A 52,466-nucleotide genomic window follows, 5' to 3' on the forward strand; every position below is an offset into this window, starting at 1 on the left:
GGCGTCAACCTCTACAATGAATTGACGGGAGGGGTCCGGTTGGACCAGGATGTGAGCGGTTCTGAACCGCCTCTTCAGGTCAGTGAATGCCGAATCAGCCTCGGAATCCCAACAAATGTGTTGTATGCGAGGTAAATCGAATAATGGGCGACGCCACCCGACTGTAATCCCTGATAAATTGGCGATAAAATTTGAAAACCCCAAAAGTTTGCGGGTCGTGGGGCTGGGCCATTTTAGCACCGCCCGGATCCTCTCGGAATCTGTCCTCACCTGCCCGCTCTATATGATATAGCCCAGGAAGCTGACAGAAGAGACTTGGAACTCACATTTCGCTGACTTCACAGGTAACTTGTTCTGCCACAGTCTCTGGAGGACTAGACGGACAGGGTGAAGTGTTCCTGGGGGCTGCTAGATAATATTAAGATATCATCTGGGTAGACAAACAAGAAGCTATTAATAAAGTCCCTCAACACAGGGTTTGAAAAACAGGTTTGAAAAACGGCGGGGGCACTGGTGAGTCCGAACAGCATGACCAAGTATTCAAAGAGGCCCAAAGGTGTATTAAAGGTCATCTTCCACTCGTCTCCCTCCCTCATCCTGACTAGATGGTAGGCGCTACGAAGGTTCAACTTCGAAAAGATGGTGGCTCCGTGAATTGGTTCAAATGCTGAGTTAATGAGGGGCAGTGGGTACTTATTTTTATTATTTTTTAAAGGTTTCTACAATGCAACAAAAAACAGTTAAAACGTGAGGGTTATATAGTGCAAAACAAACGTATCAAATGCACAGTTCATAACAGTTAAGGAAAAGCACCCATAGTAGAATCGTATTAGTTACCACCCCACCCTCCCGCTACCCAACTCCCAGCCAACCTTATGATATATAGAAAAGTTAATCAGAACTTTTATGACCACAGAGCAGCATTTATAAAAAGGCATATTGCCTACTACCTGAGCTATAATATTTTCACACATAAAAAAACGTGTCTTATCCGAAGGAAGCTGGAAGTAAGGGACTTAAATGCAAGGAAAAAAGGAGGGATGAAACCCGTAATTTAAACGGGAGTTACGAAAATATTCAAGAAAGGATCCCCACACCTTTTGGAACTTTATGTCCGAATTAAGAAGAGAATAATGAATCTTTTCAAAGTCTAAGCAGGGCACAACATCACTGAGCCAATGAGCATGAGTGGGTGGGTCAGCAACTCTCCAGCCGAGAAGGACTGCACTTCTGGCCAAAAGAGAGGCAAAAGGCAAAATCTGACGTTTACTCGGACTCAGATGCGTGTCAACCTCTCCAGTGTTGCCGAAAGTGCAATCAGAGTGTTAGGTTCCAAGTAAGAATTAAGTATATGGGAAAAGTTAAAAAGACATCTCTCCAGCATTTCTCCAAGCTATGACAAAACCAATACATATGAATAAGGGAAGTCTCGACCCTTTACACTTGTCTCAACAGGAACTAATATCAGGATAGAACCGCGATAATTTAGTTTTGGACACATGAGCCCTTTGTACAATATTGAACTGTAAAAGGCAATGGCGAGAACATAGAGACGTTGAATTAACTGACTTGAGAATTGAATCCCAGACCTCCGAGGACAGAGGAAAATTTAAATCATGCGCCCAGGGAGTTTTAATTTTGTCAGAGGGGGCTCGCCTCAAAATGGCTAACAGATCTCGAATAGTAGATATAAACATTTACCCAATTGGTTCATACGAAGAAACGAGTCCACAACGTTTTTATCGGGTAACCCGTGAAAATTTGGTCTTAAAGAGTAGGTAAAATGTCTAATTTGGAGATATCTGAACAAATAAATGTTGGGTGAGTTGAAATTTACAGACGATTGTTTAAAAGTTGCAAAGCGATTGCCTATGAAAAGATCCTCAAAACACCCAAATCCTTTTCTATCCCAGTCTTTAAATGTTAAATCCTGCATTGAATCTTGAAAAAAGATGATTATGTAGAATAGAACAAGACAGAGAGAAACCGTGAAAGGTATTATATTTTCTGAACTGAGCCCATATTCTCAGAGTGTGTCTGATGACAGGATGAACAATTGGTTTAGACAGATGTCAAAGAATTGCGGAGATGGAGAAATTCTTATTAGAGTTTAGCTCCATTGCCACGGATATTGGACAGTCAGACTGAGTATAAAAGTAAGATCAAAAGATAAGACGTTTGTTGGCTGCACAGTAATATAAACGAAAATTGGTCATTGCGATACCACCAAACCTTTTAGATTTTTAAAGGTAAGCTTTATTCAGTCTTAGACATAAAATGTGGTAAAGATTCAAATAAGTATAAAAAATAGGAAGGATATGCATTTTAACGACATTAATTCGTCCTATCAGAGACGCGGACAGGGATGACCATTGTACTAGACTCTGTTTTGAGCGATTTAAAAGATTAGTGAAATGTTCTCCAAAAAGACGCTTATAATTCATTGTTACTGCAATGCCAAGGGAAGTAAATTGATTATCAACTACTTTAAGGGAGAGGTTATCTAATTCTAATATTTGTGCTTCTCCGTTTATTGGAAAGAGTTCGCTCTTATGTAAATTAAGTTTGTATCCGGAAAGCTGGCTAAATTTGTTAAGGATTGAAAACAATGGGGAGAAGGAATAAGTCGGATTTGTTACAAAAAAGTAAATGATCATCAGCATAAAGAGAGACTTTGCGCTGGACACTGTCCCCGCCAAATCCCCGTGAATTCAGTACAGCAACGAAACGTAATTGTGCATGACTCTATGGCCAGATCAAAAAGTAAGGGACTTAAAGTGCGCACTTGCTGGGTGCCACGTTTAAGGTTGAAAAGTTGGGATTGTTCAGAGTTGGTCAAGACAGAAGCAGTGAAGTGTAAATATAGCAATTTAGTTCACTAAATAAAAGTTTGTCCAAAATCAATTTTTTTCTGAAACCGCAAAAGGATAATACCACTCCATGCGATCAAATGGTTTCTCCAAGTCGAGAGAAATGATATATTCAGGAATCACAGCTGAAGGTGAGTATAAGATATTAAATAGACGCCATGTATTAAAAAAGGAGACGATTTTTAATAAACCTAGTTTGGTCTTCAGAAATAATATAGTGTAAGATATTGCTAATCTGCCAACCCAAACTTTAACCAAAATTTTAACATCAACATTTAGAAAATAAATCGGTCCGTACGAAGAAAATTCTGTTGGACCTCTGCTTATTTTCGCTAAAAAATGAAACATGCCTCAATAAATGATGCTGGCAATTTACTATGTTTAAAAGAGTCGGGTAAAACTACAATTAGTTGAGGCGAAAGCAGTGAGGAAAAAGATTTATAGAATTCTACAGAGAACCCATCAGGTCCAGGAGATTTACCAGACTGCAGTACAGAAAGTACAAGGATATTTCCCGTATGATAATGGCTCAATCAGTTTTGCTTTGAGATCATGAGAAAGCGTAGGAATATTTGAACTATTTAAGAAATGCTCGACAGAAATATTATCATTTAAACATTCAGAACTATGGATTCGAGAATAGTAATTCTTCAACGTGTCATTAATTACAGTATGATTCAATGTAATATTCCCATTTCCCATTCGAATTGTTTTAATATGTTGTTTAGCTTTAGAACGTCTTAGTTGATTGACTAAAAGTTTAGCGGATTTATCACCATGCATATAAAATAGGCTCTTACTTTCCAAAAGCTGGCTTAAAATCGTGTGAATGGAAATAAGGTCAAGCTCAGTTTGAAGTTCCACTTGTTTCTCAAACAACTCCGGATTTTTGGTCTGGGCATATAGTTGGTCTGCTGTTTTAAGTTGTTTGACCAGATTTAATCGCTCTTTATGGGGCTTTCTTTTCAAATTTACAGTACATGAAATTATCTGACCCCTTAGGTAAGCTTTCATCGCGTCCCGGACAACTTGACTTGAGCTTCCAGATAACGTGTTAGTATTTAAAAGAGAAGCTATTTGGTCCTCCATAAATTTTACAAAATCATTATCTGACAACAATCATCTGCAAACAACTCTTTGGCCATGTATTACACTGTATAAGCTTCATATTTCTAGTCTCAATAGCACGTGGCACGAGTAGAAATCTGAAATGATAACCCTGGAGTTCCTGCCCATTAACTCAGCACCTAACTCCATGAACTCCCTGAGAAACCCCCGTCACTCAACCTACCCATGTCATTGAGGACCTCGCCTGTGCAGGACATAGCCGTGGAGTCAGAGTCGTGAGGCATTAGCACCGTAGCGAACGGGGAACCGATATCCAGGAGTGTCTTTACACAGAGACAAGGTTTACGCAGAGAGTATCCAGGAAATGATGCGGAGCTTAGAACTGACAGTCCTAAGGGGATTCAGGAAACGAGGTTTTCTCACATTAGAAACGACTAACGAACTGGCAAAGCAGGGCTGTGACGCCCAAGTTTCATCATATTTTCGTTAATGGGAAGCAGGTGTGATGGAATTAACGGAAGTGGGAACGATCGGAAATCCGGCGAGGGGATTAAGGCCCAATTAAAGAGATAATAAGAAGATGGGGGATTGCCAGACAGGACCATGACAGTTAGATCTGTTAGGGCGGGTTTAAACTGATCTGGCAGGAGGAAGGGAACCCGACTGAAGGGACTCTGGATAGGAAGGATGGTTATAAAAATACAGCGTGCATTCTCAAAGTGTTATATCCCAATGCCCCGAGTATAAGAAATAAAGTGTATGATCTTGTACTTTTTATCAGATTGCCGGTTAAGTATTCTGGTCATCGCAGTATAGTGGCTGAGGATTGGCTGCAGCTGGGCGCTGCATGTCCAAGGTTGCACATTGTATCGGAAAGAAAGGAAAGTAGGCAGAGGGGATGGCGTGGCTCTGCTGGTAAATATTTGCATCAAGTCATTAGAAAGATGTTACATAGGATGAGAAGATGTCCAATCCTTGTGGGTTAAGTTAAGAAACTGCATGGATAAAATGACCCTGATGGCAATTATCTGGAGGCCACCAAACATTAGCTGTGATGTGGACTACAGCATGCAAAGGGAAATAAAACGAAGTGTGTCAATAGATCAATATGACAGTCATGGGAGAGTTTAACATGCGAGTCGATTGGAAATATCAGGTTGCGAATCGATCCCAAGAGAGCGAATTTGTTGAACGCCTAAGAGATAACGTCAAACCTCGAGGATTGTGTATTGTGTAATGAATCGGAGGCGAATAGGGAAGTTAGCGTATATGAAACATTAGGAGCCTGTGTTTTCAATGTGATGAGTTCAACTTGAAACTTGATAGGGGAAAGTGCAGTCTAACATATAAGTTTTCCAGTGGAGTAAATGAAATTACAATGCTATAAAAGAGGCGCTGGCCAAATATAAATGGAATGAGATGCTGGTAGCGATGACCGCAGAACATAAATAGTTCGAGTTTCTGGGAAAAATGAGGAATGTGCAGGATAGATGTATTCCCAAAACAACAAATACACAAGTGGCAAAATAGTACAAATGTGTTGATAAGGGAAGCAAAGCTAATGAAAAAGCAAACCAGAGGACATGCAACAAAGCAAAATTGGTGGGAAATAAAAGATTTGGAAGCTTTTAAAATCCTACCGAAAGCAATTGAAATAATCAGTAGGAAAAAAAGTTGAACTATGAGAGCAAACTATCAAACAATATCAAGGTGGATAGAAACCATTTTTGCAACTATATAAAATATGAAAAGGAGTTCAGAGTGGATATGGGACCGCGAGGAAATGAGGCTGGAGAATAATTACTTGGGTCAAAGTGATTGCATGTGAACTAAATGAGAATTTTGTATCGGTCTTCACCGTGGAAGACAGCAGCTATATGCCATGTGTTGAAGGCTGGGAGATAAGAGAAGTGAGCGCTTTTAGTTTTATAAGCGAGAAGTCACTCAAAGTATAGTCCTAATGAAGTATTTTAATTATGTATATTCATTCATTATCAGAAGCACTCCGACAATATTTGAATCTGCCTTTCGGTAGAAGACCGAGAAATATTGTCTTTTGACACTGCTTCCTTACGACTTCTAACGCCCTGTTGAATAATTGAACAGCTTTCAACTACAACTACGGCAGGTCTGAACTTATCTATCTGTCCAGCTTAAGAAATCGTGGGAAACTTTTGAGGAAGTCAAAATAATCAGGCTTGTTTTCAAATGTTAAGCATTCCAATGATTTATTCTCCTTTAGTGAAGAAATTTCTCCCCCTCACACTGCTCAGTGTTTGACATTGGTTGTAGACTCGTTAGTCAGGCGAAACACTCATCTGATTACCCCCGATTTTGTAATTTTCCTTCGGGTCACCTCACTTTAATTTCAAAACTACGAAGTATAGACTATTCAATAACACAGCAAAACTACCATCGCAAACAAATTCTGGCGAATCCTTGACACATTTCCTTTGTGATAAGTATAACATATTTTAGTGAAGGAAAGGAATAATGATCATAGGACTGATTTACAGCCTACATTTGCAGGATGATATATTTACACTTGTAATAAATTATTTGTGCATTGAGCTGAAGCACCTCAATAGTGTCATATTAGGTTTCATATGACAACGTATTGACCACTCAATCAGCTTTTACATACCATATTGTAGACATTTCTGATGCTAATCCCTACCTAGAACCTTCGCTACATTTATATCCTCATCTACTTGTAAGTAGGATGACTGGTTCCTCTAAGACACTGCACCAATAATATACAGGATTGAATATAGTGCAAGACGTGTTCCCTGCCAACGCCGCCCACTCCCAACCACTAGTAGCATCTTGCTAACTTTTGTGATGGCTGATGTTCTTGCCCTCTGTCCGTTGTGCACTCGTGCACTCTATTGCAGTATACTACCCAGATTTGCGAACTTTCTAACTTTGTGGACCAACTTCATGCCTGGAAACACCCTGAAATCCTTCAGCCAACCTAAGCACACCACAACCTCGTTATCTATTCTGTTATTCATAACATCGAAAAATATCAGGAAAAATGAGTTCCCTTTATCCACTGATGGGCCAGTTGACTAGATATATCCTCTTCCTAATAGAGTGGTTACTGAGTTTAAAGTCCATCGTCCACTGCTGCTATAGCCCATTATCTTCAGGATTCGGCGTATTGTGCGTTTAGAGATGCTGTTCAGGTCACCCTTATTATAATGAATTGTAATGTCTGAAGATTAACTGTAGGTAGGAGAGGAATGACAAAGGTTGCACATTGTATCGGACTTGCAGGCAGGTAGGCAGAGGAGGTGGCGTTGCTCTTCTGGTAAAGAATGGAATCAACTCAGTAGAAAGATGTCGCATTGGATTTTAAGATGCTGAATGCTTGTGGGTTCAGTTCAGAAACTGCAAGGGTAAATGGCCCTGATGTCAGTTACATACAAGCCTCCAAACTTTCGTTAGGATGTGGACTACAGATTACAATAGGCAATAAAATAAAACGCCTGTCAAGAGCGTAATGTAAACATAGTCATGGGGGAGTTCAGCTTCCGCCTAATTCTGCTCTTGTATCTTGGGAGATATTTTTCATGTACCAACCAAAAAGGCTTTGCCACCAGTCTTCACGATTCATGGCCTTACTCGTGTTAAAAAACGTTGTGAATAGTCATTGATACTTCAATTTCTCTTGGATCGATACATAATGACTATTGTCGGATACATTTGTAGAAGGGAAGGCATATGATATTTGTATCATCTCCTCTCTTTGGGGGTTGGTGGAACCTATACAGAACCAATGGTTTGCATCTGAACTGGAAAGATGTAATATCATAGCAGGAAGGTTTGCTAATGCTGCACGGTGGGGTTTAAACCAGAATTGCGGGGTGGGGGATGGTGGTGTGAAACTGAGCAGTTAGTGGAAAGTTTGTAAGGCAGAGTTTCGAAAGGTATCAGACAAAGTTAGGAATCTAAAGGTTGAGCATGGTGCGACAATTGTCCTGAGATGGCTTTATTTCGATGCAAGATCGTAGGAAAGGCTTAGAAACGTGCTGAAAATGAAGTAGCTAGCTTACAAGCAGAAAATGTGTCGTCAGGAGATGCTGACTACAAAAATCGCAGTTTTTGTATGAGTTGCCAAGCAAAAGGAGTAGAATATCGAAGGCGAATGCGGTGATTCTGGTTAAGAAGGCGTATGTTGTGTTGGTGGTTAAGAAAGCGTATGGTGTGTTGGCCTTCATCAATCGTAGAATTGAATTTAGGAGCCGAGAGTTAATGTTGCAACTATATAGGACCCCTTTGTGTACTATGCTCAGTTCTGGTCGCCTCATTACTGGAAGGATGTGGAAGCTTTAGAAATGGTGCACAGGATATCTACAAGGATGTTGCCTGGATTGGGGAGCAAGCCTTATGAGAATAGGTTGAGTGCTCTTGGCCTTTTTTCCTTGAAGGGAGGGAGGTTGAGAGGTGACCTGATAGAGGATGTCAAGATGATTAAGACATTGATCGTGTGAATGCTCAGAGGCTTTTTACCAGGCCTGAAATTGTTGCAACAAGAGGATACACGTTTAAGGTGCTGGGGAGTAGGTATGGAGGACATGTCAGGGGTAAGTATTTTACTCAGAGTGTCGTGAATGTGTGGAATGGGCTGCTGGCAACGGCGGTGGAGGCGGATACGATAGGGGCTTTAAGAGTCTTTTAGATAGGTATATGGAACTTATTAAAATAGAGGGCTATGGGTATGCCTAGTCATTTCTGAGGTAGAGACATGTTCGACACAGCTGTGTGGACCGAACGGCCTGCATTGTGCTGTAGGTTATCTGTTTCCTCATTTTCTATGAAAATGGTGAATACAGGACTGAAGGTGTTGTATTTGAAGGGGCAGAGTATATAGAATAGGGTTGATAAACTAAGAGCACGGAAGCCCGAGAAGAGTTCGCAATATAAGCAGGGAAAGAACTGGGTCCCTTTTCTGACATCTCGTTATAAAATTATGACCGCATATTTGGGGTAGATTTTGAAAATATTTTGCTCAGTGGAGAAATGTCAAAAGCTTGATTCAAGGTGAGTAAGGGATGGATTAAAGAAAATATATAGGCGTGAATTTACACAGAGGGTAGTGCAATAGACTGCCCAGGGTAACGCCAGAACTAAATACGATCATCATCATCATCATTACGTGCCGTGACGGATGACCTCGTCTCAATGACCATGATTGTTATTGGAAAACATTTCTACAGAGCTGGTTTGCATTGCCTTTTTATGGCCAGTGTCTTTACAAGACGGATGATCTAATCAATTATCAATAATTCTCAGAGATTATCTGAGTGGCGGCAGCGGTGACATAACCAGGATTTGTAATATGCCCCAGCGGCTTATACAACCATACACAACCCGCACCTATGACATTCTGTGACCCTGATCGGTGTGCTAAGCAGGTTCATCACCTTTCCAAAGGGTGAGCCGAAACTTCCTTTCGTTGAGACGCATGTCAACCCTGCCACCCAAGTACGATATAGACATTGACAATTTTTTTTTCAGTCAGGCATGTGGAATATTGATAGATTGGAGGAATTGGGATAATTTGCAGAGATAAAAGACGCGGCTTAATTTGTTGCAGATAGCATGGGTGATTAACATTGAATATCGAACATTACAGTGCAGTGCAGCTCATTCGGCCCACGATATTGTGCCTGTTACGTACACGCAACGGTTTAAAAGAACCGGCAGCAATAGAATACACCTGGAGTCTGAATTTGATGCTAAATCCCACTATTTATTAGTAACCTTTTAATATAGTAACTTGAAACAGGTAAATCAAAGGGCAGCAGTGTTATACATATATATATATATATATGTGTGTGTGTGTGTGTTTGTGTGTGTGTGTGTGTGTGTGTGTGTGTGTGTGTGTGTGTGTGTGTGTGTGTGTGTGTGTGTGTGTGTGTGTGTGTGTGTGTGTGTGTGTGTGTGTGTGTGTGTGTGTGTGTGTGTGTGTGTAGGTTTAATTCCCAAACTCATTTAAGCTCGAATGGCTGGATGTAAAGTCTTATGATGCTAATGCAAGAAAGTTTCGTTCAATGCATGGAGTTGATTGGGGGACAAAGAGAGAGATATTAGTAACCCAAGTTGAAATCCACGATAGGAAAAGAACGAATAAACAGGTGCCGTTGCTCCTCCATCGACGGAGTCCGAATCCACTCTCGAATTAACCAATCGTACCTTATCACAAAGGGTAGCGTCTTCGAGAGAAAACTACCACCCAGGCAAGGGTAAACACCTCTAGCCTCCACAGGGTCAGCCATTCTACACACCGTGATAGTTATTGATCGATTCCCCTGATCTGTCCTCAACCCACCTTTGTGGGGACAACGAAAGTTCTAACCAGTGACTCTTCTGGCACTGCTCACCTTTCGTTCACTGGTTACTTTAACCGGTGTTTCACTGTGTGTCTGTGTGACAGAGTCATCTGACCTTGCTTAAATAAGCACACTGAGCTTGTGTAAACATCGAACTTGTCCATCACGTAACACCACCTTTCTCACCATAGCAACCCAGAAGCAGGCAGCAGTACTATAGTCAGTTTCTCACTCTCTCTCTTTTAAAGGCACAGTCCATGTCCGTCACAGTGCCGAACCTTAAACCTACTCTAACATCAGTCTATCTATTAACTCCTATATAGCCCTCTATTTTTTCCTATCGTCAATATACTTCCCAGACCATATTTTAAATTCCTCGAATGCATCTGCATTCGACCACCTCCATTGGCAAGCCATTTCTGTTCTCCTCACGATCTATGTTAAAATGTTACCTCTAACCTCTCCTTATACTTTCCTCCAGTAAGCTTAAGTTTATGCCCTGTCGCAATAGTCAATTCTGCCGTGGGAAGGTCTTTGTCTATTCAGTCTATTTATGCCGCTTATCACCTTGTACGTCTCCATCACTTCATCTCTCTTCATTTGTTCCTGTGCTGTAAAGGCACGGCGCCTCAAGAAGGTGGAAATTATCAAGAAAGAGCCAATATTTCCAGTAATTATTAGTTGGATTTGTCTAATGTTCATCAAAACCTACTCAGAAATGTGACCTTTCTATCACGACAAATCAGCAGGGATTATGTTTGACAACCCGCAGGTGACATTACGGTTCTGGTGCCACACATAGCATGCCTGTAGCGCTTACAAAGTGCTTACAAAACTTTTAATCCAAGGACCAATGCCAATAACCAAGGGGTTCATGGACCAGTTTAGGAACCTCTGGGACTAAGCACTGCTTACATCTTTGGACTGTAAACGAAACTGTTGCAACGGTAGGAAACCACTGCAGTTATGTTGAAGACTTATGAATTTCTGACAGACAGTGGTAGGAGTTGGGCACTGATCTTACAGCTGCTCTGTGGAGGAATATACTAACCGTTACGCGTCCTGTCACCTGCATGCCTCCTTCTCATTATTGCCAGTGCGGAGGAGCTACAGGACCCTGATGATGCAAACTTAATGAGTAAGTTACAGGTTCATCCTGCCTGCTTTTTAATTTCTAAATGATATGCAAAGCCATGAGAAAGACTTCCTTATATATTTTCTTGCATTTATGTATATCTAATTCTGATTCTAATTCAGAAACCAAATCCAATTTGGAATTGATCAATGTTTTCTGCTTTCCACCACGTTTCTGCTGAAGTCTGCACTAATCACCGCTTGACTTGTCGTTTCTGAATGCGATGTTACGAAAAATCGAGAGCGGCCAGTCGGGCGGATTCAAATCGTCTGTTTTTCTTTCTTATTGTGCAATTAGTTTCACAGCCACGTATTCGGCAGCACAGTAGAAACAACAATTGCGATTGTGAATATGCACGTACCCGCTAATTATTATTTCATTGTGCTAGTATTTAACTATCTTGCCGAGACTGAAACACAGCACAAAAACACTTCGCTGCCTGTTTGCATTCGGACTTGCCTGACTTGGACTTCGAGTCAACCGACTCTGAAAACTTGCAGTGTTCATTTAATATATAGTTGTTCTTTTCAGCCGCAGTGTAAGCTTTGTTTTCCATTTGAGAGTTTTTAGTTAACGGCCCTATTTGGCAGAACGTTTATTGTTTTCTTTTTCCTTTAACACTGTTCACATTAAAGTCTGTGAATTATCGACCCACTTCGTTGTCTGTCACTTCGCGCTTGGGACTTATCCGAACCTGGTGACAAATAGTGCGGCTGTAATGGTAGGCAGGATAGTGAAAGGCAGGGAGAACGAACTTTTAAATGGTACCCAAATGTATCTGGTAAGTATGGATTAAGAGGATAGTTTTCGCAAACGGCTTCTTGGTTTGTAGGAAGACTTCTAAGGATTTTTTTTAGAGTGCAAGCGCTTCGAGATTACTGTCAGAATAAAATACAAGGCTAACAGGTATAGAGTGCCTTGGTGTACGACAGATAGTGAGGTCCTTGCCAAAAAAAAACCAGAAGGTGCAGTGCAAGCAGCAGGGAAAACTGAGTTAAAGGGAAATGTATGAAAGTACCAGATAACTCTTCAAAGGAAAATTATAAGACTAAAAGAAAGCATGAGACTTCTCTTGTAGACAAAGTTTAGGACAATGCCAAGGGCTTTTTACAGATATATGAGGAGCAGAGTAAGAGCAAGGGGAGCATTGCCTCTTGGAGATCAGAGTGATTTTTGATGCATGGAGATGAAAGCGATGTGGAAATTTTAAACATACTTTTTCGGATTTGTATTTACTTGGAAGACGGCCACAGATTCAATAGAACTGAAGTAAGGCAGCATGATATCATGGATGGTATATGGATTGAAGAAGAGATCATGCTTGCTGACTTAGGCGAATTAGAGTAGATAAACACACATATCTTGACAAGGTGTCTCCCAGGTCTTAGGAGGAGACTACAATTTTCAGGGGCTCTATCACAGGTATTTAAAACTTCTTTGGCCACGGGTGATAACATCAGACGAAGACAGAGGAGCTGAAATATACCATTCTGTCCATCAAGTCTTCTTCACCATTCTATCCTGCTTGATTTATTTTGCCTTTCAACCCCATTATCCTGTTAACTCCCGTAACCCTTGTAATTTTTACTTATCAAGATCTTAGTTATGATGGGTACAGATAGAGTTGACTGCAAGCAGGCTTTTTTCACTGAGGCTAGGGGAGATAAAAACACAGAAGTCATGGGGTAAGGGAGAAGTGGAAAAGTTTAAAGGGAACATTGGGGGGAGGGCTTCTTCACACAGAGAGTGGTGGGAGTGTGTAATGAGCTGCCAGATGAAGTGGTGAAAAATATTCAGCTATTTGACATCCACTATGGTCTATGTTAAGGAATTGCACAGAACCGCAACCCTGTGAATAAAATAAAATGCCTCCTCATTTCTTCAGAATCACCACCCTGTGGCTAAAATTAAATGTCTCGTCATTTCTGTTCTAATGGGAAGTACCTCTATTCTGAGCCTGTGTTCTGTTCCTCGCATCCCCAACTACATAAAACATCTCCCACTTCCACACTATAGGTGGCTTTCAATGTTCGTTAGGTCTCAATTAGATCCCTCTCATTCTTCTGAGTTACGGATTCAAGCAACAATAAATATATGAGTGAGCCAGGGGTTTTATAACAAATAACACGTTTATTAAACATTGAAAACAAACCCCCCAAAAGTAAACAAATCACTAACGTAACCGGAAATCAGCTGCTGTGCGGCAACTTAAACAGTTTTTAAAGCGATAAAGCTTAAACAGTTCTTAGAGCGATGTTGCAAAAACAGTTCTTCAAAGTAGTGTTGCAAAAGTTCAAAATGCTTACAGTCCATTTAAGGGAGAGACTTTTTAAGACGATTTAAATTCTCTTTCACGTCGTTTTGTTTCGATACCCAGGCGAACTACTTTTCCCACGAAGATTTACGAAGATGGAACGTAATGGCTTAAAGGTACTGACCTTTCCTTTACAAAACGGTTCCCAATCCTTTCTGCTATTCACAGGGATTAACACGGGGACAGTCAACGAATTCCTTCCGAATGAGGATCAAACAAAGTCGAACCTGTTTCACCGTCGAAATCGACTTTCCTCGATCTTTTAACTCCCGAACTCCGATCTTCACTGTCCACTGATTTTCAACTAGCAGTATTGTAAATAATCTGCTGGCAATGACCTTTTAAACTTTAGGCATTAAATAAAACTTCATCTTTCAACTAAACTGCGTCATAACATTAAATCACGCAGTGGCATGATGTCAACATGGCAAACCCAGCCACAAACGGCCCCTAACCTGTCACATGACCTCTACTGGCGGGAAAATGACGTCACTCCACCATCACAAGACCATTACCTCAAGTCCAGTATAGCTTCAGCACCAGTCACGTGACAAATACACCACTGCCACGTGTCACGGTTACGTAACATCTGAAATCCGACCATCATTGACCCAAAGCCATCCATTAGCACACTCATTCCAGGGAGCACTCGCGCGAAAATTTTCTGGATAAGCTCCAACGCTATCGCGCCCGTTCCTGAATAATGAGTCCAGATATGCTCACAATATACCAGGTGAGGTGACAGAACTTCGCAGGATAGCAAATGTTGATACGTTGTGTCAGATTGTTCCTCAGAATAAAACGGCAAATGATATGCTGGTGAACCTGATATTAGCAGTGGATTAATTACTGCAATACTGTCTACGGTAGATCTATGGAGCAGTTGTTAAAATGTTTTCAGATATATATACAGATGATACTAAGACTGGTTGTGGATACGACAGCGAGGATATTGGGAACAACTGGGAAAATTTGTTGAAACTAGGCAGTTGCACGTTTGGAGGAAAAAACACCGGTAGGATTTACTCAGTCAAAGGTAGACGAAATTGTAATGCGGTAGAACAAAGTGACCTCCGAATAGATTCGTAATTCATTAAAGAGAGTGTTTTCACGGGTAGAAGGGTCACAAAGCAGGTTTTTCTTTGCCTATTGAATTCCATCAATCAAAGTATAGAAGACAGGGATTTGGGATGGTACGCTGACTTTGCAGAAGTTCGGGGAGAGGTCAGTATTGGAGCATTGTCAGCAGTTCTTGTTACCTAATTAAAGGAAAGATAGCAACAAATGTGAAAATTTGCAAGGTGACGAGTGGGACTTCAATTGTGCATTCCACACCAGAAGAAAATCATAGCTCGTAGCTGAATAAGCAAGGATATTCATCGTATCGAAAGCATAAGCAGGAAAACAGGGAGGGTTGCTGGGCTTTGTTGATATAAATCAAATTAAATAATTTAAAAGTTGTGCCATACGGTTGGAAGTTGTTGAACCGTTGTGGTACTGCAACGGTAAAAAAAAAACAAAAAACAGATGGGAGTTATATATGGGACCCTAACAAGTAGTGTGTAATCTAAAAGTAACTACGGGATATGGAAACCGCAGGTGAGAAATGCAATGTTGCAATCGTCAAGATGAAGGTGAATTGAGAAAATCAGCTTGTTGCGATGTTCAAAGAGAAAGATTTTCTAGAATGCCTACGAGCTGGCTTTTTCGAGCAGTTCGTGGTTGAGTCAACTAGGGGTCCGCTACCCGGGTTGGGTGTTGTGAAATGAGCCAGAATTTATTTAAGAGCATAGGGTAAAAAAACACTTAGGAGCATGTGATCGTAATATGATACAATTCACACGGAAATTTGTGAAGAACCTAAAGCTAAGTGTATTTTTTATTACACTGGAGAAAAGGAAATTACAGAGGCATGAGAGAGGACTTGGCCAGAAATGTATGGAACGGAACATTGTTAAAATGACAGCACAGCAGCAATAGCTGCAATTTCTGGAAGCAATTCAGCAGGCAAAGGACATAAACAGCTCAATGAAAAAAAGGTATTTAAAGGCAAGATGACTCAACCACGGCTAACAAGGGAAGTCAAAATTACGTAAAAGTCAAAGAGAGAGTATGTAAATCAGCAAGAACGAGAGGGGAATTTAGAGGCGTCTAAATGCCAGCAAACGACAAGGAAGAAGCATTAAGTGGGCAAATTAGGAATACGAAAGCACACGTGTCAATAATATTAACATAAATGGGTTATTCCTTCAGCGGTTTGATCGGGTCATGACTGCCCAAGAGCATGAGTGTCAGCCAGTTAGGACAGCGAGAAGTGTTTAAAAGGAGACATTTATTTCTTCACCGGTTTGATAGGGGCCCAACTGCGCAATTACGTGGACGTCAGCCAGTTAGAACAGCAAGAAGAGTTTAAAAGGCGACACCATTATAAAACCGGTGTCTATAAACGAGCTTAACCTGTTCTTCAACAGATTTGACTCTGTGGCCTCTGCCCACCCTCTACATGATTCATCTGTTGTCGGCCCCCAACCAACACGTACTCCACCCTCTCCTCCTACCCCTCCTCACAGCCCTCCACCCTGCTCTTGTGACTACACCACTCCCACACCTGAACCACCACGGTGGGCTTCACAGCTGAACAGATGAAAGGACAGCTGAAACGTCTCCACCCAAGCAAGTTTGCAGGCCCAGATAGTGCCAGCCACAGGATGCACAAAGCCTGTGCCCCCCATCTATGTGGAGTACTTCACCATGTCTTCAAACTGAGCCTGAGTCTACCGAGTGTTCTTGTGCTGTGGAAGATGTCCTGCCTCGTTCCTGTACTGAGGACACCGCGCCCCAGTGGCTCCAATGACTACCGACCGGGGGCATTGACCTCCCACATCATGAAGGCACTGGAGAGACCTGTTCTAGAGCAGCTCCGGCCTATGGTTAGGCCACACTTGGACCCCCTCCAGTTCGTCTATCAGCCCCGACGAAGAGTTGAGGATGTCATTGTCTAACTGCTGAACCGTGTCTACGCCCACCTGCCCAAGCCGGCGAGCACTGTGAAGGTCATGTTTTTTGACTTCTCCAGTGCGGTCAACCGCATCCGCCCTGCTCTGCTGGGTGAGAAGCTGACAGTGATGCAGTTGGATGCTCCACTGGTGTCATGGATTAATGATTACCTGACTGGCAGACCATAGTACGTGCTCTTGCAACATTGTGTGTCAGACAGAGTGGTCAGCAGCACTGGGGCTCCACAGGGGACTGTCCTGTCTCCCTTACTCTTCATCACCTACACCTCGGACTTCAAATACTGTACAGAGTCTTGCCATCTTCAGAAGTTTTCTGACGACTCTGCCATAGTTGGATGCATCAACAAGGGAGATGAGGCTGAGTACATGGCTAGGGTGGGGAACTTTGTCACATAGTGCGAGCAGAATCATATGCAGGTATATTTCTTCACTATTCTTGGTTGGTGCGGCTGTAACGAAACCCAATTTCCCTCGGGATCAATAAAGTATGTCTGTCTGTCTGTCTGTGTTGAAGGAAAGGGCGACGAAGCAGAGGTAGACAGAGTAAGATGGCTTTGGCTCAACGGGTTTCAGTGGTAACGGGTCGAGGCGATGTAGATTATCTGTGTAGAATACAGACAGAAAGTATATGTGTGAGGCTTAGTGTCAGATGTGGGAAATCAGAGATACTCCCAGTCACTAGGATGGCTACATCTGCGCCAGGTAGTTCGAGCTGCATCTCCTTAAGGACAGTGTTAGGGAACTGGAGATGAAGCTTGACGACCTTCGTCTGGTCAGAGAGAGTGAGGAGGTGATAGATAGTAGCTATAGGCAACTAGTCACGCCTGAGCCTCAGGACACAGATAAGTGGGTAAAAGCCAGTACCACATGACAGTGAGAATAAAAACATATTGAGGTGGAGGATAAATGCGTGGCTGAGGGATTGGAACAGAGGACAGGGATTCAGATTTCTGTAACATTAGGATCTCTTTTGGGGGAGATGAGAACTGTACAAAAAGGACGGGTTGCACTTGAATCCCACAGGGACCAATATTTTTGCTGGGAGTTTTGCTAAGGTTTTTGGTGAGAGTTTAAACTAGAATTGCTGTGGGGTGGGACGGAATTGAAGAAACGGAGGAAGAGGCGGTTGCCTCACAAATTGAGAAACACAGTGCGAGAGCGAGGATAGGCTTTTGATAGAGAAGGAACGTGATCAGACCGATTGCTTGAGGTGTGTCGATTTTAAGGCAAGGAGTGTTATGAACAAATCGGGTGAGCTCAGAGCGTGAATCTGTACCTGAGGTTATGATGTTTTGGAGGACATTACAGAATCTTGGATGGCTCAGGGGCAGGAATGGTTACTTCGAGTGACAGGCTTTAGATTTCTCTAAAAGTACTGGGAGGGAGGCAAAAGAGGTGGGGGCGTGGCAATGCTTATCAGAGACAGTGTCACAGCGGCAGAAAAGGGGGAATTCATAGAGAGATTGTCTGCGGAGTCCAGTGGGTGGAAGTTGGGAACAGGAAGGGGGTCAGTAACTCTACCGGGTGTTTATATAGAGCACCCAATAGTAACAGGGACATCGAGGAGCTGATAGTGAGATAGATTATGGAAAGCTGTTAGATTAGCAAGGTTACGGTGCTGGAAGATTTTCATTTCCCAAATATGGATTGTCATGTCCCTAGAGCGAGGGGTTTAGATTTGGGTAGACTTTGTTAGGTGTGTCCAGCGAGGTTTCCTGACATAATATGTAGACAAGCCTACAAGAAGAGAGGTTGTACTTGATCGGATATTGGGAAAGGAACCTGATCAGATGTCAGAACTCTCAGTGGAAGAGCATTTTGGGGATAGAGGTCACAATTCTATCTGCTTTTCCGTAGCATTGGAGAGGGATAAGAACAGATAAGTTAGGAAAGCGTTCAATTGGAATAAGTTGAAATATGAGCCTTTCAGGTAAGAACTTGGAAGCATAAACTGGAAACAGATGTTCTCGGGGAAAGGTACGGGTGAAATGAGGCAAATATTCTGGGGATATTTGCGTGGAGTCCTGCATAGCAGGTTCCAATGAGACAGGAAAAGAGTGATAGGGTACAGGGACTATGGTGTACAAAGGCTGTTGTAAATCTAGTCAAGAAGGAAAGAAGAGCTTATTGAAATTTCAAAACAAAAAAACGAGGTAATGATATAGCTCTAGAATATTAAAAGTCTAGCAGGAAAGAGATTAAAAATTAAATTAGGACAGACGGGAGGGGCCATGAGAAGGCCTTGGCGGACGGGATTCAGAAAGAATCCAAGGCATTCTACAGGAATGTAAAGAGCAAGGGCATAAGAGGTGAGAGAATCGGACCAATCAAGTATGACAGTGGAGAAGTGTGTATGGAACCGGTGGACATAACAGAGGTACTCAATGAATAATTTGCTTCAGTATTCACAACAGGAAAGGATATTGGCGATTGTAGGGATGAACTACAGCGGACCAAAATGCTTGAGAATGTAGATAGCATCATAGAACCATAGAACATTACAGCACAAAATAAGGCCTTTTGGCCCTTCTTGGCTGTGCCGAACCATTTTTCTGCCTTGTCCCACTGACCTGCACCTGGGCCATATCCCTCCAAAACCCTCTCATCCATATACCTCTTCAAGTTTTCATTAAATGTCAAAAGCGAGCCCGTATTCACCACTTCATCTGGCAGCTCATTTCTCACTCGCACCACACTCTGCATGAAGCTCTACCCCCCTCCCCCAATGTTCCCTTTAAGCTTTCCCCTTCACACTTAACCCATGACCTCTGTGTTTTAATCTCCCCTAGCTTCAGTGAAAAAAGCCTGCTTGTATTCACTCTATCTACACTCATCATAATTTTATACACCTCTATCAAATCTCCCCTCATTCTCCGACGCTCCAGGGAATAAAGTCCTAAGCTATTCAACCTTTCTCTGTAACTCAATTTCTCAGGTCCCGGCAACATCCTTGTAAACCTTCTCGGCACTCATTCAACCTTATTAATATCCTTCCTGTAATTAGGTGAACAAAACTGCACACAATCCTCTAAATTCGGTCTCACCAATGTGGCATACAACCTCGCCATTACATTCCAACTCTTATACTCACTACTTTGATTTATTAAGACCAATGTACCAAAAGCTCTCTTTACGACCCTATCTACTTGTGACGCCTCTTTTAGGGAATTATGTATCTGTACTCCGCGATCCCACTGTTCTACTGCACTCCTCAGTGTCCTACCATTTGCCTTGTATGTTCTACCTTGGTTTGACGTTCCGAAGTGCAATACTTCACACTTGTCCGCATTAAACTCCATCTGCCATTTTTCAGCCCATTCCTCCAACTTGTCCAAATTCCTCTGTAAGCTTTGAAACCCTTCCTCACTACCCACTACACCTCCAATCTTTGTATCATCAGCAAATTTGCAGATTCAATTTACCACATTATCATCCAGATCATTGAAATAGATGACAAATACCAACGGAGCCATCACTGATCCCTGTGGCACACTACTAGTCACAGGCCTCCACTCAGAATAGCAATCCTCCACTACCACTCTCTGTCTTCGTCCATTGAGCCAATGTCTAATCCAATTTTCTACCTTTCCAAATATACCTAGCGACTGAATCTTCCTAACTAACCTCCCATGCGGGACCTTGTCAAAAGCCTTACAGAAGTCCATGTATACATCATTCACTGCCTTCCCTTCATCCAATTTCCTGGTAACTTCCTCGAAAAACTCTAATTGATTGGTTAAACATGATCTACCGCGCACAAAGCCATGCTGACTTTTTCTAATAAGTCCCCGTCTATCCAAATACTTGTAGATCCTATTTCTTGGTATTCTTTCCAATAATTTACCTACTACCGATGTCAAACTTACCGGCCTATAATTTCCCGGCTTACTTTTTGAGCCTTTTTTAAACAACGGAATGACATGTGCTATACTCCAATCCTACCTGTGGATATCGACATTTTAAATATTTCTGCCAGGGCCCCTGCAATTTCAACACGAATCTCCTGCAAGGTCCGAGGGAATACCCTGTCAGGTCCTGGGGAGTTATCTACTCTGATTTGCCTCAAGACTGCAAGCACATCCTCCTCTTTAATCTGTATAAATTCCATGACCTCCCTACTTGTTTGCCTTGTTTCCATAGACTCCATTTCAGTTTCCTGGGTAAATACAGATGCAAACAAACCATTTAATATCTCTCCCATTTCTTTTGATTCCATACATAGCCGACCACTCTGATCTTCAAGAGGACCAATTTTATCCCTTACTATCCTTTCACTCTCAACATACCTGTAGAAGCTTTTAGGATTATGCTTCACCCTGACTACCAAAGCAAACTCATGTCTTCTTTTAGCCCTCCTGATTTCTTTCTTAAGTATTTTCTTACTTTTTAAAATAATCCTCAAGCATCTTATTTCCTCCCTGTTGACTATGCATGTTATACATCTCTCTCTTCTTCTTTACCAAAGTGCCAAAATCCCTCGAGAACCAAGGTTCCTTATTCTTAGTAATTTCCCTTTAACCCTGACAGGAACATACAAACTCTGCACTCCCAAAATTTCTAATTTGAAGGCCTCCCACTTACCAATCACATTCTTGCCAGAGAACAACCTGTCCCAATCTACAATTTTTTGATCCTTTCTCATTTCTTCAAACTTGGCCTTTTTCCAGTTTAGAACTTCAACCCGAGGACCAGATCTATTTTTATCCACGATCAAGTTGAAACTAATGACGTTCTGATTACTGGAACCAAAATGCTCCCATACACACACTTCTGTCACCTGCCCTAACTCATTTCCTAATAGGAGATCTAATATTTCATCCTCCCTAGTTGGTACATCTATATATTGATTTAGAAAATTGTCCTGAACACATTTTACATACTCTAACCTATCTAGACCTTTAACAGTATGGGAGTCCCAGTCAATGTGTGGAAAATTAAAATCCCCTGCAATCACAACTTGCTGTCTCCTGCAGTTGTCTGTTATCTCTCTGCAGATTTGCTCCTCCAATTCTCGCTGACTATTGGGTGGTCTATAATACAAACCTATTAATGTGGTCATAGTTTTCCTGTTTCTCAGCTCCACCCAAATAGCCTCAGTACACAATACCTCTAATCTGTCCTGCCGTAGCGCTGCTGTAATATTTTCACTGACTAGCAAAGCCACCCCCCCCCCACCCCCGAACCCTTCATTCCTCTGCCTCTATCACGTCTGAAACATCGGAACCCTGGAACATTGAGCTGCCAGTCCTGCACCTCCTGGAGCAAAGTTTCAGTAATGGCTATGATGTCATAATTCCACGTGTCAATCCAGTCCCTCAGCTCGTCTGCCTTTCCAGCAGTACTTGCATTGAAATATGCGCACCTCAGAAGATTATTACCACCATATACAACCTTACTATTTGTGACTTTGCATGAAATAATAACTATTTTTACCCCCGTTCCACTATCTACTCTGGCACTCCGGTTCCCATTCCCCTGCGAATCTAGTTTAAACACTTCCCAATAACTCTACCAAACCTCCCTGCAGGTATATTGGTTCCTTGTAGTTCAGGTGAAAACCGTCTCTCTTGCAGAGGACCTACATGCCCCAGAAGAGGTCCCAATGATCCAGAAATCTGAAACCCTGCCCCCTATACCAGTTTCTCACCCACGTGTTCATCTGCCAGAGCATCCAACTCTTACCCTCACTGGCACGTGGCACAGACAGCAATCCAGAGATTACTACCCTCGAGGTTCTGTTTTCCAACTTCCTACCAAGCTCTCTGTACACACTCTTCAGGCCGTTCTGACTCTTTCTACCTACGTCACTGGTACCGATTTCTACCACGACATCTGGCTTTAAGTCCTCCCACCTCAGAATGCTGTGCACGTGATCAGAGACATCTCTGACCCTGGCACCCGGGAGGCAACAAACCATCCGGGAGTCTCTGTCACAACCACAGAATCTCCTGTCTGTACCCCTTTCCCTTTCCCTCGCCTGACGATAACCCAATTACCTGTGCCCTGTTTCTTAGGTGTAACTATCTCCCGGTAGCTACTATCTATAAACTGCTCAGTCTCCCGAATGATCCGGAGGTCATTCAGCTACTGTTCCAGTTCCCTAATGCGGTCTGTTAGGAGCTGAAGCTGGATGCACTTCTTGCAGGTATCGTTGTCAGGGAGACCCTGACTTCCCACATCCTGCAAGAGGAGCATTCCAACATCCTGCCTGGCATATTCTCGTATCTGAACAAAAAAAAAGAAAAACAGAAACTTGCCGGAACCTACCCTCGCCTCTGCCTGTTTCTCACCGAAGCCTGATTGAGCCAAAGCAGTCCCACTCGGACTCAGTCCACTCCAACGATGGCCGCTACGGCGATGCCTGTTGTATATGGCGGTCTTTCTTTTAAACCTTGGCGCTCTACATCACGCGCCTGCGCAGTCTAGCCTCTTTTCACCGAGCTGTTAAAAATGAAAATGACCTTCTCTCCGCGATGCCTTCACTCTTCCACTCTCAGCCTCTTCCTTCGATTGAAACTTTTAAATATTAAAAACATTTAAATATTAAGAATGAGAATGCGCTGGAGCTTTTGGAAAACATCAACTTAGATAAGTCACAGGGACTGGACGAGATGTACTCCAGACTACTGTGGGAGGCGACGGATGAGATTGAAGAGCCTTTAGCGATGATCTTTGCATCATCGATTGGAATGGGATAGGTTTTGGAGGATTGGAGGTTTGTGGATACTGTTCCCTTATTCAAGAAATAGAGTAGAGATGGCCCAGGAAATTATAGTCCAGTGACTCTTACTTCAGTGGTTGGTAAGTTGGTGGAGAAGATCCTGAAAGATAGGATTTATGAACATTTGGAGAGGCATAATACGATCAGGAATAATCAGCATGGTCTTATCAACGGCAGTTCCTGCCTTACAAGCCTGATTGATTTTTTTTTAGGATGTGACTAAACACATTGATGAAGGTGGAGCAATACATGTAGTTTACATGGATTTCAGTAAGGCATTTGACAAGGTACCCCGTGCAAGGCATACTGAGAAATTAAGGAGTCATGAGATCCAAGGGGACTTAGTTTTGTGCACCCAGAGCTGGCATGCCCAGAGAAACAAAATGTGGTTGTAGACGGCTCGTATTCTGCATGCAGGTCGGTGATAGTGCTGTGCATCAGAGATCTGTTTTGGGACATTACTCTTCGTGATTTTTTTATAAATGACCTGCATGAGGAGCTGAAGGGATGTGTTACTAAATGTACTGATGATGTACATATTTGGGGTGTTGTAGATAGTGTGAAGCGCTGTCAGAGGTTACAGTGGGACACTGATCGGACACATACTGGGCTGAGAGGTGACAGATAGAGTTCAAAACCCTGGTCAGTGTGAGGTGGTTCATATTGGTAATACAATATGATGGTGAATATAGTATCAATCGTAAGACTGTTGGCAGTGGTGAGCATCGGTGGGATGAACACACAAAGCTGCTGTGCAGGTTGACTCTGTGATTAGAAAGCATACGGTGCGTTGGTCATAGTCAATTGTGCGATTGAGTTTAGGAGACGAGAGGTAATTTGGCCGCTCTATAGGACCCTCGACAGACCCCATTTGGAGTATTGTGCTCAGTTTTTGGCACCCTACTACAGAAAGGATGTGGAAACCATAGAAAGGGTGCAGAGAGATTTACAACGATCTTGCCTGGATTGGGAAGCATGCCTTATGAGAATAGTTTGAGTGTACTTGGCCTTATTTTCTTTGGAGCAACAGAGAATGAGAGGGGACCTGATATTGATCTCGTTAATAGTCAGAGTCTTTTTACCAGGGCTCATACGGCTAACACGAGCGGGCTCAGTTTTAAGGTACTTGGAAGTAGGTACAGAGGAGCAGTCAGGGGTAAGTTTTTTTATGCAGAGATTGGTAAGTGGGTGGAATAAGCTGCCCGCTATTGCATTGCAGGCGGATACGATAGGGTATTTAATGATACTCCTGGATAGGTATATGGATCTTAGAAAAATAGAGGGCAATAGGTAACCCTGGGTAATTTCTAATGGACAGACGTGATCGGCACAGCTTTGGAGGCTGAAGGGCCTGTACTGTGCTGTAGGTAAACAATGCTGGCGAGGAGATAATTAGGCACGAGGAATTGGCAGGTGAACTGAATAAATACCCTGCATTATTCTTTAGTATAGTGGAAGTTACAGGTGTTTGGGATCATGCCGTGTTCGAAGTTACCATTGCTAGAGAACAGTTTCTTCAGTATGTTCCGTAAGGAGCGACAGTATCACAGAGTTGAAGAATCAGGGTGTAGAATATATGTCGAAAATCTATTTAAGAAGAAAAGAAAAGCTTACGAAAGCTTCAATGAACTAGACAATGTTGCAGATCTAGAATACTATAAGGTTGCTAGGAAGGAACTTAAGAATGAAATTAAGAATACCATGGGCCACGACACGGCCGTGGTGAGCAGAACGATTGAAAGCCCTAAGACAAATATGTGAACAGCAAGGGGATGAGCGATGTGAGAATAACACCAATCAAGCGTGATAGTAGAAACGTGTGCATGGAGTCGCAGTTAGTAGCGGATGTACTTAATGAATAGTTTGCTTCAGTATTCACCACAGAAAAATACCTTTGCAGTTGTGGGATGACTTACAGCGGACCGAACCACTTGAGCATATAGACATTAAGAAAAAGAATCTGCTGGAGCATTTAAGAAGGATTGTTCGATAAATAATGCGCAGGCTGCTGTGGGAAGCGCCAGAGGATGAGAGGGAAAAATATGTTGTTCCCCTGTTCAACAAAGGGAGTAGAGGTAACCAAGGAAATCAAAGACCCGTAGGTATGACTTCAGTGGTGAGCAGTGTTATGACCCCAGCCCCCTCCTTTGTGAGAATCGCAAGAGCCCTAGTGAAGGGGGGGAGTCAATGACCCAAGAGAAGAGAAAGATACGTGCGGTGTCCCTCGTTTCACGGCGAGGCAAAAGCTGGCGACTGTGGTCATTGTCTCGTGGAGACACCTTTGTGAATTGGGAAATGTACTACGTGTATACCCTCAGGGCAACGTGGGTGGAGAGACGGAGACAGATTGCATCATCCCAACCTGATTGACATCTGAGACCCCGTGAGTTCAGATAAAAGAGGGGTTGTAAAGACGGCCCCTCAGACGCACCAGAAGACACGCTAGAAATCCTGTGACAGCGTTTAATAGCGACAGCCGGTGGTGGGGTTCGTGTGCGTCTTTTCCTTGCCTGGGATTGTTGACCGCACCACGGAAGAACGGCTTAGCTACAGGAGAGGCCACAAGTGAGCGTCCATTCCCCAACGAGACTCCGACAGAACGAACTCATAAAGGTTGGAAAAACCCGCCGGGTAACTGTTCCATTCAATCTCTATCTCTCTCTCTCTAACAAAAGTGCACCACCGCGACACCACAAAAGACGGCAGCTGGTGGAACTGCAGTGACCGTAAGAGACTTTTAGATATACAGCGGACAATATATACATTACCCCTAGACAACGATAGAGCTTATTTCTTATTGATTATTACTATACCTGCGCTTTAGATTGAGTATTGACGACGTATGTTATCTGAATGTTTGTATTAACCTTACTTTTGTGCCCCTTTATAAAATAAAACGTTTAAAAATGGTACCAGCAGACCTCAGCGGACCTCTCTATCTTTGCTGGGAAGTGATCCAGTTACGGGATACGTAACAGCAGGTTGTTGGAGAAGATCCTGCAAGGCAGGATTTATGAGCATTTGGAGAGACATAATCTGATTAGGATAGTCAGCAGGGCTTTGACAAGGGCAGGACACGCCTTAGGGTATGATTGAAATCGTTGAGGATATAAGAAAGCACATTGATGAAGGTAGAAGAGAGGATGTCGTGTATATGGATTTCAGTAAGTAATTTGGTAAGGTTCCCCATGCAAGCCACCTTCAGAAAGTAAGGATGTAAGGGAATGGAATGAGACCTTGTTTTGCGGACCCGGAATTGGCTAGCACAAAGAAGGTAAAGGGTGGTTATAAATGGTTCGTATTCTGCATGGCGGTCGTGTCCATTGGCGTTCCGTAGGAATCAGTTCTGTGACTTCCCCTGTTTATAAGTGACCTGGATGAAGAAGTAGAACGATAGGTTTGTAGGTTTGCTGATGACACAGAAGTTGAGGGTGTTGTGGACAGGCTTGAGTATTGTCAGAGGTTACAGCAGGATATCTACAGGATGCAGAACTGCGCTCAGAAGCGGCAGTTGGATTTCAACCCAGAGAAGTGTGACGTAGCTTATTTTGGTAGGTCCAATTTGAAGACAGAATGTAATATAAAGGGTATGCCCCTTGGCCGTGAGGAAGATCTGGGTGATCTTGGGTCCGTGTCGATAGGACTCTCAAAGCTCCTGTCCCGTTTGACGGGGTTGTTAAGAAGGCGTATGTTGTCTTGACATTCATCTAACTTGGGCTTGAATGCCAGAGCCGTGAAGTAATTTTATGGCTATATAAGACATTGGTCAGACCCCATTAGGAGCACTGTTTTCATTTCTGGTAACCCCACTACAGGAAGGTGGTGGATACCATTCCGAGAGTGCAGATAAGATTTACAAGGAAGCTGCATGGATTAAAGTGCGTACCTTATGAGAATAGATTGATTGTACTTGGCCTTTTCTCCTTAGAGCAACGGAAGATGAGAGGTGACCTGATAGAGGGGTATAAGATGATGAGGGTCATTGATCGTATGGATAGCCAGAGGCGTTTTCCCATTGCTGAATTCGCTAATACGAGAGGGGCATAGCCTTAAGATGCTTGGAAACAGGTCCCGATTGAATGCCAGTGGTGCGTTTTTAGAACTGAGCGTGGTGGGTGCGTTGAATGCTCTGTCGGCAGCCGTAGTTGAACCGGATACAATAAGGTGTTTTAAGAGCCTCTTAGTCAGGTACATGGAGCTTGGGAAAATAGAGGGCTATGCGCTAGGGAAATTCCAGGCAGTCTCCAGAGTAGGTTACATGGTCGGCACAGCATCGTGTGCCAAAATTCCTGTAATATGCCTATATTTCCATGAAACCGCAGATTCTGAAAGTAGGCTGGTCACCTCTAGCGGAGTTCTCCACCCCAGGTTTTTGAATTCGTTATAGATTGAGGAGGCATTAGTAATAATATTCCAATAAGCGTAAATACTGAAATATTTCCGGAAGACTGGCAATTGCAAATGCCAGCCAGCTCTTCAAGAATGGGGATGAGTCAGAAGAAGTGAATTTATATGCGAGTTAGTTTGACATAACTGCTTCGGAAGATATTCAATTCGATTGCTAAGGATATGGTTTCGGGATACCTAGAGGAACATGATAAAGTAGGCCTTAGTGTGCGTGGGTTCATCGCGGGAAAATCCTGCCTGCGCAATACCTTGGAATTATTTGAAGAAATAAGACGGAGGGTAGGCAAAGGAGAATCGGTTGGTAGTGTGTACCAGAATATTTATAAGGCCTTTGACAAGCTAGCGCACCTGAAGCCGCTTACCAAGCTGCGACCCATGGTATTACAGGAAACTGCTAGCATTGATAAATCAGTGGCTGATTGGCAGTAGGCAAGAAGTGACATTAAACTGAACCTTTTATGATTGGCTGTCTGTACAGGGGTCTGTGTTAGGAACGAGTATTTTGTTACGTTATACGTATAAAAATTAAATGATAGAGTTCATGGCTCTTCTGCAAAGTTTGCAGACAATACAAAATTAGGTGCAGCGGCAGACAGCTTTACAGACGGACTGAGACATTGAAGCATGCTAGGAGAATTGGCAATGGTCACAGATGCAATACAAGGTCGAAAGATGCATGGTCATGCCTTTGGACTAAGAAACAAAAGGGTTCAATATTTACTAAACGGAGAGAATATATATATATATATTAAAAAATGAGGCGCTGAAGGACCGAGGAGTCCTGGTATCGTGTTCTGTAAGGTTATTTGGGAGGTCTGTGGTGAGGAAGGCAAATTCTATATTAGCATTCATTTCCAGAGGCGCAGAATATAAAAGCAAGGATGAAATTTTGAGTCTTTATAAAGTGCTGACGAGGCCACACTTGTAGCATTGTCTGCAGTTTTGGGCTCCTTATGTCAGAAAGTGCATTCTAAAACCGCAGAACGTTGAAAGGAGATATAGAAAAAACATTCTAGAAAAACAAACGGCTTATCATATGAAGAGTGATTTATGGCTCTGTTTCTATATTTACTGGAATTATGAAGCGTAAGGGGAAACAATAGAAGCCAATCTTATGGTGAAATATCCTGACAGAGTGGATGTGGAAAATATATTTCCTGTGGTTCGAGTGTCCAGGACCAGAAGATAGAGACAGCAAACAGAGGGTCGTTGTTTTCCGTGGGAAATGAGGAGGAATTTATTTAGTCAAGAAGTGATGAATCTGTACAATTCATTGCTACAGGCAGCTGTGGAGGCAACGTGGTTAACTATATATTTAAGGCAGAGTTTGAGAGACTCTTGATTAGCGAGGACATGAATTGCTCTGGAGGGAAGGCGGAAGGGGGGCGGGAAACTGGGGGGATGGAGGATTAAAAATCTATTTTGCTGTATGGCCCTGTTGAAGATGTCGGTTGGCATAGGGAAATATATACCGGAGAAAAGAGGAGCTAGATTCCCGTTAAAGCTGCGGGAAGAAGGTGTTAGGACGGATTTTCTGTTAATGGGGAGATGCAGTTAAGCCTGTTCTTTGAAGAAAGAAGAAATTCATAATATTCTGAAAAGTAAAGCCGCAATCGGAGAACAGGTGGGACGGACAAGAAGAAACGGCGAAATAGGAACTGTGTTTATTGACGATAGGAGGGCGAAACTGGAGATCCCAGAGGCAATCTTCATCGGAAGTGGAGAGGGGCAAAAATTTTAAGTTCTTCGGTGTTAATATTTCAGGAGACTTTTCTGCTCCTGGTACTGTCACAACAACGGATTCAGTTGTATAGCAGATTCTGCACCTGCGCTCGTGAATATGAAAGTGTCAGATAGTTATGATTTTACTATGACTGTAATTAACTCCCTTTACTTCGTTGTAGCGTTTGTCGAGACTCAGGCAAAGCACAACAACGTTAAGCTGCCTACTTGCATTCGACCTCGATTGCGAAAAGTGGATTGTCGAATCGACTGACTTTGAATTCCAGGCTTATTCAATTTATAGTAACATAGAAACATGGAAAACATAGAACCTACAGCATAATACCGGTCCTGCGGCCCGCAAAGTTGTGCCGAACATGTCCGAACCTTAGAAATGACTAGGGTTACACATAGCCCTCTATTTTTCTAAGCTCCATGTACCTATCCAAAAGTCTCTTAAAAGACCCTATCGTATCCGCCTCCACCACCATTGCCGGCAGCCCACTCCTTGCACTCACCATTCTGTGAGTAAAAAACATACCCCTGACATCTCCTCTGTACCTACTCCTCAGCACCTGAAACATGTGTCCTCTTGTGGCAGCCATTTTAGCCCTGGGAAAAAGCCTCTGACTATCCACGCGATCAATGCCGCTCATAATTTTATACACCTCTATCAAAGAACACTGAGGCTGTCTTCAAGAAGGGTCAGAGCCGTCTCCATTTCCTGAGAAGACAGGTCTTTTAACATTTGCCAGACGATGCTGAGGATGTTCTACGAGTCTGTGGTGGCCAGTGCTATCATGTTTGCTGGTGTGTGCTGGGGCAGCAGGCTGAGGGGAGCAGATACCAACAGAATCAACAAGCTCATTCTTAATGCCATTGATGTTGTGGGGGTGGAACTGGACTCTCTGACGGTGGTGTCTGAAAAGAGGATGCTGTCCAAGTTGCATGCCATCATGGACAACGACTCCCATCCACTCCATAATGTATTGGTTAAGCACAGGAGTACATTCTGCCAGAGACTTATTCCATCGAAATGTAACACTGAGCGTAATACGAAGTCATTCCTGCCTGGGGTCATCAATCTTTACAACTCCTCCCTCGGAGTGTCAGACACCCTGAGCCAATAGGCTGGTCCTGGACTTATTTTTCCACTTGGCATGATTAACTTATTATTATTTAATTATTTATGGGTTTGTATTGCTATATTTCTTCACCACTCTTCGTTGGTGCGGCTATAACTAAACCATTTTCCCTCGGGATCAATAAAGTATGTCTGTCTGTCTGTCATCTATTCACTCATTTTTAAGGACCCTTCATCTCATGCTCTCAAAGATTTTGCAGATTTATCTGTCTATCTATCTATCTATCTATCTATCTATCTATTAACTATTGCTATTATTAGTAGTAGTAATATCAATTTTTTATTTGCATAGTTTGCTGATTTTCACGCTGGTTGTTTGTCCGCCGTTTTGGAAGCTTTCTTTCATTGATTTATTAATGGGTCTTGGACCTTCTGGATATGCTCACAGAAAATGAATCTCGGGTCTTATAGGCTGACATATAAGTTTTTTGACAATAAATGAACTTTGATCTTTGAAATTTGAAGGAGGCTGTGAAGAAGTATAGTGAAGGCAGCTGTCGGAGTCGATAAGTCTTTAAAGGATAATTGCAGGCAGTTTGACTCCAGAGATGCCGCCAGAGAAATTAGGAAAGTGGTGAGTTTTGTCAAAAATTGAGCAAGTAAGTTTACGCCAGAGTCGAAGTTGGAGGCAATGTTTGGTGAAATTTATTGGTTCAATGTTCAAGGTTGAAGATGCATTTACTATCAAAGTATGCATGCAACATAGAACTTTGATATTCGTCTTCTATGTACAGCCAAGAAACAATGAAAACCAAGGATGCCGTTTACAGAAAACGACGAAAACCCACGCGTAAATAAAAAGAAAACACGTATTATGCAACAAGACTGACTAATCAGCATGCATAAAAAAATAAATTTCGTGTAGATGGCAGCAATAATTGCAAATTCCAAAACCAGCCACGCGCAATCAACAATAGGATCATGAAAGACCCCACCTCACAACAGCGCAAGTAATTCAAAACATAAAAGAAAGGAGCATTGCCAGGGAGTACTTGGAAGATTAGCTTGCTACGTGACCAAAAAAGGGAAATCATACCTGAGGCCTATCTCAGGCATGAGCTACACGTTTGGTTTAGAGAAATTGAGAGAAAGAGAAAATGTTGAATATGTGGGCCAGTTCAGTGGGGTGGTGGAAGAGGTACTGGTCGGTCTGTTGTTGAGTGGAAAGCTTTAAGACATTATGAGTGGGGACAGTAGTGTTTAAGGACTGGATACCCATTTGAAAATGAGGCGATCCGGGTCAGGTAAGTGAGAGCTGTTTGGGTGATCGGGAACATACAAAGTGTCGCCTATGTAGGTGAGAAGCGATCGAACCAATGGCAATAAAATAAAGTCATTACCTGAGGATACATGTTTCGTATGACAAGAATATACGGGTGAAAGGGCAATGGGGTCAGTCAGGTGATGTAAATACACATTCTTTGTTGATGGCCCCAGTTACCGCTCAGTCTGTCGGGTCAAATATGCAGTCTTGATTTTTTCCCATTTCGATACCAATAATCGTATGGATGTTGCGAACTGAAGAGGATTCGTGGCCTGAAACGTTAAATGTTTATTCACTTCCATAGATTATGCCTGACGAGTTGAGTCCCTCTAACATTTTATAGCTGTTGCATTGGATGGAATGTGTTTAATGTAAATTTGAGATCAGTACCAGTGGAGAAGATTCGACGGCTAATGTTTAATCATCAAACCACCATAAAACTAAATCTAACATCGCATTACCGTGGAAATAAACATGTGGCAAAGATTAGCATGGTCGCATTCCAAATTCAGGCATTCCCACAATCCAATCCAACCTTTTTGGGGAAAGTCAAAAATATTTTAAAACACTAGATGTCAATTGTTACAGATGTAACTTGTTGATACACGAAAATAAATAATCATAACTACGTTTACTGGTCCAGAATTACACACTCAAACACTAAATGAATATGAATGTACTCTAGTAGTTACAGTGATGTCCCTTTAGCCATCATATGTTTCTTTGTATTAACGTTCGGTTTTAGTAAGATAATGTAACATTTCGGTGCAAAAATACAGACCAGCAGACCAAAGCTCGATGCCCAGATAGCAAACACTTCAACAGCCACGGTATACTTTCCCGGTGAGCTCACATAGGCTGGAATAAAAGTTATCCAAACAGCGCAAAAGATCAACATGCTGAAGGTGATGTACTTGGCATCGTTGAAATTGTCTGGGAGTTTCCGGGCAAAGAATGCAAGCACTAAACACACGACTGACAACAGAGCAATATAGGCCGACACTACGTAAAAGGCGGTCCATGCGCCAACGTCACATTCCAGAATAATGATGTTCCTGTAATAGTTCATGTTTTTCAGGGGGTAGGGAGGTGACACACTTAGCCAGACAATGCAAACTAAACATTGCAAAAATGTAAGGAGGCAGACGCCCAGACGTTGCTGCGCCGGACCGAACCATTTCATGACACTACTGTTGGGAAGAGTTGCTTTAAAGGCAATCAATACAAGAATGGTTTTTCCCAAGATGCAGGAAATGCAGAGAACAAACAGAACTCCGAAAGCTGTGCGGCGCAACATGCAAGACCAGTCGGATGGCTCTCCAATGAAGGAGAGCGAGCAAGTGAAGCAAAGCAGGAGGGCGAAGAGAAGCAAGAAACTGAGCTCGGAATTGTTCGCTTTGACCATAGGAGTGTCTCGATACCAATAAAAAATTGCAGCTGTGGCCAATGTAAGACACGTTCCCACAAGAGAAAGAGTAACTAATACAGACCCTAGAAGTTCTCGAAAGGAAAGGAACTCAACATTCTTGAGGACACACTGGGTTTTTGCCTGATTGGACCAGTATTCCGAGGGGCACTTGATGCAATCCGTCGCATCTGGAAAATTAATTATTTTATGAGACAACGCGTGTGAGCACAGAAATGGTGAATTCATAGATATTACTGTGCAGCTCAACACTTACCAGTGACGTTGCTAATTTCACCATCTGCGCAATCTGTGCAGTAAAAACAACATATCGGCTGCCCCTTCCGGCTGACTCTTCTTTTTCCAGGAAGACAGGGTTCTGAGCAAATTGCTCGGGGGATCTGAAGCAAAAGAAAATATCCAGACTGTATTTGCTTTATTGGTCGTTAATAACTCTATGCACATGTTCAAATTTGATCTTTTCCAATATTGTTCTCAGTTCACAAAGGTTCCCCGAATCCGACCTGTATTTTCCTCAAATACTTTTAAAATTATAAATGAATTTGATTTGAATTGAATTGGCTATATTTCTTATATCCTTCACATACATAAGAATAAAAAAAAAACTTTATGTTACGTTCCCGTCCAAATGTGCAATGTGCAGTTTGTAGTATTTTGGAATAAATAGTATGTACAACATAACAGTCAATATAGCACAGAAATATAATTGTGTAAGTTAATCAGTCTGATGGCCCGTGGAAGAAGCTGTCCTGGAACCGGTTGGTCCTGGCTGATATTCTGCGGTACCGTTTCCCGGATGGTAGCAGCTGGCACAGTTTGTGGTTGAGGTGAGTGTGGACCCACTGATCATGTGGGCACTTTTTACGCACCCGTCTCTGTAAATGTCCTAAACAGTGGAAAGTTTACATCTGCAAATGCCTTGGGCTGTCCGCACCGCACCCTGCAGTATCTGGGGTGAGAGAAGTACAGATTCCATACCATTTAGTGATGCCGCCAGCCAGGATGATCTCATTTCTGTCCCTGTAGATGGTCCTTAGGATTTTGGGACTCATGCCAGACTACTTCAAATATCTGAGGTTAAAGAGGCGCTGTTGTGCTTATTTCTTTCACCACACAACCGGTTTGTACAGACTACGTGAGAACGTCGGTGATGTGTAAGCCGTGGAACTTGAAGATGTACGCTGTCAACACCAGAGCGATTAATTTTAATAAGAGTTAGCCTGTCTGTACTCCTCCTGTAGTCCACAACCAACTCCGTTGTTTTCTTTTCAACATTGAGGAAGATGTCGTTTTCTTTATACGATAGGGAGAATATGGGAACCATAAAAGACGGTGCAGAGGAGATTTACAAGAACGTTGCCTGCTTTGGGAAGAATGACTTCTAAGAATAGGGCCATTTTTCCTTGGAGTGACGGAGGATATGAAATGTCCTGATAGATGTGTATAAGATGATGAGAGGATTTGATCCTGTGGATAGTCAGAAGTTTTTTTTTTCTTCCCAGGACTAAAATGGAGAGCAGGATGTTTAAAGTGCTTGGAAGCAGATTCAGAAGAGATGACAGGGGGAAGATTTTTTGACGTGGAGAGTGGTGAGTGCGTGGAGTGATCTGCCAGCGACGTTGATGGAGGCGGATACGATAGGGTATTTTAAGAAACTCAAGGACAGATGCATGGAGCCTAGGAAAATAGGTAATTTCTAATGCAAGGGCATGTTCGGCCCAGCATTGTGGGCCAAAGGGCTTGCAGCGTGCTGTAGGTTTTCTGCGTTTCTATGAGATCACTGTGTCAGGGTGATGACTTTTTCTCTTTTGGCTGCTTCATTATGATTTCACATTAGCTCAATCAATGTAGTATCGCCAGCCAATTTAATTAGCAAATTGGAGCTGTGGGTGGCGACACAGTCATTGGTATACGGAGTGTAAAGGAGGGGTCTTAAGACTTAGCCCTAAAAGGCACCTGTGTCAAGACAACTCTTACCACCTTCTGGCGATCTGACAGCAAGTCCAGGATACAGGTACACAATGCAGGGTGAAGGTTGAGGTCTCTGGGTTTGTGGTCCAGCCTGGAGTTCAATGCTAAACTGTAGTCCAAGAGCAACATTATCACATAACCGTCCTTTTTCTTCAGATGTGTAAGGACGGTGTGTAGAGTTGTGGCTATTGCATCATCTGTCGATCGGCTGTGTCAGTAGGCGAGCTGTAGGGAGTCCAATGTGGGTGGTAGTATGTTGCAGATGTTGTCCTTGACCAGCCTCTCAAAACTTATGCTTATTATTGAGGTGATTGCGATAGAACGCCAGTCATTCAGGCATCTCACTTTGATCATTTTTAGGTACCGGCACGATGCTGATATTTTGAAGCAGGTGGACACTCTGCACTGGGAGAGGCCGTGATTAAAAATGCCTGTAAACAGGCTTTTCAGTTGTGCCGTGCATACTCTGGGTACACGTCATGGAATGCTGTTTCATCTTGCAGCTTTGCATATGACATTAAACTCGACTTTTCTTTTGACCAATTTCGTTCCTTGAATCAGGAGCATCGCCTACTCTGTAAACGAGCATCTCCATCCAACCCACCCCCCACCCACATCCACAGCACACCGTCCCGTACCATGGCTTTACCTTTCATCCCATATAAATTGTGAAATAAAATTGCTTCTGAATCTTTTTTGAATCTTAAGTAGCAGTTGGAATAGCAATGAATGAACTTTCGTGGAACTGGGACCAAATTAGGAACAGAGAATTAAAAGTGCGTTCCAATTCTACGCAAGCATTATGTAGCTAACATACAAGGCAAGGGTGCATTCAGCAGCACTGTTGTAAAGCTATGTAACTGTCATGGCGGGAGTTGTGTCTCGCAAGGACTGAATGAAAGAAGATAATGTCACGTTGCCGTTCGTGGTCAGTCAGATCACGTCAAATATACGATCTGCCACTTCGCCACCACCTCTGATTCCATTCAAGTCCCTATATGACGTAACCTTGAAAATATCCAGAGACCTGACCTCCAGGATTCTTCCAGAGCAGAAAATGCAGGAGATTCACCAACAACTGAAGCAAAAAAATTTCCAATTCCATTATTTTCAAGTGATCACTCTCATAATTCGTGAGTGCACCAACTTGTTTGAGGCTCCTACTGCACAAACCATTTCTACAGCTGCCCTTAAGGTTATATATTGTGTGTATGAATAAGGCCATCCTTTGAAAAGCAAGAGCATTATTTTCAATAATCGCATCTATCGCTAATATCACACAGATCCCAAGCATACAACTAATTTCCATTTCGCCAAAGCAAAAGAATTGTAAATGCAGGGCCTTACCGTATTTCCCTTCGTGCTCCACATGATATCCCCGACATTAATCACCAGTTCGTGTCCTGGCGGAGCCGTGCCATCATAATACCCAATGTTTATAATGTCAACTCGACCCTTCAAATTTGTTTGCAAGTTCACGAATTCGTATCTTGGTACTGGGTCTCCATTTACATCAAAGTATACGGTTTCGCCCGTCTTGGCTGTAAAATTCACTGTGCGTAGGTAGTGCAGCAACTAGAGTGGGAGAAAGCAAGGGAAGCTTATTTTTAACCGGATCGTAGAATGCAAGTACAGGCGTACAAGTAAACTGTCATCAGACAACACTTGGAAAATTGCAATCAGTTCTGATCCGGTTGCAAATAACTAATACGAGAGTGCAAAATGTTAAGGAGATTGGAAGACGGCATCGGGGGCGTTTTTGGTAAATTTGGTTTTACACAAAGTATTGTACGTGCATGGCACGTTCTGGCAGGGACACCCAAAACTATTCCTTGATAATTGCATGTATGACAGAAAAATGGAGTGGAACGTGGGAGCGAATGGCTTGATTGTTCTTTGTATAGGTTGTGTGATCGGTACAACTCCTTGGACCGAAGCACCTGGACTGTGTCGGAAATGTTATGATATACAAATGTGACATATTTTCTGAGAACAAAAGTTTAGCGGCCATAAACAGAAATGGTAACTAACGAATAGTGGACAGTGTTTGAATGCACAGGGAAATGGAACAATATCAACTTCAACTGTAAACATACCTGTCCATGAGTCACTGAGGCTCTTGATTCAGCAAAGTAAGTACAACCCTACCTGCCACGGCTGGAAGTTTGACACATGCGCACAGGTGTTGTTCGTAAAGGGACCCTTTTCTTCTTCGCAGTTTAACAGATCGTGGAGTGCGTGAGCGATAGAGTAGACAGCTTTGTACACGTGGTACGAGCTCCCGTCCATTTTCGCTGGAAGATAGTTATTTTCTATTCCATCGATTTTCTCCTTCCCTGAGCAATGTCGAATAATACCTGAAGAAGTTACCGGGCTTGTCCCGTTGTCTGCAGTAAAAGCGCAGGTGAATAAAGTTTCCCAAAACTCAGTTACCAGCATGTTGCCAGGAAAATTGGAAGGATGGACGTTATGAAGAAAATCTCTGAGATCATCTATCTCTGTCCTGTGTGTGGCTGGACCTATTGTCCCGGCGAGATAAATTGCCCTTTCTGAAGGTGGAAGAAAATTTTTTGTCACCCACCCTTCACTTCCAATCCACTGGATACCGGTTACATTTTGACGCCAAATCTCGTTCAACAAAATTCGCATATCACCACCATGGACAAAGGCCACGACTACTTTAGTAGATGCCTGCTGAATCACCTGAACAACTTTACTGATTTTTTCTGGCGGGTCCGTCCTGTAAAAAGACTCAGAGTAGGCAATACAAACCCCAAACTTCTCCACATGTTCCACAAACCCTTGCATTCCAAAATTACCGTAATCGGTATTACTTCTTATCGTTCCAATCCAAGTCCAGCCAAATGTTCTCACCAATTCAGCGAGAAGTTTGGACTGGTACTGGTCGCTGGGAATGGTTCTCAAAAACGTGGGGTATTCTCTCTTATCGCTGAGACAGGAGCAAGTGGAGTAGTAACTAATCTGCAGAGAAGGAGATAAACTGTTCAATACTTGGATCAGACTTTTAACTGTAAGTAACTGATACACCAATAGTGTTTCATTCTGAATTGCTTTATATACCAGGTATCTGTAATTTTTAGAATACAGCATGAGATATAAACAACATATGTAACATCATCAACCGGAGGTGAATGCCATAATATGGAATTTTTCATGAACAACTTACTTATACACCACAGGACACTCATTTACGGTGAGATGGGTAAAGACAAATGCAATGCGATGGGCAACTTTTCACGGAAAAAGTGATGTGGCCTGAAATAGATTGCCAGAGTTGGTGCTGATGGCCAAAGCGTTGCAGATGCTTTCAGACACGTACATGACTGTGCAGAGATCTGATGAATATGAACGTTGCATACTCAATAGAAACTCTTTAGTTAATAGTTTAGGTTGTGCCATGTTCTGTGTTCTGTGATCCAGCATAACAAAATTTAACAAAGGCTAAAATTAAGTAAGTACAATATATTATTATGAGGAGAGCATAAACAAAGTCTGGCGGATTTAGACTATAATGAAATCTAAAGGTCTAAAGTAAAATTTTACTGTGTATTTACGATTAGTTGAAATTAAGTCAGATCCCCATGTCCTCTGTTTCCTGACATGAGAATCGCATTTTTATGTTTGTGCAAATAAGTGACTTCATCGGTAGACTCAAAATGCTGTCAACTATTTGATACATTACCAGCGGAACCCCAAATGATCCAATTGCTCTTGCCGTTACGATTGAGTGTGTAGATTTATCGCAGCCAATAATGGCAGCGACCTTAGAAGACCCTCTACATTCCGGATATTCATTTGACTTTTCTCCATTGATCAACTCTAGCGCTGCTTCAGTGGCGATCGTGGTGGATGAACAGTCATCGTAGATCTCATACCCCAGTGTGATCCCCGGCAAGAGTTTCTCATTCCGATTTATTTCTTCAATGGCAAAAATCATCGTCTGCGCCAGTCGGAAGCTTTCAAAGCCAAAACTGTGGGATAAATGTTCGAGAGCATGTGACCATAATACACAGCACTCCAGTTAAGCTACAATGAGTCTTTTCGGCCATTTGATTATGTCTGATTCTGCTACATTCTCTCCGTTGTCTTTAACACCCCTATTAACCTCGAATACAATAGCCTCCACAACCGTCTGCAGCAATGAGCACGACATACACTAGGTAAGTCAACGTGTTATCATCTCCAAGGTGACGTTCTTGTACTTAGATGCTGTGTCCTCTGTCCCACCACCTTCACGCTAATGGAAACATCCTCTGCGTGTTCGCACTATTAGGCCATTTAATTTTTTAGTAAGTTACAATAAGAACCCCCTCAAACTTCCAAAGTCCGGTAAGTACACAGTGAACAAAAGCTTCACATGCGTTAACCCTTTCATTCCAGGTATCATACACGTGAATCTTCTCTGGACCCTCCCAAATGCCAGCACTTCCTTTTTTTAGATGTATTGCCCAAAAGATGCACATAATAAAGAGGAGATGATATAAGTATGCACCTTCCGAATTCAATCATATATCACGTCAGAATTATAAAATCTAATAGTTTTCTTCTTAAACCATAAGACTTAGGAGCAGAATTAGGCCATCTGGCACATCGAGTCGAATCTGCCATTCAATCATGGCGGATCATTTTTTTAATATCCTCTTCAACTCCAGTTCTCAGCCTTCTCCCCATAACATTTGATGGAATGTCTAGTCAAGACCTATCATTCTCTGCCTTACGTACATCTGTTCTTAGAGTATAAGAGCGGTACCATAACGATCAATCCAATACATTTTTACACGTCAGAATAGGTAACATGTATAGCAGATATCACATCCGTATTTCACTGAGGAATAAAATATATATCACAGCTTCTATGTAAATTTTGCCCTGCATTTTCTGCTCTGGCCGAACATCTAACTGCCTTCGTGGCTTCAGGTGTTCCCAGAAGTGATCAAACCTCTGGACATACACTGATTGTTGGTTATTTCAACCAACGAATTAGTTCCAGATATCAGTTGCTCATACAGTAACCATCTTACAGCAAAGCTGATACAGTGGGCCCCGGAACAGAGGACGAGGGATGTTCCAGATTTTTTTATCTATATTACTCGCAATGCACAGTCAATTTCGCAAGCACGAGGCTTGCAAGTCCGACGGTAACGAGGACAGTGTATATAAAAAAAACTGTTCTGCGGTCGCTCTGTAATAATCGACTCAGTAATAATTAATACAAAACGGTGGAAACAATCTTCAACGTTGTTTTTGTCAGTGATATTTTCTGGTGACATTGATTCAGGATTATTATTATCATCAGCAGGTGCCATGCCCATTTTGAGCTTTGACGACCGTGGCCCACACACTCCTGTTTCGGGTCAAGTGGATCAATTAATTTGTATTCAGTTCCAGTTCCCTGGTTGCTGTCTCCATTATCATTTGTCTGTCCCTTCTATCTGCTTTCTTTCCTTCAATCTTTCCCATAATTACAGTGCATTATAATTAATCTTTCCTAACCACATGTCCAATCAAGTTACGTTGTTTTTTCATGATCTCAAGCATTATTTCCCTTTTTGTGTTTGCTCTGTGCATGACATCCTCGTTTGATATTCGCTTCGTCCATGATATTCTTTATATTCTCCTCAAGAAACACATCTCCGCTGTCTCAGTTCGTTTCCTCGTGTTACTAGGTATTGCCCAACATTCTGATCTATGTGGCATAACTCGATAAACGTAACATTTCAGTACATCGAGGCAGGTTGTCAAGCTTAGTTTAGTATTCATCAGTATACTCTTCATTCTTGTAAAAGTGTATTTTGTCATCCCCTGTCTTTATTTGATATCCATGTCGCACCTGCAATCTGATTTCACCCAGCTTCCCAAGTAGCAACACTTCTGTACTTGTTTTATGTCTTCCCCGTTTAATTTCAGCTTGCAGATAGGATTCTCCTTCTTTGTGGATATCACCATATATTCTGTCTTTTTAAAATAGCTAGTTGGCTCCATGTTTACACTTTCTTCAACAACTACATCAATTAAGTTTTGTAGTCCTTCCTCTTACCTGCATTTAACACAGTGTCATCCGCATATCTGAAATTATTGAAGTTTTTACCGGCAACTTTGTTTCCCAAGACGTCTCTTATTTTTTGTAATATTGTTTGACTGTACACATTAAACAAATCAGGGGAGCAAACATAGCCTTGTCTAACGCCTCTCTTGATTTTCGTAAACTGACTGACTTCTCCATCTATTCTTACAGCAGCAGTTTGTTCCCAGTACAGATTTCTGATTAGGCAGAGGTCTTCCAATCCAGATCTAGAGTTTCCTGTAATATTTCAAATAACTTACTGTGCTTCACTTTATCAAATGCTTTTGTGTAGTCGATAAAAGAAAAACAAATCATTTTGCATTTGAATTGCTCGTTCTGATAGTGTCTTTAACATCAACATCGCGTTTCTTGTCCCTATGTCTTTCACAGAGCCACATTGTTCTTTACCGCTTTCAGCTTCTTTACCATTTCAGCTTACTTTTAGCTCTTGTCATCAAAATTCCTAGAAGTGTCTTAGTGATGTGGTTCATTGAATTTATAGTCCCATGTAATTCACATTCTATTGCTTCAGGTTTCTTAGGAAGAGTGATGAATACTGATTTGTTCACCTCTTCTGATATCATTCCAGTCCCATAAATGTCCCCATTCCATAATCTTCAAAGGCTATAATTTGTTCTATTACTAATTCATAAGGAAGTTATGGAACCTATGACAATTAAAGAGGTGGAAGTACTGGCGCTTTTAAGAAATTTAAAAGTGGATAAATCTCCGGATCCTGACCGGATATTCCCCAGGACCTTGAGGGAAGTTTGTGTAGAGATAGCAGGAGCTCTGACGGAGATCTTTCAGATGTCATTAGAAACGGGGATTGTGCCGGAGGATTGGCGTATTGCTCATGTGGTTCCATTGTTTAAAAAGGGTTCTAGAAGTAAGCCTGGCAATTATAGACCTGTCAGTTTGACATCAGTGGTGGGTAAATTAATGGAAAGTATTCTTAGAGATAGTATTTATAATTATCTGGATAGACAGGATCTGATTAGGAGTAGCCAGTATGGATTTGTGCGTGGAAGGTCATGTTTGACAAACCTTATTGAATTTTTTGAAGTAGTTACGAGGAGTGTTGACAAGGGTAAGGCAGTGGATGTAGTCTATATGGACTTCAGCAAGGCCTTTGACAAAGTTCCACATGGAAGGTTAGTTAAGAAGGTTCAGACGTTAGGTATTAATGCTGGAGTAATAAAATGGATTCAACAGTGGCTAGATGGGAGATGCCAGAGAGTAGTGGTGGATAATTGTTTATCGGGATGGAGGCCGGTGACTAGCGGGGTGCCTCAGGGATCTGTTTTGGGCCCAATGTTGTTTGTAATATACATAAATGATCTGGATGATGGGGTGGTAAATTGGATTAGTAAGTATGCTGATGATACTAAGGTAGGAGGTGTTGTGGATAATGAGGTGGGTTTTCAAAGCTTGCAGGGAGATTTATGCCGGTTAGAAGAATGGGCTGAACGTTGGCAGATGGAGTTTAATGCTGAGAAGTGTGAGGTTCTACATTTTGGCAGGAATAATCCAAATAGAACATACAGGGTAAATGGTAGGGCATTGAGGAATGCAGTGGAACAGAGAGATCTAGGAATAACAGTGCATAGTTCCCTGAAGGTGGAGTCTCATGTAGATAGGGTGGTGAAGAAGGCTTTTGGAACGCTGGCCTTTATAAATCAGAGCATTGAGTACAGAAGTTGGGATGTAATGTTAAAATTGTACAAGGCATTGGTAAGGCCAAATTTGGAATATTGTGTACAGTTCTGGTCGCCGAATTATAGGAAAGATATCAATAAATTAGAGAGAGTGCAGAGACGATTTACTAGGATGTTACCTGGGTTTCGACACTTAAGTTACAGAGAAAGGTTGAACAAGTTAGGTCTCTATTCATTGGAGCGTAGAAGGTTGAGGGGGGATTTGATCGAGGTATTTAAAATGTTGAGAGGGATAGATAGAGTTGACGTGAATAGGCTGTTTCCATTGAGAGTAGGGGAGATTCAAACGAGAGGACATGATTTGAGAGTTAGGGGGCAAAAGTTTAAGGGAAACACGAGGGGGTATTTCTTTACTCAGAGAGTGATAGCTGTGTGGAATGAGCTTCCTGTAGAAGTAGTAGAGGCCAGTTCAGTTGTGTCATTTAAGGTAAAATTGGATAGGTATATGGACAGGAAAGGAGTGGAGGGTTATGGGCTGAGTGCGGGTAGGTGGGACTAGGTGAGATTAATAGTTCGGCACGGACTAGGAGGGCCGGAATGGCCTGTTTCCGTGCTGTGATTGTTATATGGTTATATGGTTATATATGCCTGTCCCACCTTCATCTTATTTATTGCATTACGAACTTCAGATTTTAAACTACTTGGACCTTCAATGTTTCTCTTATTTTCTGATTTTCCCCTCGATCGTATGCAAATAATTCCTGACTATACTCAGTTCTTCTGTTCATAATCTCATTTTTACCATGTTAATAGAATTGTCCTTTGCTTTCAAACATCCACCTGAAGAACAGATGGGTTTTTACCAGTGATGTTCTTGATTTTTTGATGTACCCTTTTTGGATCAATAATAGTGGTTCTTTCTAGTTGTTGACATTCCTGGTTTAACCAATGTTCTTTGGCTTTTTGACCTAAGCTTTTTACTTTTTTATATAATAACTTATATTCCATAGGATTTGTCGTCTTCAGTCTCCTATCTTCCATTAGATTTTTGACTTCATCTGTCATACATTTATTCTTTGTGCTTTGTTCCTTCTTTTTTAGGAGTCACTGATTCTGCTGATTCTACTAAGGCATCCTTCAGAGAGTGAAACTACATTTCCATATGATTGCTGTCATCTTGAACAGATTCTATTTCCAGACTTTGAAATTTATTCCTTACTTTAATGGTAATTTTTTGTCTTAAGACTGCCTCTTTAATTAATTGCGAGTAGTCAAGAGATTGTTCAGTTTTCTGCACCTGGGTATGCTTTGCATTGAGTCACTGAGTTTCTAAATCTTTGGTTTGTTGTAATGAAGTCAACTTGATTTCCCGTACTATCACCTGGACTTTTCCAGTTCCACAAGCGTCTTGGATGGTTTTTAACGTAGGTATACATAATGACCTGATTATTCATCTTGTACCATTCTAGCAATTTCGCGACTCTTTCATGTCTTACCCCTCGTCCAAATTTTCCTATGGTTTTTTCCATCAGCACCTTGTCTTACTTTTATTGCAATGGAAAGAGAAGAACCCAAATGCAGGACACAGGCACGGAGGTAGAGTAATTTAAAAAAATGTTTATTAACGGTTACAGGGAAGGTCGGAGAGCGGGGATTAGACAGAAAAATTCCGAGGAGTGAGGACGGCTTGACCAGGGCTTGAACCCGTGACATTACGGTGGAAACTCGGCGTTTTACCACCGAGCCAACGGAGAGTGTAGGCGAGCCGCAACGAAGCAGCGGAGGAATGCAGACCAGGGTGCGACCGTGATTTGAGGAGAACTGCGGGCATGATGCCATGCTCCTGCTAAACACGGAGAGACAGAGTTAACACAAGGAAACAACAGCGTGAAGGAAACATAGTGTAGGGTTTTCAGTAATGTTAACTATAATGTTAACTGTTAACTTTGCTAATTATAAACTGGCTTCTCTGAAGTGTTATAACAAAATAGCTTCTCTGCAATGTTAACTATGAGGTGATCTTCTCTGTATCTGAAATGTTTGGGTTATAACTATTGATAACACAGATGCCTTGTGCAGGAAGGCACAGAGTCGACTGTACTTCCTTAGAAGGTTGGCGTCATTCAATGTTTGCAGTGAGATGCTGAAGATGTTCTATAGGTCAGTTGTGGAGAGCGCCCTCTTCTTTGTGGTGGCGTGTTGGGGAGGCAGCATTAAGAAGAGGGACACCTCACGTCTTAATAAGCTGGTAAGGAAGGCGGGCTCTGTCGTGGGCAAAGTACTGGAGAGTATAACATCGGTAGCCGAGCGAAGGGCACTGAATAGGCTACGGTCAATTATGGAAAACCCTGAACATCCTCTACATAGCACCATCCAGAGACAGAGAAGCAGTTTCAGCGACAGGTTGCTATTGATGCAATGCTCCTCAGACAGGATGAAGAGATCAATACTCCCCAATGCCATTCGGCTTTACAATTCAACCGCCAGGAGTAAGATATGTTAAAGTTCCGGGGTTAGGACTCAATGTATTTAAGTAAACTACTTAAGAACTTTTTAAAAGCTATTATTAATGCTTTTTGAGAGGGTGATTTTAGATGCATATCATATTTATACTGAGTTAAGTATTGTATGTAATTAGTTTTGCTACAATAAGTGTATGGGACATTGGAAAAAATGTTGAATTTCCCCATGGGGATGAATAAAGTATCTATCTATCTATCTATCTATCTATCTATCTATCTATCTATCTATCTATCTATCTATCTATCTACTAGCCAATGGGAGATTTGTTATTCTATCTGTATGTGTGGGAATCGGAGTTGGTGCGCGGGAAGTTCGGCGAGGAGAAGCGAAGAGGGACTTCGTGCGGGGTGCGCTCTGGTCGACCACCGTGGGTTGGCTCCAGTCCGAGGGTCGTGGAGTTGAGAGGAAATCGTATGGTAAACCGAGGATATTTCGTGAGCTCCAACGTATGCGCAAACTGTATAATTTCTATTCTTGGCGCCTTTTGTTAGTTATATTTTTGTTTCTCTACTCACCCCATAGTTAGAGTAAAATTTATAATGTGTAATCGTTCAAACGTACAGTGTGTACTGACTGATATTTCACGTTGTGAGTTTGTGCCAGGGTGCATACACAACATCTACGCAAAAGTGAGACACAGTTTGGCTGACAGACGGCGGTTTTCCTTAGACGAACGTGGGCTGACAGAGCAGAGTGTTACACTGAGGATAACACCTTTCTAAGCGGCCAAGACACAAAGTAAACACTGGCAAAGTGCGAGGAAACAGAACTGAGAACAGACAGTTTTAAGCGGTTGAGAGACAGAGTTAACTCAGGCAAACAGCTGTTTCTAAGTATTCTACAACTGAGTACTTATTTTGACACGGAGAGACAGAGTTTCGCAGTGTGACCTCGGTACTGAAGTAAAGCTTAGAATACTTATCTTGACACGGAGAGACAAAGTTACACAGGGAAATACTGGGCACTGAAGCTAAACTCAGAACACACCGTTTTAAGAGGCTGGGAATGTTAATTCCCGTATTGGCTGGACTAACGGTCTGGCCACGTGTAGGTGCAAAGCTGGACTTTATATGCTGCAGGTCTTGGTAGTAACCAAGTGAGCAGACATCTAAGGGAATGAAGAGAAAATGGGGAATTAACGGTCGGGACCGTGACATAGTACCGAAACAGCGCTATTTCCTCCGGTTCCATACACACACTTCCACTGTCAGACTTGTTTGGTCCTATTCTCTCACGTCTTATCATCTTGCCCTTCACACATATATATAGAATGCCTTGGGGTTTTTCTTAATCCTGTCCGCCAATGTCTTCTCATAGCCCCTTCTGGCTTTCCTAATTCCATTCTTAAACTCTTTCCTGCGAGCCTTATAATCTTCCAGATTCCTATCATTACCTAGTTTTTGAACCTTTCGTAAGCACTTCTTTTCATCTTGACTAGATTTCCATCAGCCTTTGTACACTTCGGATGTTATACCCTACCATCCTTCCATGTGTCATTTGAACGTGCGTATTCAGAATCCCACGCAAATATCCCCTGAATATTTGCGACATTTCTTCCGTACGTTTACCTGCAAAAATCGTTTTCCAATCTGTGCTTCCATTTTCCTGCCTGATAGCCTCATAATTCCACTTGTTTCAGTTAAATGTTTCTCTAACTTGTCTGTTCCTATCCCTCTCCAATGCTATAGTAAAGGAGATAGAATTGTGATCACTATCCTCCAAATTGCTCTCTCACTGACAAACCTGACACCTGACCAGGTTCAGTTCCTAACACCATGTCAAATACAACTTCTCCGCTTGCCGGCTTATCTGCATATTGTGTCAAGAAACCTTCCTGAAAACACCTAACAAACTCACCCCATCTAAACTCCTCACTCTTGCCAGATGTCAATCAATGTTTGGGAAATTAAAATCTCCCACCAGAACAACCCTGTTATTTTTACTCCTTTCCAGAATTTGTCTACATATCTGCTCCTCGATGTCACTATTACTGTTGGGTGGTCTATAAAAAAAAAATCAGTAGTGTCATTGACCCATTCCTAGTCCTACTTTCCACCCACAGAGACTCCGTAGACAATCACTACATGACTTCTTCCTTTTCTGCAGCCGTGACGCTATGTCTTATCAACAGTGCCAAGCCCCCACCACTCTTGTCTCCTTGCCTAACTTTTCTGAAATATTTAATGACTGGCACTCGAGGTAGGCATTCCTGCCCCTGCACCATCCAAGTCTCTGTAATGGCCACAACATCATAGCTCCAAATGTTGATCCACGTTTTAGTCATGATACACCTCGCAGTAAAATAGACAAATCACAAACCATCGCACTGAGCACTGTCTCAATCACCTGGTTATCCTTCCTTTCGCACTGTCTTCAATCTTTCTCTATTAGTAAGCCAACCTCATTTTCTTCTGTCACTTCAGTTTGGTTCTCCAGCCCCAGCAATTCTAGTTTATACTTTCCCCAATAGCCTTATCAAAACTTTCCGCCCGGATATTACCCCCTGCCTCGGATTCAAGTGCAACCAGTCTTTTTTATACAAGTCACACCTGCCCTAGAAGGGGAGTCAATAATCCAGAAATCTGAATCCCTGCCTCCTGCTCCAATCTCTCAGTCGCGCATTTATCCTCCACGTAATTCCTTTCCTATACTCACGGCCGCGTGGCATAGGCAGTAATCTCGAGATTACTACCTTTGAGGTCCTGTTTCTCAACTTCTTTCCCAACTCCCGGTTGCTTTTCTTCAAAACCTCCTCACTTTTCCTACCTATGTAGTCGGTACTAGTAAGTACCACGACATCTGGTGTTACAACTTCCCACTCCAAGGTATCGTGGACGCGATCAGAAACATTCCGGACCCTGGCACCCGGGAAGAAACTACCATCCGACCTTCTTTCCTGCGTCCACAGAATCGCCTATCTGACACAATCACTTCAGCCATCTTCTTCCTTTCCCCGCAGTTCTGAGCCACAGGGCCAGAATCGGTGTCAGAGTGACGAACACTGTTGCTTACACTAGGTACGCCCCCACCCCCAACAGTACTCCAGCAGGAATACTTATAGTTAACGGGCATAGCCACTGGGATACTCAGTAGTACCTGCTTCTTGCGCTTTCCTCTCCAGACTGTTATCCACTTCTCTGTCTGCTGTGGTCCCGTAGTGACTACGTGATTTTAGCTGCTCTCAGTCACCTCCTCATGCTCCCTGACCAGAGGAAGATCATCGAACTCCAGCTCCAGTTCCCTAACGCGGTTTCTAAGGAGCTGCAGCTCGACACGCATGGCGCAGATGTGGTTATCCGGGAGGCCGTGAATCTCCTGGAGCTCCCACATCTGACACCGAGCACAGAAAACTGGCCTCATACACATACTTCCCGTCTTTATTTTAAACAGGTAACCTAACTGCCCTCAACCACTTATTACCTGAGCCCTGTTGAACCAAAGCCTTCCTACTGTGTCTCCCACTACTCCGTCGCCCACACCTCCGACGCCCGCTCTTTAAATCTGTCTTCCTTTTAAACTTATCCTTTTGTTCTCACTGGTCGACCTCCACACGATTGTGCAATCGTACCACGTTCAAACCGCTGAAGAAATAACCAAGTCCCCAAGATCGTTTTTCGTAGCGAATACTGAAGCAAAGGCCTCATTAAGGACCTCTGCCATCTCCTCTGGTGCCATACACACTTTTCTACTGTCACACTTGATTGATCCTATTCTCTCACATCTTATCCTCTTGCTCTTCACGCATTATTAGAATGCCTTGTGGTTTTCTTTATTGCTACCCGCCAAGGCATACTCGTGACTCATTCTGGCTCTCCTAATTTCATTCTAAAACTTCTTCCTGCTTGTCTTAAAAAATTTAAGACCTCCATCATTACCTTGTTGTTTGAATCTTTCCTAAGCTCTTCTTTTCCTCTTGACTAGATTTACAAACGCCTTTCTACACCATGGTTCTTGGACCCTACCATAATTACCCTGTCTCATTGGAACGTTCCAGGGCAAAGTCCACGCAACTATCACCTGAACATTTGCCACATGTCTTCCGTACATTTCTGTGACAACATCGGTTCCCAATTTATGACTCCAAGTTCCTGCCTGATAGCCTCATATTTCCCCTTACTACAATTAAATTCTTTCCTAACTTGTCTGTTCCTATCCCTCTCCAATGCTGCGGTAAAGGAGATAGAATTTATGATCGCTGTCTCTAAAATGCTCTCCCACTGAGAGGTCTGACACCTGACCTGGTTCATTTCCCAATACCAGATCCAATACAGCCTTTTTTCTTTGGGCAAATTTATTTCCGATGGTAGGGGATTCTAGAACAAGAGGGTTTTGGAACTGAGATGCGGAGAAACTACTTTAGTCAGAGTGTAGTAAATCTGCGAAATTTGTTGCCACGAGCGGATGTTGACGCCACCTCATTGGGTGTACTTAACGGAGAGATAGATAGCTTCTTATTTAGCCCAGGCAGCAAAAGGCATGGGGTGAAAACAGAGGAGTTGGAATGACTGAAAGTATTGGATCTGCCCATGATTCAATGGCAGAAAAGACTCAATGAACAGAAAGGTTCACTTCTACTCCAATATCTTATGGTCTCATGGCCTAACTCCAGTAAGTTTGTCAAACTTTTTCTCCTCTTCATTGATCCTCAGTAGTTCTTTAGTTGTTTTTCAAAGTTTTTTCCCCAGTTTTCCGGCAGTTCGTGGTTTTGTTTTAACTCCAGATTTCAGCATCTCACGTAATAGCCGCCGTCACTTATCGTTTCTCTCAAAAGAATACAAAAATAACTTTCACAGAGCACTCAAAAGTAATAATGTGTAAAATCAAAATGGACAACCATTGACTGTCACACAACCAACTATGCTGAACTAACTAACCAACAAACCAACTATATTTAAACTAATGTGGCAGGGCAATGGGAACAAATTCAGAGAGACAGAGGGGTGTAAAATGAGGATAGAAGCAAAAAGTAGTAAGGTGAAAATTAAAAGTGGCAGGCAGGCAAGTCCAGGACAAAAAGCAAAAAGAGCCACTTTTCAATGTAATTGTATAAGGGCTAAGAGTGTTGTAAAAACAAGCCTGAAGGCTTTGTGTGCCAATTCGAGGAGCATTCATAACAAGGTGTCTGAATTGAATGTGCAGATAGTTATTAATGAATATGATATAATTGGGATCACAGAGACATGGCTCCAGGGTGACCAAGGATGGGAGCTCAACATCCAGGGATATTCAATATTCAGGAGGGATAGACAGGAAAGAAAAGGAGGTGGGGTAGCATTGCTCTTTCGAGAGGAGATTAACGCAATAGAAAGGAAGGACATTAGCCTGGAGGAAGTGAAATCGATATGGATAGAGCTGCATAACACTGAGGGGAAGAAAACGCTGGTGGGAGTTGCGTACAGGCCACCTAACAGTAGTAGTGAGGTTGGGGATGGCATTAAACAGGAAATTAGAAATGCGTGCATTAAAGGTACAGTAGTTATAATGGGTGACTTCAATCTACATATAGATTGGGTGAACCAAATTGTTAAGGGTGCTGAGGAAGAGGATATCTTGGAATGTATGCGGGATGGTTTTCTGAAACAACGTGTCCAGGAACCAACTAGAGAGCAGGCCATTCTAGATTGGGTATTGAGCAATGAGGAAAGGTTAGGTAACAATCTTGTCGTGCGAGGCGTCTTGGGTAAGAGTGACCATAATATGGTGGAATTCTTCATTAAGATGGAGAGTGACATAGTTAATTCAGAAACAAAGGTTCTGAACTTAAAGAACGGTAACTTGAAGGTATGAAACGTGAATTAGCTAAGATCGACTGGCAAACGATACTTAAAGGGTTGACGGTGGATAGGCAATGGCAAGCATTTAAAGATCGCATGGATGAACTACAACAATTGTTCATCCCAGTTTGGCAAAAGAATAAACCAGGGAAGGTAGTGCACCCACGGCTGACAAGGGAAATTAGGGATAGTATCAAGTCCAAAGAAGAAACATATAAATTAGCAAAAAAAAAGCGGCACACCTGAGGACTGGGAGAAATTCAGAGACCAGCAGAGGAGGACAAAGGGCTTAATTAGAAAAGGGAGGAAAGATTATGAGAGAAAGCTGGCAGGGAACATAAAAACTGACTGTATAAGCTTTTATAGATATGTGAAAAGAAAAAGATTGGTCAAGACAAATGTAGGTCCTTTACATTCATAAACAGGTGAATTGATCATACGGAACAAAGACATGGCTGACCAATTGAATAACTACTTTGGTTCAGTCTTCGTTAAGGAGGACATAAATAATCTTCCGGAAATAGTAAGACACCGAGGGTCTATTGAGATGGAGGATTTGAGGGAAATACATGTTAGTAGGGAAATGGTGTTAGGTAAATTGACGGGATTAAAGGAAGATAAATCTTCAGGGCCAGATGGTCTGCATCCCAGAGTGCTTAAGTAAGTAGCCCAAGAATTAGTGGATGCTTTAGTGATAATTTTTCAAAACTCCTTAGATTCTGGATTAGTTCCTGAGGATTGGAGGGTGGCTAATGTAACCCCACTTTTTAAAAAAAGGAGGGAGAGAGAAACCGGGGAATTATAGACCAGTTAGTCTGACATCGGTGGTAGGAAAAATGCTAGAGTCGGTTATCATATATGTGATAACAGCACAATTGGAACGAGGTGAAATCATAGGATAAAGTCAGCATGGATTCGTGAAAGGAAAATCATGTCTGACGAATCTTATAGAATTTTTTTAAGATGTAACTAGTAGAGTTGATAGGGGAAAGCCAGTGGATGTGGTATATTTAGATTTTCAAAAGGTTT

At 42.3% G+C, this 52,466-nt stretch overlaps 1 protein-coding gene across 1 annotated transcript; it reads right to left on the reverse strand.

Moving 5' to 3' along the window:
• Window positions 1-32,688: 32,688 nt before the first annotated feature.
• Window positions 32,689-39,355, reverse strand: LOC140724637 (extracellular calcium-sensing receptor-like). Its single transcript, XM_073039061.1, has 5 exons — window positions 39,101-39,355; window positions 37,546-38,379; window positions 36,745-36,972; window positions 33,683-33,806; window positions 32,689-33,596 (listed from the first exon to the last, which is right to left on the reverse strand). Exons 1-5 carry the CDS (start codon window positions 39,353-39,355, stop codon window positions 32,689-32,691), a joined length of 2,349 nt encoding a protein of 782 aa, XP_072895162.1.
• Window positions 39,356-52,466: the final 13,111 nt, after the last annotated feature.

The sequence above is a fragment of the Hemitrygon akajei genome, chromosome 3 (assembly GCF_048418815.1).
Source record: "Hemitrygon akajei chromosome 3, sHemAka1.3, whole genome shotgun sequence".
NCBI classification, from domain to species: Eukaryota; Metazoa; Chordata; class Chondrichthyes; order Myliobatiformes; family Dasyatidae; genus Hemitrygon; species Hemitrygon akajei.

What these genes read in the sequence shown, in the direction of transcription:
- LOC140724637 (XM_073039061.1), bottom strand. Translation starts at nt 39,355, where the DNA reads ATGATTTTTGCCATTGAAGAAATAAATCGGAATGAGAAACTCTTGCCG. An exon ending in GGAGCACGAAGGGAAATACG is followed by an intron (nt 33,807 to 36,744) that starts GTAAGGCCCTGC and finishes CTTTTGCTTCAG; the next exon opens with ATCCCCCGAGCAATTTGCTC. An exon ending in TGAAATTAGCAACGTCACTG is followed by an intron (nt 33,597 to 33,682) that starts GTAAGTGTTGAG and finishes TTAATTTTCCAG; the next exon opens with ATGCGACGGATTGCATCAAG.